We start from the raw sequence: 66,935 nt of genomic DNA on the forward strand, positions 1-66,935 counted from the left end.
TTCCAGAACACCCTTCACGGTTCCATCAGAACACCCTTCACGGTTCCATCAGAACACCCTTCACGGATCCATCAGAACACCCTTCACGGATCCATTAGAACACCCTTCACAGTTCCATCAGAACCCCCTTCACAGTTCCATTAGAACATTCCCATTTTTACAGTACTGAGCCCATATGATTTAGCCTGGTCCCAGATCTGTGGACTCCTTCTATAGCCTGGTCCCAGATCTGTGGTCTCCTTCTATAGCCTGGTCCCAGATCTGTTGTCTCCTTCTATAGCCTGGTCCCAGATCTGTTGTCTCCTTCTATAGCCTGGTCCCAGATCTGTTGTCTCCTTCTATAGCCTGGTCCCAGATCTGTTGTCTCCTTCTATAGCCTGGTCCCAGATCTGTTGCCTCCTTCTATAGCCTGGTCCCAGATCTGTGGTCTCCTTCTATAGCCTGGTCCCAGATCTGTGGACTCCTTCTATAGCCTGGTCCCAGATCTGTTGTCTCCTTCTATAGCCTGGTCCCAGATCTGTTGTCTCCTTCTATAGCCTGGTCCCAGATCTGTGGACTCCTTCTATAGCCTGGTCCCAGATCTGTGGACTCCTTCTATAGCCTGGTCCCAGATCTGTGGTCTCCTTCTATAGCCTGGTCCCAGATCTGTGGTCTCCTTCTATAGCCTGGTCCCAGATCTGTTTGTGCTCTTGCCAACTTCATTGTCACCTGTCAAGCCAAGGATTTGGCATGATGGCACAAACACTGGCAAAAACAGCTATATATGATCACTTATCCCTAGTTAAACTTCCTTCCAATCCAAACATTCAGGAAGTAATGCATGCATGTAACTTATCCTATTACTGTAGGTACAGGGAGGCAACATTGTATTTCATACAAGTCAATTATTTTGTCAACAATGTCAGTTAAAGTGAAATATACATTGCAGCATTAAAATTGTTTTATTTATTTCATATAGCACAGTGGTGAATGACTATCTAGTTTTGGTGCAAAAGAGTATTGCTATAATTTCTGCTCCATATAATGACAATTTCCATTCATAATAGCATTAGTGCTTCAATATTCCATTTGGTTTAACAAAAACGTATTTGGAATGGTAGCGTACATACCCTACACAATATGCACTTTTTCACAGATAAAAATATAATGAGGTATAAGGCACTTGTTTGTTAATACAAATAGCATATTGCTAGACAAAATAAGGGGTTCCCACATATGCTGAGCACTTGTTGGCTGCTTTACCTTCACTCTGCCGTATTGCTAGACAAAATAATACACAAAACAGTTAATGGCTTTTCAAAGATATTCAAAAAAGTATGTACCATCCTTTAAAACCGATACTAATTATACAGATACACATTTACTTGACCCCATCCCCTCCTCTCTTCTCCAGACCATCTCCGGTGACCTTCTCCCCTACCTCACCTCGCTGATCAACTCATCCTTGACCGCTGGCCATGTCCCTTCCGTCTTCAAGAGAGCGAGAGTTGCTCCCCTTCTCAAAAAACCAACACTCGATCCCACTGATGTCAACAACTACAGACCAGTATCCCTTCTCTCTTTTCTTTCCAAAACTATTGAGCGTGCCGTCTTTAGCCAACTCTCTTGCTATCTCTCTCAGAATGACCTTCTTGATCCAAACCAGTCAGGTTTCAGGACTGGTCATTCAACTGAGACTGCTCTTCTCTGTGTCACGGAGGCTCTCCGCACTGCTAAAGCTAACTCTCTCTCCTCTGCTCTTGTCCTTCTAGATCTGTCTGCTGCCTTTGATACAGTGAACCATCAGATCCTCCTCTCCACCCTCTCCGAGCTGGGCATCTCCGGCGCGGCTCACTCCTGGATTGCGTCCTACCTGACCGGTCGCTCCTACCAAGTGGCGTGGCGAGAAGCTGTCTCCGCACCACGTGCTCTCACCACTGGTGTCCCCCAGGGCTCAGTTCTAGGCCCTCTCCTTTTCTCCCTATACACCAAGTCACTTGGCTCTGTCATATCCTCACATGGCCTCTCCTATCATTGCTACGCTGACGATACACAACTAATCTTCTCCTTTCCCCCTTCTGATAACCAGGTGGCGAATCGCATCTCTGCATGTCTGGCCGACATATCAGTATGGATGACGGATCACCACCTCAAGCTGAACCCTGGCAAGACGGAGCTGCTCTTCCTCCCGGGGAAGGACTGCCCGTTCCATGATCTCGCCATCACGGTTGACAACTCCGTTGTGTCCTCCTCCCAGAGTGCGAAGAGCCTTGGCGTGACCCTGGACAACACCCTGTCGTTCTCCGCCAACATCAAGGCGGTGACCCGATCCTGCAGGTTCATGCTCTACAACATTCGGAGAGTACGACCCTGCCTTACACAGGAAGCGGCACAGGTCCTAATCCAGGCACTTGTCATCTCCCGTCTGGATTACTGCAACTCGCTGTTGGCTGGGCTCCCTGCCTGTGCCATTAAACCCCTACAACTCATCCAGAATGCCGCAGCCCGTCTGGTGTTCAACCTTCCCAAGTTCTCTCACGTCACCCCCCTCCTCCGCACACTCCACTGGCTTCCAGTTGAAGCTCGCATCCGTTACAAGACCATGGTGCTTGCCTATGGAGCAGTGAGGGGAACGGCACCTCCGTACCTTCAGGCTCTGATCAGTCCCTACACCCAGGCGAGGGCATTGCGTTCATCCACCTCTGGCCTGCTGGCTCCCCTTCCTCTGCGGAAGCATAGTTCCCGCTCAGCCCAGTCAAAGCTGTTCGCTGCTCTGGCACCCCAATGGTGGAACAAGCTCCCTCACGACGCCAGGACAGCGGAGTCACTCACCACCTTCCGGAGACATTTGAAACCCCACCTCTTTAAGGAACACCTGGGATAGGATAAAGTAATCCTTCTACCCCCCCCCCCCCAAAAAAAAAAAAAAAAAAGTATAATTGTAAAGTGGTTATCCCACTGGCTATAGGGTGAATGCACCAATTTGTAGTCGCTCTGGATAAGAGCGTCTGCTAAATGACGTAAATGTGCCCTTGAGCAAGGCACTTAACCCTAATTGCTCCTGTAAGTCGCTCTGGATAAGAGCGTCTGCTAAATGACTAAAATGTAAATGTAAATACTATTTCCTTATTAGATATTTGTTGCATATTTTATACAGAAAAAATCATAGTACAGAATATATATAGTACCAGTCAAAAGTTTGGACACACCTACTCATTCAAGGGTTTTTCTTTATTTTTGCATTGTAGAATAATAGTGAAGACATCAAAATGATAAAATAACACATATGGAATCATGTAGTAACCAAAAAAAGTGTTAAACAAATCAAAATAGATTTTAGATTTGAGATTCTTCAAATAGCCACCCTTTGCCTTTATGACAGCTTTGCACACTCTTGGCATTCTCTCAACCAGCTTCACCTGGAATACTTTCCCAACAGTCTTGAAGGAGTTCCCACATATGCTGAGCACTTGTTGGCTTCACTCTGCCACCCGACTCATCCCAAACCATCTCAATTGGGTTGAGGTCGGGGGATTGTGGAGGCCAGGTCATCTGATGCAGCACTCCATCACTCTCCTTCTTGGTAAAATAGCCCTTACACAGGCTGGAGGTGTGTTGGGTCATTGTCCTGTTGAAAAACAAATGATAGTCCCTCTAAGCCCAAACCAGATGGGATGGCGTATCGCTGCAGAATGCTGTGGTAGCCATGCTGGTTAAGTGTGCCTTGAATTCTAAATAAATCACAGACAGTGTCACCAGCAAAGCACCCCCACTCCATAACACCACCTCCTCCATGCTTTACGGTGGGAAATACACATGCAGAGATAATCCGTTCACCCACACCGCGTCTCACAAAGACATGGCAGTTGGAACCAAAAATCTCAAATTTGGACTCCAGACCAAAGGACACATTTCCACCGGTCTAATGTCCATTGCTCATGTTTCTTGGCCCAAGGAAGTCTCTTCTTATTATTGGTGTCCTTTAGTAGTGGTTTCTTTGCAGCAATTCAACCATGAAGGCCTGATTCACGCAGTCTCCGCTGAACAGTTGATGTGTCTGTGTCACGCTCTGGCTCCGGGACTCTGTATGTTGAGCCAGGGTGTGTTCGTTTCTTTGTGTTCTGTTTCTTGGTTGGGTTGTTCTAGGTTGTTGTGTTTCTTTGTTTGAGTGACTCCCAATCAGAGGTAACGAGTGTCAGCTGTTGGCTCGTTGTCTCTGATTGGGAGCCATATTTAAACTGTCTGTTTTCATCTTGTGTTTGTGGGTTTTTGTTCCTAGTCAGTCATTGTCACTGTGGACTTCACGAATCGTTATTTGTTTTGTTGTTTCGCTTTAATTAAATAAAGCATCATGTTCGTGCAACACGCTGCGCTTTGGTCTACTCCTTTCCAAGACGATCGTGACAGTCTGAGACTTGAACTCTGTGAAGCATTTATTTGGGCTGCAATTTCTGAGGCTGGTAACTCTAATGAACTTATCCTCTGCAGCAGAGGTAACTCTGGGTCTTCCATTCATGTGGCGGTCCTCATGAGAGCCAGTTTCATCATAGCACTTGATGGTTTTTGCGACTGCACTTGAAGAAACTTTCATCAAAGTTCTTCAAATGTTCTGTATTGACTGACCTTCATGTCTTAAAGTAATGATGGACTGTCGTTTCTCTTTGGTTGTTTGAGCTGTTCTTTCCATAATATGGACTTGGTCTTTTACCAAATAGGGCTATCTTCTGTATACCCCCCTACCTTGTCACAACACAACTGAATGGCTCAAACGCATTAAGAAGGAAAGAAATTCCACAAATTAACTTTTAAGAAGGCACACCTGTTAATTGAAATGCATTCCAGGTGACTACCTCATGAAGCTGGTTGAGAGAATGCCAAGAGTGTGCAAAGCTGTCCTCTGTAGCTCAGCTGGTAGAGCACGGCGCTTGTAACGCCAAGGTAGTGGGTTAGATCCCCGGGACCACCCATACGCAAGAAATGTATGCACGCATGACTGTAAGTCGCTTTGGATAAAAGCATCTGCTAAATGGCATATTATTATTATTATTATTATCAAGGCAAAGCGTGGCTATTTGAAGAATCTCAAATATAACATATTTTGGTTTGTTTAACACTTTTCTTTTGGTTACTACATGATTCCATATGTGTTGTTTCATAGTTTTGATGTCTTCACTATTATTCTACAATGTAAAAAATAGTAAAAATAAAGAAAAACCCTTGAATGAGTAGGTGTGTATATACATGATGTACACTACCGTGTCCTTGTTTTCCATTAAAACATGCATAAAATGAGTTTGAATAGGAAATATAGCAAAATGCATAGGAAATGTAGTCATTGACAAGGTTAGAAATAATGATTGTAAATATAAATAATAATTGTGTCCTTCAAACTTTGCTTTCGTCAAAGAATCCTCCATTTGCAGCAATTACAGCCTTGCAGACCTTTGGTATTCTAGTTGTCAATTTGTTGAGGTAATCTGAAGAGATTTCACCCCATGCTTCCTGAAGCACCTCCCACAAGTTGGGCACTTCTTACGTACCATACCATACGGTCAAGCTGCTCCCACAACAGCTCAATAGGGTTGAGATCCGGTTACTGTGCTGGCCTCTCCATTATAGACAGAATACCAGCTGACTGCTTCTTCCCTAAATAGTTATTGCATAGTTTGGAGCTGTGCTTTGGGTCATTGTCCTGTTGTAGGAGGAAATTGGCTCCAATCAAGCGCTGTCCACAGGGTATGGCATGGCGTTGCAAAATGGAGTGATAGCCTTCCTTCTTCAAGATCCCTTTTACCCTGTACAAATCTCCCACTTTACCACCACCAAAGCACCCCCAGACCATCACATTGCCTCCACCATGCTTGACAGATGGCATCAAGCACTCCTCCAGCGTCTTTTCATTTGGTCTGTGTCTCACAAATGTTCTTCTTTGTGATAAAAACACCTCAAACTTCGATTTTTCTGTCCATAACACTTTTTTCAAATCTTCCTCTGTCCAGTGTCTGTGTTCTTTTGCCCATCTTAATATTTTATTTTTATTGGCCAGTCTGAGATATAGCTTTTTCTTTGCAACTCTGCCTAGAAGGTCAGCATCCCGGAGTCGCCTCGTCACTGTTGACGTTGAGACTGGTGTTTTGCGGGTACTATTTAATGAAGCTGCCAGTTGAGGACCTGTGAGGCATCTGTTTCTCAAACTAGACACTCATATGTATTTTTCCTCTTGCTCAGTTGTGCACCGGGGCCTCCCACTCCTCTTTCTATTCTGGTTAGAGCCAGTTTGTGCTGTTCTGTGAAGGGAGTAGTACACAGCGTTGTACGAGAGCTTCAGTTTCTTGGCAATTTTTCGCATGGAATAGCCTTAATTTCTCAGAACAAGAATAGACTGACGAGTATCAGAAGAAAGTTATTTGTTTCTGGCCATGTTGAGCCTGTAATCGAACCCACAATTGCTGATGCTGCAGATACTCAACTAGTCTCAAGAAGGCCAGTTTTATTGCTTCTTTAATCAGCACAACAGTTTTCAGCTGTGCTAACATAATTGCAAAAGGGTTTTCTAATGATCAATTAGCCTTTTTAAAATGATAAACTTGGCTGTATATATGTATGTGTGTATATGTACAGTGATGAAAATTACAGGCCTCTCTCATCTTTAAGTGGGAGAACTTGCACAATTGGTGGCTGACTAAATACTTTTTTCCCCCACTGTATATACACCCATGTATATGTGTGTGTGTGTGTGTACAGTTGGGTGTATGTGTGTATGTGTGTGTGTGTATATGTATATATATATATATATATATATATATGTATATATATATATATATATATATATATATACATACATATACACACAGTAAGGGGAAAAAAGTATTTGATCCCCTGCTTATTTTGTACGTTTGCCCACTGACAAAGAAATTATCAGTCTATAATTTTAATGGTAGGTTTATTTGAACAGTGAGAGACAGAATAACAACAAAAAAATAAAAATAAACGCATGTGAAAAATGTTATAAATTGATTTGCATTTTAATGAGGGAAATAAGTATTTGACCCCCTCTCAATCAGAAAGATTTCTGGCTCCCAGGTGTCTTTTATACAGGTAACGAGCTGAGATTAGGAGCACACTCTTAAAGGGAGTGCTCCTAATCTCAGTTTGTTACCTGTATAAAAGACACCTGTCCACAGAAGCAATCAGTCAATCAGATTCCAAACTCTCCACCATGGCCAAGACCAAAGAGCTCTCCAAGGATGTCAGGGACAAGATTGTAGACCTACACAAGGCTGGAATGGGCAACAAGACCATCGCCAAGCAGCTTGGTGAGAAGGTGACAACAGTTGGTGCGATTATTCGCAAATGGAAGAAACACAAAAGAACTGTCAATCTCCCTCGGCCTGGGGCTCCATGCAAGATCTCACCTCGTGGAGTTGCAATGATCATGAGAACGGTGAGGAATCAGCCCAGAACTACACGGGAGGATCTTGTCAATGATCTCAAGGCAGCTGTAACCATAGTCACCAAGAAAACAATTGGTAACACACTACGCCGTGAAGGACTGAAATCCTGCAGCGCACGCAAGGTCCCCCTGCTCAAGAAAGCACATATACATGTCTGAAGTTTGCCAATGAACATCTGAATGATTCAGAGGAGAACTGGGTGAAAGTGTTGTGGTCAGATGAGACCAAAATCGAGCTCTTTGGCATCAACTCAACTCGCCGTGTTTGGAGGAGGAGGAATGCTGCCTATGACCCCAAGAACACCATCCCCACCGTCAAACATGGAGGTGGAAACATTATGCTTTGGGGGTGTTTTTCTGCTAAGGGGACAGGACAACTTCACCGCATCAAAGGGACGATGGACGGGGCCATGTACCGTCAAATCTTGGGTGAGAACCTCCGTCCCTTAGCAAGGGCATTGAAAATGGGTCGTGGATGGGAATTCCAGCATGACAATGACCCAAAACACATGGCCAAGGCAACAAAGGAGTGGCTCAAGAAGAAGCACATTAAGGTCCTGGAGTGGCCTAGCCAGTCTCCAGACCTTAATCCCATAGAAAATCTGTGGAGGGAGCTGAAGGTTCGAGTTGCCAAACGTCAGCCTCGAAACCTTAATGACTTGGAGAAGATCTGCAAAGAGGAGTGGGACAAAATCCCTCCTGAGATGTGTGCAAACCTGGTGGCCAACTACAAGAAACGTCTGACCTCTGTGATTGCCAACAAAGGTTTTGCCACCAAGTACTAAGTCATGTTTGGCAGAGGGGTCAAATACTTATTTCCCTCATTAAAATGCAAATCAATTTATAACATTTTTGCCATGCGTTTTTCTGGATTTTGTTGTTGTTGTTATTCTGTCTCTCACTGTTCAAATAAACCTACCATTAAAATTATAGACTGATCATTTCTTTGTCAGTGGGTATATATGTGTGTGTGTATGTGTGTATATATATATATATATATATATATATATATATATATATATATATATATATATATATATATATTTATTTGTGTGTGTGTGTATATATATCTGTATATATACACTGCTCAAAAAAATAAAGGGAACACTTAAACAACACAATGTAACTCCAAGTCAATCACACTTCTGTGAAATCAAACTGTCCACTTAGGAAGAAACACTGATTAACAATACATTTCACATGCTGTTGTGCAAATGGAATAGACAACAGGTGGAAATTATAGGCAATTAGCAAGACACCCCCAATAAAGGACTGGTTTACAGGTGGTGACCACAGACCACTTCTCAGTTCCTATGCTTCCTGGCTGATGTTTTGGTCACTTTTGAATGCTGGCGGTGCTTTCACTCTAGTGGTAGCATGAGACGGAGTCTACAACCCACACAAGTGGCTCAGGTATTGCAGCTCATCCAGGATGGTACATCAATGCGAGCTGTGGCAAGAAGGTTTGCTGTGTCTGTCAGCGTAGTGTCCAGAGCATGGAGGCGCTACCAGGAGACAGGCCAGTACATCAGGAGACGTGGAGGAGGCCGTAGGAGGGCAACAACCCAGCAGCAGGACTGCTACCTCCGCCTTTGTGCAAGGAGGAGCAGGAGGAGCACTGCCAGAGCCCTGCAAAATGACCTCCAGCAGGCCACAAATGTGCATGTGTCTGCTCAAACGGTCAGAAACAGACTCCATGAGGGTGGTATGAGGGCCCTTCGTCCACAGGTGGGGGTTGTGCTTACAGCCCAACACCGTGCAGGACGTTTGGCATTTGCCAGAGAACACCAAGATTGGCAAATTCGCCACTGGCGCCCTGTGCTCTTCACAGATGAAAGCAGGTTCACACTGAGCACATGTGACAGACGTGACAGAGTCTGGAGACGCCGTGGAGAACGTTCTGCTGCCTGCAACATCCTCCAGCATGACCGGTTTGGCGGTGGGTCAGTCATGGTGTGGGGTGGCATTTCTTTGGGGGGCCACACAGCCCTCCATGTGCTCGCCAGAGGTAGCCTGACTGCCATTAGGTACCGAGATGAGATCCTCAGACCCCTTGTGAGACTATATGCTGGTGCGGTTGGCCCTGGGTTCCTCCTAATGCAAGACAATGCTAGACCTCATGTGGCTGGATTGTGTCAGCAGTTCCTGCAAGAGGAAGGCATTGATGCTATGGACTGGCCCGCCCGTTCCCCAGACCTGCATCCAATTGAGCACATCTGGGACATCATGTCTCGCTCCATCCACCAACGCCACGTTGCACCACAGACTGTCCAGGAGTTGGCGGATGCTTTAGTCCAGGTCTGGGAGGAGATCCCTCAGGAGACCATCCGCCACCTCATCAGGAGCATGCCCAGGCATTGTAGGGAGGTCATACAGGCACGTGGAGGCCACACACACTACTGGGCCTCATTTTGACTTGTTTTAAGGACATTACATCAAAGTTGGATCAGCCTGTAGTGTGGTTTTCCACTTTAATTTTGAGGGTGACTCCAAATCTAGACCTCCATGGGTTGATACATTTGAATTCCATTGATAATTTTTGTATGATTTTGTTGTCAGCACATTCAACTATGTAAAGAAAAAAAGTATTTAATAAGATTATTTCATTCATTCAGATCTAGGATGTGTTATTTTAGTGTTCCCTTAATTTTTTTGAGCAGTGTATATATAACACATTGGTTGAGTGTCACCTCTTCATAAACCACTGGAGGTTTAAGTGAATTAAAGGCCAGGGAAGTGAACTTGGCTCCGGGGTGAAGTTTACCCTAGGTCAGCTTCCCCTCCCCCAGACCTAACCTTAACCATTGGTGGAGAAATTACTAAACCCAAGATCAGTGTCTAGGGGGCAACTCCATGAACAGTTAACGGCAGGTTATTATTGAACGCGACGACAGTAGTAGCCGAGGACTTTGCATTTTTCACACAGATGCTGTGGATGTTCCTTGTTCTGGTCCGAAACATCTAAACCATCAGGCTTCTCCAGAGGTCTCTACACAGAGAAACACAGGTAACACACTTTACATTAAAGCTATTTCAAACACAATGTATTCAACCTTTTATTTATCCAGGTCCCATTGAGGTCCGAAGACCTCTTTTACAAGGGAGACCTGGCCACAGATATTTATAGGATTTATTAAGGGCTTTATAAGCAGTTTAGAAACTGTTAAGTAGTAGTTTAGAGATCAGTAATAAACAACAATCAGTTGAAATAATGTGCTTTGTCCTTGAGCCAATAGAACAGTTGGATGGTCATGGTAGCCTGGTCTCATATGTAGACCTATATGCAAGACAGCACAAACAGATCTGAGACCAGGCTAATATCATGGATAGGAAATAAAAAATTGAAATATTTACCTGCTTCTGAGGGTAAACGTTGATGTGGCACTTCATACATTCTTGTCCCATGTTGGCCCAGGAGTTCCCGCTCATCCACTTCCTCTTGCATTTAGGGCACTTGTATTCCCCGAAACACCTCTTCTTGCCCTGATACGGGGTCAGGCCTTCCCCTTTAGGCCGAGCCTGGAGACAAAGCAAATGGAAGAGTTCTGCGTTTATATCTGCAGTTTGAACTGGCAATTCATCAGATAAAACACCAAATGGTCACATTGTCATTATTGTAGTATATTGAGAGAATATAAAGTCCCTGTGCACAGCACAGCAGGTCTTCTACATCCAGGTGCTGCTTTTGGTAACTAGCGCCCCCCCCCCCCCCCAAAAAAAAAAACGGTGTAAAAACTGCACATTACAAACGACAGCGACCGACCTTGACTTCAGTTCTATTTATGTTTCATTTGCAGTGAATCAGCTGACCATGTGTTGCACAGACAGCTTTTTCAGTTTCACTGAATGACAGTGATGTTACGACCACTGACCATGGTCTTGACTCTTGGTCCACATATATTGAGACATACTGTACATTGCTTGCCCAAATGCACACGGTTTCTCAACCCTCACCCAGCTGTATGCAACACAGTGACTTCAGAAAGTATTCATACTTTATTTTTTTGTATTTTTTTATTTCACCTTTATTTAACCAGGTAAGCCAGTTGAGAACAAGTTCTCATTTACAACTGCGACCTGGCCAAGATAAAGCAAAGCAGTGCGATTAAAAACAACAACACAGAGTTACATATGGGGTAAAACAAAACATAAAGTCAAAAAATACAACAGAAAATCTATATACAGTATGTGCAAATGTAATAAGTTATGGAGGTAAGGCAATAAATATGCCATAGTGCAAAATAATTACAATTTAGTATTAACACTGGAATGCTAGGTGTGCAAATAGAGATACTGGGGTGCAAATGAGCAGAATAAATAACAATGTAAATAACAATATGGGGATGAGGTAGTTGGGTGGGCTACCCCTTGACTTATTCCACATTTTGTTGTTACAGCCTGAATTCAAAATTGATTTTTTTTCTCGCACCCATCTACACAAAACCCCATAATGACAATAAAAACATGTTTTTAGAAATGTTTACAAATGTATTGAAAACGAAATACGTAAATATCTCATTTACATAATTATTCACACCCCTGAGTAAACATTTTGGCCCTTTTGTCCCGCAACGAAACAATTATGTCCCACGTTTTATCAACAAATTCAAACACCAGTCATTTAGAAAACATCCCATATTTCAGTCAGACGTTCCAACCTGTCTCTTGCAGTCACATTGTGCTTCTGTAAAGATATATACTGTATCATCAGGACGTGGTAGTGGTGATGTTAAACACTTCTCCAATCATTGTTGAGATCTGATATTCTGCGCAAGACGAGATGTAGGCCAATGTCATAGGCCTCAATGTCCAATCACATTCCTCAAATCTTCACTCAATTCCATTTTAAAACGTACATTTTTCTCTCTGCCGTCAAGAGAAGGGCCACAAATGTTTTGCCATGAGGTGGGGGGCCCCCCAAACAAATCTCACTTAGGGCCCTCAAAAGCCTAGAGTTGGCCCTGCTCTCCACCCACTACCCACCCAGCCACTGCCCCTCTCTCCAGCCTCTCTCCAGCCTCTCTCCAGCCTCTCTCCAGCCTCTCTCCACACAACAGTGGGTGACAGGTTAAAGCAATGTAGATGTTGGAGCTAGTATACTAACTGTAAATTTAATTAATTTGTAAGGAGAAAAAGTTTCTATTGTAAAAGTTTCCCAATAGAACACAAAGTGGGTTCTATGGTTCCACTAGAACACCAAGTGGGTTCCACTAGAACACCAAGTGGGTTCCAGTGTTCTATGGTTCCTCTCTCCAGCTGTGTTCCTTGCGGAGTGTAACAGAAGCCCAGGCCCAGTGATGCACCAATCACAACCCTCCTCTACAGGACAGATACCTCAGCCTCTCTGTCATCCCTCCCAGCTGGCCTCTGTCGACCAATCAGGACTCTGAGAACTTGGGGGGAGGAAATCAACCACAGATGAGCTTCACTCCACTTGAATAACATGAGAGAACTCTAAACCCATCATAAATAAATCACTTCAACATCGACTGGTTTGAATTAAAAGCACACTGGAGGTTAAAAGAGCTGGGGCAACCAGCCGTTGTTAGGGCAACCAGCCGTTGTTAGGGCAACCAGCCAAATTACATCGATTCTGTATCATCTGATTGGTTGTCGTTAGGACACCCTCAGAGCAGAGACACACCTTTTCTAGGGTTGAATGAGTGTTGACTTTTCCGCTGCCATGTACAGTATCACTGTAACAGTGAACAGATGTGGTTAAATACATTGTACCCAACTATTTCAATAATTTCAATACATTTACCCATCCGTCACCTTGCATTCCATATCCACAAAGTCCAAGAAGCATCCCAGTTTTGTTCTGGAGACTGGCTCCCAGCAGTAGTAATGTTCTACCTCAGTGAGGTGCTATCTATAGCCCAGTTTTAAAAAACTATCCGTTTATACCCGCCGTTAACATGAGTCTTTTGTCCTGATCTTGTCTGTTTACACTTATAAGATCTCATCACAATCAGATCACAATGCGTCTTTTAATCATCTACACCTGTCTGTAAATGTGGGCACAATCAAAATGTGGACAAGATCAAGACAAAGGCTGCATGTTAGAACCAGGTATAAACAGGGCCAGTGAAGGTGGCCTGTATCCTGTCTTATCACTCTCTCCCTTTCATCAGCCCAGTTAAAGGCTGCACTATGCCCTATTTAGTCAGCTACTCTGGGCTCCCGAGTGGCCCAGCGGTCTAAGGCACTGCATCTCAGTGCATGAGGCGTCACTACAGACCGAGTGGCCCAGCGGTCTAAGGCACTGCATCTCAGTGCTTGTCACGATCGTCGGGAACAGAGGACCAAGGCGCAGCGTTGAAGGCGAACACACTTTTTATTTAATGATTACACGAACAAAACAATAACGTGACGTCCTCGGTCTAACACAAACCACACTGGAACAAGATCCCACAAACACTGTGGGAACACAGCCTGTCTAAATATGGTTCCCAATCAGAGACAACCAGCAACAGCTGACACTCGTTGCCTCTGATTGAGAACCACTCTGGCCAACATAGACATACATGAACTAGAAAAACAAAGAACACTCACACCCTGGCTCAACATACAAGCCTCCCCAGAGCCAGGGCGTGACAGTACCCCCCCCCAAAGGCGCGGACTCCGACCGCGCCAACCAAATACCACAGGGGAGGGACCGGGTGGGCACTCCGCCTTGGCGGCGGATCCGGCTCCGGGCATGATCCCCACTCCCTCTCTAACCCCCCAAAGTACCCCTGGTCCGGTCTGGCCCTGCTGACCGGAGCTGGACTGCACACTGGTGGAGCGGATTGCTCTAGCTCCGGCGTGAAGCAGCTGACCCGTGCCGAACCAGGCACCGGTGGAACAGGCACGGGCTGTGCCGGACTGACGACGCACACCACTGGCTTGGTGTGGGGAGCAGGAACGGGCCGAGCCGGGCTGACGAAACGCACCCCTGACTTGGTGCGGGGAGCAGGAGCGGGCCGGACCGGGCTGACGAAGCGCACCACTGACTTGGTGCGGGGAGCAGGAGCGGGCCGGACCGGGCTGACGAAGCGCACCACTGACTTGGTGCGGGGAGCAGGAACGGGCCGAGCCGGGCTGACGAAGCGCACCACTGACTTGGTGCGGGGAGCAGGAGCGGGCCGAGCTGGGCTGACGAAACGCACCACTGACTTGGTGCGGGGAGCAGGAGCGGGCCGGACCGGGCTGACGAAACGCACCACTGACTTGGTGCGGGGAGCAGGGGCGGGCCGGACCGTACTGGGAACACACACCACTGGCCCTACGCGGGGATCAGGAACAGGCCGGACCGGACTGGCAACACACCCCAGTACCTCTCGCCGTGCCTCTACATCCTCTTTCCCCCTGGTGACCAGTGACTCCCGTAACCTGGCGGCCTCCTGCTGCCCCGTCGTCCACGGCGTGAGCCCCCCCCTAAAAAATTTCTGGGCGTCTCTCCTACCCGTGGACCAGGTCTCCATGTCTCTCGCCAGACTTTCGAACTAGAAAAACAAAGAACACTCACACCCTGGCTCAACATACAAGCCTCCCCAGAGCCATGGCGTGACAGTGCTTGAGGCGTCACTACAGACCCCCTGGTTCGATTCCAGGCTGTATCACAACCGGACGTGATTGGGAGTCCCATAGGGCGGCGCACAATTGACCCAGCATCGTCCGGGTTTGGCCGGTGTAAGCCGTCATTGTAAATAAGAATTTGTTCTTAACTGACTTGCCTAGTTAAATAAATATAGGGTGCCATTTGGGACGGCCTGACAGTGAGACAGCCAGAGAGACAGCCAGAGAGAGAGACAGAGAGAGAGCCAGAGAGACAGCCAGAGAGACAGCATGGTCTTCCTGCTGAAGGAAACAGCTTTCACAAAACAAGCAGTGTATTCTATAACCAGTGGGGGGTGGAAGTGGATGAAAATACAATATCTCAACACTGATAACTTTAAATAAGCCTGCTAGCATTTTATTGTCTTCTAAATATGAGTGATGTATAGCTTATTTGGCAATATGTAATATGCATCAACTTATATTTTTATTTAATCATACACGCAATGAGAGAAGCCTATTGTGATAGGCAATGCTGGATATTAAAAGGTGACTGAAACATCTCCGATATTTTTTCTACAATGTTTTTTTTTCTTCTCTGCTTGGAGATCAATGTGGTGATTGTGATCAGGAAGAAACCACACCATCTGTAGATGTGAATCAAAAGAATATTTTCATGGTGCTTACTGACTGCTTGGTTTGAAATGTGTGACAGCTTCAGAACCACTTCAGAACCACGGGTCTACTCTGGTGTATAAAAGCATGAGCACACAGGAAACAACACACACTGGATGTAGCAAACTGCCAAGTCCTTCCAAACCTAAGCGATACTGGCAAGAGCAATGAGCCGAGTCCTTCGTCTAAAGCATTGCCATGCACATTCCAAACAGATCTCAACTACAATTCCAAACTCCTTACTTAGATTAGAACTGAGGCATTTTCCCTCATTCTACATTACTAACAAAACCAGATTTGCTTTCTAGATTATTCCAAGAAGACGGCAACTCTTCCAGATAGGCCAGGGTTGTGTACATTAGGGCAACGGAAAACATTTATAAATCTTTTACAACGGAACACGAGAACGGAAAACTAAAATGATCATTTTTCATTGGACCCTACATTTTTCTGTCGTTTTCTTCGGTTTGGTGTCTAATGAACAGGACCCTGGTGTGTAATGAACAGGACCCTGGTGTCTAATGAACAGGACCCTGGTGCCTAATGAACAGGACCCTGGTGTCTAATGAACAGGACCCTGGTGCCTAATGAACAGGACCCTGGTGCCTAATGAACAGGACCCTGGTGTCTAATGAACAGGACCCTGGTGCCTAATGAACAGGACCCTGGTGCCTAATGAACAGGACCCTGGTGCCTAATGAACAGGACCCTGGTGCCTAATGAACAGGACCCTGGTGTCTAATGAACAGGACCCTGGTGTGTAATGAACAGGACCCTGGTGTCTAATGTCTCTCTCAGCCTACCTTCCTCAGCGAGCCTCCCTCCCTCCCTCCCTCCCGTATTTCAGCCTCCATCCCTCCCTCCCCTATTTCAGCCTCCCTCCCTCCCTCCCCTATTTCAGCCTCCCTCCCTCCCCTATTTCAGCCTCCCTCCCTCCCTCCCCTATTTCAGCCTCCCTCCCTCCCCTATTTCAGCCTCCCTCCCTCCCCTATTTCAGCCTCCCTCCCTCCCTCCCTCCCTCTCTCTCTCCCTCTCTCTCACCCTCCATCCCGCCCTCCCTCTCTCCCTCCCTCCCTCCCTCCCTCCCTCCCTCTCTCTCTCCCTCCCTCCCTCCCTCCCTCCCTCCCTCCCTCTCTGTAGAGGACCAATGTCTATGGGGCTCTGGTCAAAAGTAGTGCACTATGTAGGGAATAGGGTGCCATTTGGGATACAGTTTTAGCTTAGCCCCTAATGTACCGTAGAAACAGAAACAGGTTCAAGTTACAGAGTAGGCTACAAAGTGCATCTCTGAATGGCGCAACGCATGATCCAAACAGGTCTGGACAGATGTTTACGTTGTCTTTATAGTATTCTAATCTTGTATTGTAAATAACCTTTAGTATGGGCCTAAACAGTACCAAAGGGGGGGGGAAATGACATGCTGGGAGAACGACTGTGGTTTAGTTTCCTCCAAATCATTGATCAGTAAAGATTTGCTAACAGAACCTCAATATGATAACCTATAGCAAGATGTGTGGACAAATTATGAAAAAGCGGCAGTCGATAAAAAGTGCTAACGATCATGCATGTAATGTAAAAGGCTATATAAAGGAAAAAAGGGTCCATCTAAAAGTAGCCTGAAGAGTCCTTCGTATTGAAGCCTATATTATATATATGGGGGCGGCAGGTAGCTTAGTGGTTAAGAGCGTTGTGCCAGTAACCGAAAGGTCGCTGGTTCTAATCCCAGGGCCGACTAGGTAAAAAATCTGTCGCTGTGTCCTTGAGCAAGGCACTTAACCCTAATTGCTCCTGTAAGTCGTTCTGGGTAAGAGCGTCTGCTAAATGACTAAAATGAAAATGTAAATATTGGACAGTGGCCTCGCTCATGCTTACAGAAAGCTATGCGCCTTTACGCATTGTCATACACTTGTAATGCACTGTGTTCTTCTGCTGCGACTCCATCATAGTCCGTCCCCAATATATTTGTAGTTCAGTTTAAATTCTTATATTACAGTCCTTGGCCTTTCTGTACACTACAATGTTTTGAAATATTTGATTTTGCGCTGGCATTGGATGGGAGAGACAACCGTGAAGTTGGCCCTGGTCAAAAGTACTGCATCATGTTGCCATTTCAAAATGAAATTGTATTTTTCACATGCACGGAATACAACAGGCGTAGACTTTACCGTGAAATGCTTAATTACGATCCCTTTCCCAAGAATGCAGAGTTAAAAAGTAAGTAACAAATAAAATAGTAACACAATAATATAACAATAATGATGCTATATACACCGGTACCGAGTCAATGTGCAGGGGTGCGAAGTAGTTGAGGTAATATATTATGTACTTCAGAAAGTATTCGTACCCCGTTTACTTATTCCACAATTTGATGTGTTACAGCCTGAATTCAAAATGGATTAAATATATTTTTCTCTCTCACCCATCTACACACAACACCCCATAATACATTTTTGCAACATTTATTGAAATTAAATACAGAAATATCTCATTTAGATACAGTGGAGGGAAAAAGTATTTAGTCAGCCACCAATTGTGCAAGTTCTCCCACTTAAAAAGATGAGAGAGGCCTGTAATTTTCATCATAGGTACACGTCAACTATGACAGACAAAATGAGAAAAGAAATTCCAGAAAATCACATTGTAGGATTTTTTATGAATTTATTTGCAAATTATGGTGGAAAATAAGTATTTGGTCAATAACAAAAGTTTCTCAATACTTTGTTATATACCCTTTGTTGGCAATGACACAGCTCAAATGTTTTCTGTAAGTCTTCACAAGGTTTTCACACACTGTTGCTGGTATTCTGGCCCATTCCTCCATGCAGATCTCCTCTAGAGCAGTGATGTTTTGGGGCTGTCGCTGGGCAACACGGACTTTCAACTCCCTCCAAAGATTTTCTATGGGGTTGAGATCTGGAGACTGGCTAGGCCACTCCAGGACCTTGAAATGCTTCTTACGAAGCCACTCCTTCGTTGCCCGGGCGGTGTGTTTGGGATCATTGTCATGCTGAAAGACCCAGCCACGTTTCATCTTCAATGCCCTTGCTGATGGAAGGAGGTTTTCACTCAAAATCTCACGATACATGGCCCCATTCATTCTTTCCTTTACACGGATCAGTTGTCCTGGTCCCTTTGCAGAAAAACAGGCCCAAAGCATGATGTTTCCACCCCCATGCTTCACAGTAGGTATGGTGTTCTTTGGATACAACTCAGCATTCTTTGTCCTCCAAACACGACGAGTTGAGTTTTTACCAAAAAGTTATATTTTGGTTTCATCTGACCATATGACATTCTCCCAATCCTCTTCTGGATCATCCAAATGCACTCTAGCAAACTTCAGACGGGCCTGGACATGTACTGGCTTAAGCAGGGGGACATGTCTGGCACTGCAGGATTTGAGTCCCTGGCGGCGTAGTGTGTTACTGATGGTAGGCTTTGTTACATTGGTCCCAGCTCTCTGCAGGTCATTCACTAGGTCCCCCCGTGTGGTTCTGGGATTTTTGCTCACCGTTCTTGTGATCATTTTGACCCCACGGGGTGAGATCTTGCGTGGAGCCCCAGATCGAGGGAGATTATCAGTGGTCTTGTATGTCTTGTATGTTCAAACCAAGCTGCTTACCTATTGCAGATTCAGTCTTCCCAGCCTAGTGCAGGTCTACAATTTTGTTTCTGGTGTCCTTTGACAGCTCTTTGGTCTTGGCCATAGTGGAGTTTGGAGTGTGAGTGTTTGAGGTTGTCGACAGGTGTCTTTTATACTGATCACAAGTTCAAACAGGTGCCATTAATACAGGTAACGAGTGGAGGACAGAGGAGCCTCTTAAAGAAGAAGTTACAGGTCTGTGAGAGCCAGAAATCTTGCTTGTTTGTAGGTGACCAAATACTTATTTTCCACCATATTTTCCTCAATTTGTCTGTCATAGTTGACGTGTACCTATGATGAAAATTACAGGCCTCTCTCATCTTTTTAAGTGGGAGAACTTGCACAATTGGTGGCTGACTAAATACTTTTTTTCCCCCACTGTAAGTATTCACACCCTGAGTCAATACATGTTAGAATCACCTTTGGCAGCGATTACAGCTGTGAGTCTTTCTGGGTAAGTCTCTAAGAGCTTTGCACACCTGGATTGTACAATATTTGTGCATTATTCTTTTTTTAAATTCTTCAATCTCTGTCAAGTTGGTTATGGATCATTGCTAGACAACCATTTTCAAGTCTTGCCATAGATTTTCAAGCCGATTTAAGTAAAAACTGTAACTAGGCCACTCAGGAAGACAACCATTTTCAAGTCTTGCCATAGATTTTCAAGCCGATTTAAGTAAAAACTGTAACTAGGCCACTCAGGAACATTCAATGTCGTCTTGGTAAGCTACTCCAGTGTATATTTGGCCTTGTGTTTTAGGTTATTGTCCTGCTGAAAGATAAATGTGTCTCCCAGTGTCTGTTGGAAAGCAGACTGAACCAGGTTTTCCTCTAGGATGTTGCCTGTGCTTAGCTCTATTCTGTTTATTTTTAACCTAAAAAACTCCCAGTCCTTGCTGATGACAAGCATACCCATAACATGATGCAGCCACCACCATGCTGGAGAATATGAAGAGTGGCTTTCAGTAATGTGTTGTGTTGGATTTGCCCCAAACATAACACTTTGGATTCAGGACATAAAGTTAATTTCTTTGCCACATTTTTTGCAGTTTTACTTTAGTGCCTTATTTCAAACAGAATGCATGTTTTGGTATATTTTTATTCTGTACAGGCTTCCTTCTTTTCACTCTGTCGTTTAGGTTAGTATTGTGGAGTAACTACAATGTTGTTGATCCATCCTCAGTTTTCTCCTATCACAGCCAACAATTAACATCTTAAATGCAATGGCAAAATGTAGATTTCCGCCTAAATAGACATAACCAAAAGTAACTGCTATTCATGTGTAACTACATGATTCCGAAAAACGTATATTTGGAAAGAAGACATCTGGGAGATGATGAGGAAATGATCAGAAGATAGATAGGAGTTACATAGTTCAGAATACACACAAAATAACAGGTTTTTTATATTTTGAAAGTCATCTTTCATTGACAAGCTATAAGTGAATTATTGATGACTGGAGCTGGAAACACATTAGATGGCTTCCACAACATGTGAACAATATCAGAAAAAAAATGGACCTAATAACTAGAACTGGGCAGATGTTTTAGTAAGTGGTGTCAGGTGTGGTCACGGGACGTTTCCAAGCGTCCCTAAACCTCTCCATATGTCTGTACATTTAGATAATTTCAGTGCTATTACATATTTGCAATCCCTAAAAGTTATTGTTCACTATAAAAACAACATTTCTACAACACCAACCTCTCTCAAACATTGTGGCGGTGTCGGGGGACGTACAGGGGATATGGATGCCTACAGCGGGTAAGCAGGCAACATCATATTTTTGATGCGCAAAGATATAGTCACTCCGTGGACATTCAATGTTGCCATTAAGTCATCCATCATCATCAGATAACATTGGCAATAGGCTAGATAGGATTCATTTGATACCCCCGATGTAGCTATAGCTCAAACACAGACCAAATCTAAGCTTACCTTGTAAGATGTTTGGTGTTTGGTGAAAACGTTGTGTAAAATAAACATTTTTACTTTCGGGGCTGTTGATCAATAACGGCAGGTCACAGGCAGACAAATAAGACCTCCTCGTGATCTGTGGAGTCCCGGCTTTCGGTGTGTATCAACGTATTCCGTGTTTATTTAGTTTATGCTTCACAACGCTAACCGGAATGTAGGGAGCAGCCATCTTGAAATGAGGTCATCGGCTCGGCCTGTCCTTATAAATTCGTATGCCCATATATGGTATTAAATCATACCAAAGATTTGAAGGATCCAATCAATAGCCAAGATACTCAGCTTTCCGCAGACACCCTGCTTTTGCAAATAGTGCCTACCGTTCTCATAAAATAAAAATAGGGATTTTACATTTAAGAGGTTTTAAACTCTGTAACTGTTTTAAAGTCACCATTGGCCTCATGGTGAAATCCCTGAGCGGTTTCCTTCCTCTCCGGCAACTGAGTTAGGAAGGACGCCTGTATCTTTGTAGTGACAGCTCAGCCTTCAATGCCATAGTGCCCTCTTAGTTCACCACAAAAAAGCTCACGGCCCTGGGACTAAACTCCTCCCTCTGCAACTGGGTCCTGGACTTACTGACGGGCTGCCCCCTGGTGGTGAAGGTAGGCAACACCTCCTCGACAATGATCCTCAACATGGGGGCCCCACAAGGGTGCGTCTTCAGTCTCCTCCTGTACTCCCTGTGTACCCACAACTGCGTGGCCTCACACAGTTTCAACTCCATCATCAAGTTCGCTGACTACACGACAGTAGTAGGCCTGATCACCAACAACGATGAGACGACCTACAGAGAGGAGGTAGGCACTCTGACGGTGTGGTGCCAGGTAAACAAACTCTCCCTCAACGCCAGCAAAACAGAGGAGGTGATTTTGGACATCAGGAGGAACCAGGCTGGGCATAACTACTTGTTATGACTGTCTACCTGTTCCTGTTGACTAATTGTTATGACGGTCTACCGGTGGCCATCAAGGAAAACGCTATGTCTGGCGCAAACCCAACACCTCTCATCATCCCGAGAACACCATCCCCACAGTGAAGCATGGTGGTGACAGTATCATGCTGTGGGGATGTTTTTCCATCGGCAGGGACTGGGAAACTGGTCAGAATTGAAGGAATGATGGATGGCGCTAAATACAGGGAAATTCTTGAGGGAAACCTGTTTCAGTCTTCCATTAATTTGAGACTGGGACAGAGGTTCACCTTCCAGCAGGACAATGACCCTAAGCATACTACTAAAGCAACACTCGAGTGGTTTAAGGGGAAACATTTAAATGTATTGGAATGGCCTAGTCAAAGCCCAGACCTCAATCCAATTGAGAATCTGTGGTATGACTTAAAGAGTGCTGTACACAAGCCGAACCCATCCAACTTGAAGGAGCTGGAGCAGTTTTGCCTTGAAGAATGGGCAAAAATCCCAGTGGCTAGCTGTGCCAAGCTTATAGCGACATACCCCAAGAGACTTGCAGCTGTAATTGCTGCAAAAGGTGGCTCTACAAAGTATTGACTTTGGGGGGATGAATAGTTATGCACGCTCAAGTTTTCTGTTTTTTTGTCTTATTTCTTGTTTGTTTCACCAAAAAACATATTTAGCATCTTCAAAGTGGTAGGCATGTTGTGTAAATCAAATGATACAAACCCCCCAAAAATCCATTTTAATTCCAGGTTGTAAGGCAACAAAATAGCAAAAATGCCAAGGGGGTGAATACTTTCGCAAGCCACTGTATGTTTGTTCCCCCCCACAGTGCTTCTTGATTTACCCACTTTTTTAACAGGTTAATATGATAAACCTGTTCTGGCTTCCATCTCCCTGGCTGACAGATGAGGTAGTTCACGGGCCCCATTTTCTGCAACACCTCGTAGGGTCCCCGCCATGTGGCCAGGAATTTACATTCCGTCGTGGGTACTAACACCATAACCCGATCCCCTGGGGGCTGAGTGGGCTGGGTACTAACACCATAACCCGATCCCCTGGGGGCTGGGTACTAACACCATAACCCGATCCCCTGGGGGCTGAGTACTAACACCATAACCCGATCCCCTGGGGGCTGAGTACTAACACCATAACCCGATCACCTGGGGGCTGGGTACTAACACCATAACCCGATCCCCTGGGGGCTGGGTACTAACACCATAACCCGATCCCCTGGGGGCTGGGTACTAACACCATAACCCGATCCCCTGGGGGCTGAGTACTAACACCATAACCCGATCCCCTGGGGGCTGAGTACTAACACCATAACCCGATCCCCTGGGGGCTGGGTACTAACACCATAACCCGATCCCCTGGGGGCTGAGTGGGACGGTTAAACACTCGACTCGATTTACATTCCGTCGTGGGTACTAACACCATAACCCGATCCCCTGGGGGCTGGGTACTAACACCATAACCCGATCCCCTGGGGGCTGAGTGGGCTGGGTACTAACACCATAACCCGATCCCCTGGGGGCTGGGTACTAACACCATAACCCGATCCCCTGGGGGCTGGGTACTAACACCATAACCCGATCCCCTGGGGGCTGGGTACTAACACCATAACCCGATCCCCTGGGGGCTGGGTACTAACACCATAACCCGATCCCCTGGGGGCTGAGTGGGACGGTTAAACACTCGACTCTGGCCTTCTGCTGTAAATTATCCTTCATGATGGGCATTACGCTGCTTATGCGTTCTCTCATTTCTTCTAAATGTTCTATTAATCAATTTCGTAAATCAGGAAGGGGAACGTTCTTGTGTTTTTTCTCTCTGTAAAGGTCCTCCCAACAAGTGGCTATGGGCCAGGCTCAGCACTGTCCGACGAAACGGGGTTGGAACCAACAGCTGCTCCACTGTGGCGTCATTTGGACTTCGTGACCTGGTATAAGAGATTATTTCTCATGGAAAAATGAGGAAAAGTGAGTACATTAGCAGGATTTATAGGTATACCATCTATTACCTTGACATTCTGTCTTGCATTCTGTAGTGTGGGGTCTTCCAGCTGAGCAGTACCAAACTTTCCCCTATATTGGGATAACTCAGGAAGAAAAATCTGGTAAGAATTTCCAGGCCCCTCGCCCTGCTCTTCTGTTTTCTGGACCATTTATCCCCACTGGGATGTCTCTTCGATGTCCTGTCTCTTCGTCGGCTTCTTCCCCTTCCTCTCCTATGAAGTGTGTTGGCTACAGGAGTCAGGCAGGCAACTACCGATTTGTTAATTTTCCTTTCATAGGACCGGGAGTTCTTTGGTAGCGGTTTAATTTTTTTTACACTGGAAAATGTAAATGGCTCCTGGCCTGCCATATTACTGGCACAGCCATCTATCTCCTTATGGCTCCTGGCCTGCCATATTACTGGCACAGCAATCTATCTCCTTATGGCTCCTGGCCTGCCATATTACTGGCACAGCAATCTATCTCCTTATGGCTCCTGGCCTGCCATATTACTGGCACAGCCATCTATCTCCTTATGGCTCCTGGCCTGCCATATTACTGGCACAGCAATCTATCTCCTTATGGCTCCTGGCCTGCCATATTACTGGCACAGCCATCTATCTCCTTATGGCTCCTGGCCTGCCATATTACTGGCACAGCAATCTATCTCCTTATGGCTCCTGGCCTGCCATATTACTGGCACAGCCATCTATCTCCTTATGGCTCCTGGCCTGCCATATTACTGGCACAGCCATCTATCTCCTTATGGCTCCTGGCCTGCCATATTACTGGCACAGCCATCTATCTCCTTATGGCTCCTGGCCTGCCATATTACTGGCACAGCAATCTATCTCCTTATGGCTCCTGGCCTGCCATATTACTGGCACAGCAATCTATCTCCTTATGGCTCCTGGCCTGCCATATTACTGGCACAGCCATCTATCTCCTTATGGCTCCTGGCCTGCCATATTACTGGCACAGCAATCTATCTCCTTATGGCTCCTGGCCTGCCATATTACTGGCACAGCCATCTATCTCCTTATGGCTCCTGGCCTGCCATATTACTGGCACAGCAATCTATCTCCTTATGGCTCCTGGCCTGCCATATTACTGGCACAGCCATCTATCTCCTTATGGCTCCTGGCCTGCCATATTACTGGCACAGCCATCTATCTCCTTATGGCTCCTGGCCTGCCATATTACTGGCACAGCAATCTATCTCCTTATGGCTCCTGGCCTGCCATATTACTGGCACAGCCATCTATCTCCTTATGGCTCCTGGCCTGCCATATTACTGGCACAGCAATCTATCTCCTTATGGCTCCTGGCCTGCCATATTACTGGCACAGCCATCTATCTCCTTATGGCTCCTGGCCTGCCATATTACTGGCACAGCAATCTATCTCCTTATGGCTCCTGGCCTGCCATATTACTGGCACAGCCATCTATCTCCTTATGGCTCCTGGCCTGCCATATTACTGGCACAGCAATCTATCTCCTTATGGCTCCTGGCCTGCCATATTACTGGCACAGCCATCTATCTCCTTATGGCTCCTGGCCTGCCATATTACTGGCACAGCCATCTATCTCCTTATGGCTCCTGGCCTGCCATATTACTGGCACAGCCATCTATCTCCTTATGGCTCCTGGCCTGCCATATTACTGGCACAGCCATCTATCTCCTTATGGCTCCTGGCCTGCCATATTACTGGCACAGCCATCTATCTCCTTATGGCTCCTGGCCTGCCATATTACTGGCACAGCCATCTATCTCCTTATGGCTCCTGGCCTGCCATATTACTGGCACAGCAATCTATCTCCTTATGGCTCCTGGCCTGCCATATTACTGGCACAGCAATCTATCTCCTTTGTCCTGTAGTCCTTTCCACAATTCTTGAAAATATGGACAGTCGCGACCCAGTAGCACGGGATATGTATATAGATAAATATAAATATAAAGATAAAGATAAATATATATATATATATTTTCAATCAACCCTAGGTTGCCTCTGAACCGCCTTCTGGTGGTGTTAATCTCTACGTCTGCAGTTGGATAAGTGTTGGTGTCCCCATCTACACAGGTGATGTCCATGGTTGGAGCTGCAGTCCTCTGCGGCTGGGTTAGTAGTGAAGTCACGATGAGGGAGACCATGCTCCCGGAGTCTAGAAGAGCAGTCTACTTCTTTCCCTTGTACCTGTACCAGACTGAGGTGCGGTGGGCTTGGACATGGGCAGAAATGACCTGGCAGTGGTGTAGATTGGAAATGTCGACCTAAATGGGTTCCTCCTTCTTGGGATAGTTCCATGCGATGTGTCCTATCTCGCCACAGCGGGAGTACTCCCGGGTGTCGGTATCAACCCCTCTATTCCTCGTCTTTGCTTCAGGTTGGACAACATGGTCCTGGCGCCCACGTTCCCTATCCGCCCTTTGGAGTCTTTCTTTCCAAACCCGGGGTGGCTGCAGTTGGGATGTTTTTCTTCCTCCTTCTTTGAGGCCTCCCTTTTCATGGGTAGTTCTGTTCAGACGGCTGGGTTTCAGCAGTTCGTCAGTTGCTTGACATCTCTCAACGAGGTCCACCTCTCCGTCCACGGTGGTGGCACTGCCCTGGCTGACAACCTTCTTTAACTCGTAAGGTAAGGTCCGGATGTAGTGGTCAACCACTATTCTTTCCACCATGTCCCCAGTACTGAGGGTCGCGGGCTCTAGCCATTTTTTTACTAGGTGGACCAGGTCAAACATCTGTGACCTGGGTGCCTTCTCGGGTTGATACGTCCAAGTGTGGAACCGCTGTGCCCTCAAAGAGACAGTGACTCTCAACCGTGCTAATATTTCCTTCTTCAGTGTGTCATAGTCATTGGCTTCTGTTGCTTCCAGATCAGACCATGCCTGTTGTGCATCCCCACAAAGAAATGGAGCCAGTATTCCTGCCCACTTTATGCCTCTCATTCTGCCATGTGCTCAAATGTCTTCAGGAAAGCCTCAACGTCATCATCCGGCGTCATTTTCCGCAGATACCGAGTGGCCACGATGGGTAGACCTGCGGTCTGTTGAGCAATTTTCACCGCAGTGATTTCAGCCGTTAACTTTTGCATGTCCATATTCACCTGCAGTTGACACTTCCTTTGTTCCTCCAATAACAAGCGATTGGTTTCCGCTTGCTGCCTATTGGCTTCTTGATGCATGTTATTGGAAGTGACTAATTGCTTCAACAGATCTTCCATGGTTGTCTGCCCTTAAAACAACCCAATAATAATAATAATAATAATAATAATAATAATAATAATAATAAATATATATATTGTGCGGTTGTGTGTGTTCTCACTGCCTTTCCTGCATTCTCCACCAATGTAGCGGTTTCGGTGCCGGGTTCTTTGTAAGGCAGCGTTTACACATACAGCCACACACCACCAGTCCAAGTAAAGGGTTAAACCTGTTTATTATGATCAGGCTTTGGCAGCGTTCTTGATACATATAACCACTTCACCACCAGTGGAAGGTCCTCCGAGCTTTGTCTTTGGGGGTTCAAACCTTGTGGTAATCATATTTTCCTTCCTTCTTTAAAACCTCCACCGTACGCTCTGTCTCTCTAATAACCTCCTACTCCTTCACCTGCCGGGCCAAAAATGACAAAGACAGAAACCCAAGGCTCGGTTAAATAGAGAAACTGATTGGTTTCACCTGTCTGCAGTTTGGCTCTGATTACAACTGGAGACAGGTGTGGCTGTTCAGCTGTAGTCTAGAAGTTTCCACTGAGCTGTCCGTGGCCCTGCCTATGGGGGAATACCTCACATTGCTGTCCGTGGTCCAGGCAGCCAAAAAACGAAGAAACCTCGCAGACACATAACGTCTATCCACAACATGTCCCTTGTTTCCATGGATACTATACTTCCTTCCTGAAAACATGGGTACTAGGAAACACAAGCATGGATTAGTGACACAGAGCTGTCTTTATGGACCCAGGATAGTCCATCACGTAGAGCTGTCTTTATGGATAGTCCATCATGTAGAGCTGTCTTTATGGATAGTCCATCACGTAGAGCTGTCTTTATGGATAGTCCATCACGTAGAGCTGTCTTTATGGATAGTCCATCACGTAGAGCTGTCTTTATGGATAGTGTGTGTGTGTGTGTGTGTGCGGGGGGTGTCTCAGAGACGTCTTAATCTACACCACATTCCAGTGTCCTCTCTATCACATCCTCCAGCTCTCTAACAGTTCTCCCAGCAGCAGCAGAACCCATCACAACCCCCCCCCCCCACATCCTCCAGCTCTCTAACAGTTCACCCAGCCAGCAGCAGAACCCATCACAACCCCCCCCCACATCCTCCAGCTCTCTAACAGTTCACCCAGCCAGCAGCAGAACCCATCACAACCCCCCCCCCACATCCTCCAGCTCTCTACCAGTTCTCCCAGCCAGCAGCAGAACCCATCACAACCCCCCCCCCACATCCTCCAGCTCTCTACCAGTTCTCCCAGCCAGCAGCAGAACCCATCACAACCCCCCCCCCACATCCTCCAGCTCTCTACCAGTTCTCCCAGCCAGCAGCAGAACCTATCACAACCCCCCCCACATCCTCCAGCTCTCTAACAGTTCTCCCAGCAGCAGCAGAACCCATCACAACCCCCCCCCCCCCCCCCCCCCCCCCACATCCTCCAGCTCTCTAACAGTTCTCCCAGCAGCAGCAGAACCCATCACAACCCCCCAGGTACCACATTTATCAGACCAACCACAACCAGACAGAATCAGCCCCAAGTGTTGCTTGAGAATCCCCAGTTGCACATTGAACTGTGAATCTGATTGTTCTGTTGAAATAAAGACACAGTCCAAATGCTGTTGCCATAAATAGCTATATTGGTGTCGTTACAGTTTTATTTTCCAAAACCACATAAAGAACATTTGGTCGGTACCTTTCTGTCTTTAAACTGAGTTTGTTCTAAAAAGAATTACAGCATGGAATTAAACACTATCTGCCTCTTCTGCAACAATCACCCCAAATATTTTGATAGAAAAATATATATTTTGTTTTTTTCAACCAGACATTTCCGATCGCTGCCTTTTAAAAGATGGCACTTAAGACTGTATCTGAGCGGAAACCTCTGACTTTCTCAGAGTAAGAAAGAGAAAACTCAGTGATGACTAAAATCTCCGTCATGTTTTGGACCCATTTCTGACTAAGCACAGGCTTCGAAAAGACGTTCATATCTCTGACTTTCTCAGAGAAGGAAGAAATGACTTCATGACTTAATGACTCGAGGCAAGCAGAACTACAGAGCTGCAGCAGACACACACAACACACACAACACAACACGTACACACAACACACACAACACAACACAACACACAACACACACAACACAACACACACAACACAACACGTACACACAACACACACAACACAACACACACAACACACACACAACACACACAACACACACAACACAACACACACAACACACACACACACAACACACACAACACAGACACACAACACACAAAACACAAACACAACACACACAGCGATGACTTCATGACTTCATGACTCTAAGCCAGCAGAGCAGCAGCAGGGAGACAGGCTAGGCAGCAGACCTGGGTTCAAATACTATTTAAAAATCATTGAAAATACTTTATCTGGGCTAAAAGTATTTGAAAGATTTTAAATAGTATTTGAACCCAGGTCTGCTAGGCAGCACCTCCTCTTAGTGAACAATACAGCCGTGACTCTCTGACCTCTCGGTTCACGGAGCCTTTAGAGAAACAGTAGACTCCTTATGTAGCCCCAGCCCGTTCCCCTTCCCACCACCGGACCAGTTACTGTCAGTCAGCACACTGTCTTCATCTAGTCACTGGCTTCATCTAGTCACTGTCTTCATCTAGTCACTGTCTTCATCTAGTCACTGGCTTCATCTAGTCACTGGCTTCATCTAGTCACTGTCTTCATCTAGTCACTGGCTTCATCTAGTCACTGTCTTCATCTAGTCACTGGCTTCATCTAGTCACTGGCTTCATCTAGTCACTGGCTTCATCTAGTCACTGGCTTCATCTAGTCACTGGCTTCATCTAGTCACTGGCTTCATCTAGTCACTGGCTTCATCTAGTCACTGTCTTCATCTAGTCACTGTCTTCATCTAGTCACTGTCTTCATCTAGTCACTGGCTTCATCTAGTCACTGTCTTCATCTAGTCACTGTCTTCATCTAGTCACTGGCTTCATCTAGTCACTGTCTTCACCTAGTCACTGTCTTCATCTAGTCACTGTCTTCATCTAGTCACTGGCTTCATCTAGTCACTGGCTTCATCTAGTCACTGTCTTCATCTAGTCACTGTCTTCATCTAGTCACTGGCTTCATCTAGTCACTGGCTTCATCTAGTCACTGTCTTCATCTAGTCACTGGCTTCATCTAGTCACTGGCTTCATCTAGTCACTGTCTTCATCTAGTCACTGGCTTCATCTAGTCACTGTCTTCATCTAGTCACTGTCTTCATCTAGTCACTGTCTTCATCTAGTCACTGGCTTCATCTAGTCACTGTCTTCATCTAGTCACTGGCTTCATCTAGTCACTGTCTTCATCTAGTCACTGGCTTCATCTAGTCACTGGCTTCATCTAGTCACTGTCTTCATCTAGTCACTGTCTTCATCTAGTCACTGTCTTCATCTAGTCACTGTCTTCATCTAGTCACTGTCTTCATCTAGTCACTGGCTTCATCTAGTCACTGTCTTCATCTAGTCACTGTCTTCATCTAGTCACTGGCTTCATCTAGTCACTGTCTTCATCTAGTCACTGTCTTCATCTAGTCACTGGCTTCATCTAGTCACTGTTTCATCTAGTCACTGGCTTCATCTAGTCACTGGCTTCATCTAGTCACTGTCTTCATCTAGTCACTGTCTTCATCTAGTCACTGTCTTCATCTAGTCACTGTCTTCATCTAGTCACTGTCTTCATCTAGTCACTGGCTTCATCTAGTCACTGTCTTCATCTAGTCACTGTCTTCATCTAGTCACTGGCTTCATCTAGTCACTGTCTTCATCTAGTCACTGTCTTCATCTAGTCACTGGCTTCATCTAGTCACTGGCTTCATCTAGTCACTGGCTTCATCTAGTCACTGGCTTCATCTAGTCACTGGCTTCATCTAGTCACTGTCTTCATCTAGTCACTGGCTTCATCTAGTCACTGTCTTCATCTAGTCACTGTCTTCATCTAGTCACTGTCTTCATCTAGTCACTGTCTTCATCTAGTCACTGGCTTCATCTAGTCACTGGCTTCATCTAGTCACTGTCTTCATCTAGTCACTGTCTTCATCTAGTCACTGGCTTCATCTAGTCACTGGCTTCATCTAGTCACTGGCTTCATCTAGTCACTGTCTTCATCTAGTCACTGTCTTCATCTAGTCACTGGCTTCATCTAGTCACTGGCTTCATCTAGTCACTGGCTTCATCTAGTCACTGTCTTCATCTAGTCACTGTCTTCATCTAGTCACTGTCTTCATCTAGTCACTGGCTTCATCTAGTCACTGGCTTCATCTAGTCACTGGCTTCATCTAGTCACTGGCTTCATCTAGTCACTGGCTTCATCTAGTCACTGTCTTCATCTAGTCACTGTCTTCATCTAGTCACTGGCTTCATCTAGTCACTGTCTTCATCTAGTCACTGTCTTCATCTAGTCACTGTCTTCATCTAGTCACTGTCTTCATCTAGTCACTGTCTTCATCTAGTCACTGTCTTCATCTAGTCACTGGCTTCATCTAGTCACTGTCTTCATCTAGTCACTGTCTTCATCTAGTCACTGGCTTCATCTAGTCACTGTCTTCATCTAGTCACTGTCTTCATCTAGTCACTGGCTTCATCTAGTCACTGTCTTCATCTAGTCACTGTCTTCATCTAGTCACTGGCTTCATCTAGTCACTGTCTTCATCTAGTCACTGGCTTCATCTAGTCACTGGCTTCATCTAGTCACTGTCTTCATCTAGTCACTGTCTTCATCTAGTCACTGTCTTCATCTAGTCACTGGCTTCATCTAGTCACTGTCTTCATCTAGTCACTGTCTTCATCTAGTCACTGGCTTCATCTAGTCACTGGCTTCATCTAGTCACTGTCTTCATCTAGTCACTGGCTTCATCTAGTCACTGTCTTCATCTAGTCACTGTCTTCATCTAGTCACTGGCTTCATCTAGTCACTGTCTTCATCTAGTCACTGGCTTCATCTAGTCACTGGCTTCATCTAGTCACTGTCTTCATCTAGTCACTGTCTTCATCTAGTCACTGTCTTCATCTAGTCACTGGCTTCATCTAGTCACTGTCTTCATCTAGTCACTGTCTTCATCTAGTCACTGGCTTCATCTAGTCACTGGCTTCATCTAGTCACTGTCTTCATCTAGTCACTGGCTTCATCTAGTCACTGGCTTCATCTAGTCACTGGCTTCATCTAGTCACTGTCTTCATCTAGTCACTGTCTTCATCTAGTCACTGTCTTCATCTAGTCACTGGCTTCATCTAGTCACTGTCTTCATCTAGTCACTGTCTTCATCTAGTCACTGGCTTCATCTAGTCACTGGCTTCATCTAGTCACTGTCTTCATCTAGTCACTGTCTTCATCTAGTCACTGTCTTCATCTAGTCACTGGCTTCATCTAGTCACTGGCTTCATCTAGTCACTGTCTTCATCTAGTCACTGTCTTCATCTAGTCACTGGCTTCATCTAGTCACTGTCTTCATCTAGTCACTGTCTTCATCTAGTCACTGGCTTCATCTAGTCACTGGCTTCATCTAGTCACTGGCTTCATCTAGTCACTGTCTTCATCTAGTCACTGGCTTCATCTAGTCACTGGCTTCATCTAGTCACTGTCTTCATCTAGTCATTGGCTTCATCTAGTCACTGTCTTCATCTAGTCACTGGCTTCATCTAGTCACTGTCTTCATCTAGTCACTGGCTTCATCTAGTCACTGTCTTCATCTAGTCACTGTCTTCATCTAGTCACTGGCTTCATCTAGTCACTGTCTTCATCTAGTCACTGGCTTCATCTAGTCACTGGCTTCATCTAGTCACTGTCTTCATCTAGTCACTGTCTTCATCTAGTCACTGTCTTCATCTAGTCACTGGCTTCATTGGTTAAAGAGTCACAGGGCTATGGGTATGACCTTGTGTGTGTGTGTGTGTGTGTGTGTGTGTGTGTGTGTGTGTGTGTGTGTGTGTGTGTGTGTGTGTGTGTGTGTGTGTGTGTGTGTGTTTGCTGATGTGGCAGATGTGGTGGTGACACCACGTTTATTACAACATGTGGACTGATCCCGTATTCTTTACACTATAATCAGTGATTATTTGTTAGCACTGGATACTGTGTGGATATTTACAGAATAAACAAGCATTTGATGAATTGACTGTACAACATTATTTATGATATTTCTGTTGCTTTGTCAACTGAAGTGTCATTCATTATTTTCATAGAGTACAGTTGCCATGCAGTCAGCAAATCCATACAGTACACATAGACGTCATACACAATACCACAGGACAGTCCTCAACATCCCAAAAACAAAAAACAGTTTGTTCATTAGTTCCAGCCACAGCATGTTCCAGCTTCATTAGTTCCAGCCACCGCATGTTCCAGCTTCATTAGTTCCAGCCACAGCATGTTACAGCTTCATTAGTTCCAGACACAGCATGTTACAGCTTCATTAGTTCCAGCCACCGCATGTTCCAGCTTCATTAGTTCCAGCCACAGCATGTTACAGCTTCATTAGTTCCAGCCACAGCATGTTACAGCTTCATTAGTTCCAGCCACAGCATGTTACAGCTTCATTAGTTCCAGCCACAGCATGTTACAGCTTCATTAGTTCCAGCCACAGCATGTTACAGCTTCATTAGTTCCAGCCACAGCATGTTACAGCTTCATTAGTTCCAGCCACAGCATGTTACAGCTTCATTAGTTCCAGCCACCGCATGTTACAGCTTCATTAGTTCCAGCCACAGCATGTTACAGCTTCATTAGTTCCAGCCACAGCATGTTACAGCTTCATTAGTTCCAGCTACAGCATGTTACAGCTTCATTAGTTCCTGCCACAGCATGTTACAGCTTCATTAGTTCCAGCCACAGCATGTTCCAGCCACAGCATGTTACAGCTTCATTAGTTCCAGCCACAGCATGTTACAGCTTCATTAGTTCCAGCCACAGCATGTTACAGCTTCATTAGTGCCAGCTACAGCATGTTACAGCTTCATTAGTTCCTGCCACCGCATGTTACAGCTTCATTAGTTCCAGCCACAGCATGTTCCAGCCACAGCATGTTACAGCTTCATTAGTTCCAGCTACAGCATGTTACAGCTTCATTAGTTCCAGCCACAGCATGTTCCAGCTTCATTAGTTCCAGCCACAGCATGTTACAGCTTCATTAGTTCCAGCTACAGCATGTTACAGCTTCATTAGTTCCTGCCACCGCATGTTACAGCTTCATTAGTTCCAGCCACAGCATGTTACAGCTTCATTAGTTCCAGCTACAGCATGTTACAGCTTCATTAGTTCCTGCCACCGCATGTTACAGCTTCATTAGTTCCAGCCACAGCATGTTCCAGCCACAGCATGTTACAGCTTCATTAGTTCCAGCCACAGCATGTTACCGCTTCATTAGTTCCAGCCACAGCATGTTACAGCTTCATTAGTTCCAGCCACCGCATGTTACAGCTTCATTAGTTCCAGCCACAGCATGTTACAGCTTCATTAGTTCCAGCCACAGCATGTTCCAGCCACATTATGTTACAGCTTCATCAGTTCCTGCCACAGCATGTTACAGCTTCATTAGTTCCAGCCACAGCATGTTACAGCTTCATCAGTTCCTGCCACAGCATGTTACAGCTTCATCAGTTCCTGCCACAGCATGTTACAGCTTCATTAGTTCCAGCCACAGCATGTTACAGCTTCATTAGTTCCAGCCACCGCATGTTACAGCTTCATTAGTTCCAGCTACAGCATGTTACAGCTTCATTAGTTCCTGCCACCGCATGTTACAGCTTCATTAGTTCCAGCCACAGCATGTTCCAGCCACAGCATGTTACAGCTTCATTAGTTCCAGCCACAGCATGTTACAGCTTCATTAGTTCCAGCCACAGCATGTTACAGCTTCATTAGTTCCAGCCACCGCATGTTACAGCTTCATTAGTTCCAGCCACAGCATGTTACAGCTTCATTAGTTCCAGCCACAGCATGTTCCAGCCACAGCATGTTACAGCTTCATCAGTTCCTGCCACAGCATGTTACAGCTTCATTAGTTCCAGCCACAGCATGTTACAGCTTCATCAGTTCCTGCCACAGCATGTTACAGCTTCATTAGTTCCAGCCACAGCATGTTACAGCTTCATTAGTTCCAGCCACAGCATGTTACAGCTTCATTAGTTCCAGCCACAGCATGTTACAGCTTCATTAGTTCCAGCCACAGCATGTTACAGCTTCATCAGTTCCTGCCACAGCATGTTACAGCTTCATTAGTTCCAGCCACAGCATGTTCCAGCCACAGCATGTTACAGCTTCATTAGTTCCAGCCACAGCATGTTACAGCTTCATTAGTTCCAGCCACAGCATGTTCCAGCCACAGCATGTTACAGCTTCATTAGTTCCTGCCACAGCATGTTACAGCTTCATTAGTTCCTGCCACAGCATGTTACAGCTTCATTAGTTCCTGCCACAGCATGTTACAGCTTCATTAGTTCCTGCCACCGCATGTTACAGCTTCATTAGTTCCAGCCACAGCATGTTCCAGCTTCATTAGTTCCAGCCACAGCATGTTACAGCTTCATTAGTTCCTGCCACCGCATGTTACAGCTTCATTAGTTCCAGCCACAGCATGTTACAGCTTCATTAGTTCCTGCCACCGCATGTTACAGCTTCATTAGTTCCAGCCACAGCATGTTACAGCTTCATTAGTTCCAGCCACAGCATGTTACAGCTTCATTAGTTCCATCCACAGCATGTTCCAGCCACAGCATGTTACAGCTTCATCAGTTCCTGCCACAGCATGTTACAGCTTCATTAGTTCCTGCCACCGCATGTTACAGCTTCATTAGTTCCAGCCACATTATGTTACAGCTTCATTAGTTCCAGCCACAGCATGTTCCAGCCACAGCATGTTACAGCTTCATTAGTTCCAGCCACAGCATGTTACAGCTTCATTAGTTCCAGACACAGCATGTTACAGCTTCATTAGTTCCTGCCACCGCATGTTACAGCTTCATTAGTTCCAGCCACAGCATGTTCCAGCTTCATTAGTTCCAGCCACAGCATGTTACAGCTTCATTAGTTCCAGACACAGCATGTTACAGCTTCATTAGTTCCTGCCACCGCATGTTACAGCTTCATTAGTTCCAGCCACAGCATGTTCCAGCTTCATTAGTTCCAGCCACAGCATGTTCCAGCTTCATTAGTTCCAGCCACAGCATGTTCCAGCCACAGCATGTTACAGCTTCATTAGTTCCAGCCACAGCATGTTCCAGCCACAGCATGTTACAGCTTCATTAGTTCCAGCCACAGCATGTTACAGCTTCATTAGTTCCTGCCACAGGTGTTACAGCTTCATTAGTTCCAGCCACAGTATGTTCCAGCTTCATTAGTTCCAGCCACAGTATGTTCCAGCTTCATTAGTTCCAGCCACAGAATGTTCCAGCTTCATTAGTTCCAGCCACAGTATGTTCCAGCTTCGTTAATTCCAGCCACAGCATGTTACAGCTTCATTAGTTCCTGCCACAGCTTCTCAAGAACTGACACACACACACACACACACACACACACACACACACACACACACACACACACACACACACACACACACACACACACACACACACACACACACACATAAGAATTCCAAGCAGGCCAGCATAAAGTGTTTCCAGACTGCAGCACATTAAAAGGGGTGTGGCTCTGCTAGAAGAGAATCATAACTATCTCCCAGTATCCACTGACATCTTTACCGTCTCATGGAGCACGGATGATGTATCTCCTCAGAATGTTGTCAACAGCATGTTGCTCTCGCATCCTACCACTCCAATTCACAGGGTAGCATGGATTAGATTTTTAAGTTGTTGTAAACATTCTGACTGGCTGTAAATCGATTCTTAGAAGTCGTGGGGTTTTCTGACAACAGTTTTTCCCAGATAATGACATTAAAGGACATTTACCCTAGTTCATTTATTTGGTCTTTAACAGGAATTTGTCTCGCATTCAATAGCACTGAGGTTACAGACAACATTAAACCATTGGACATACGAACATATCAGAGACAGAGGGAAGAAAACCAACCGACCACTGACATCTTGGCATGGTTCTGTTATAATCTCCACCCGGCACAGCCAGAAGAGGACTGGCCACCCCTCATAGCCTGGTTCCTCTCTAGGTTTCTTCCTAGGTTTTGCCTTTCTAGGGAGTTTTTCCTAGCCACCGTGCTTCTACACCTGCATTACTAGCTGTTTGGGGTTTTAGGCTGGGTTTCTGTACAGCACTTCGAGATATTAGCTGATGTAAGAAGGGCTATATAAAATAAAATTGATTGATTGATTGACTAAACTGTCCCAAAAAAAAATCACTGTGTTTATAGTAACTTACGCAGGTTAGCGTTTTTCAAAATTAATCATCTTAAATGACATGCAGCTTATAAAGCCTTCATAAAGCCTTTATAAACACTCCATAAATGTGTTTGCTAATAATCTATAACCGTATGTCATGCTCTATAAAGGGTTCATAAATGTGGCATAACTGTGTGACATAATCACCAATGTCAAATATGACATAACCCTGTGCTTTATAAAGGGTGGCATAAGCACTGCTTAATAAAGGCTTTATAAACCATATTAAATTGAGGCTTCACAAAGCATTTATAGCATTGTCATGCAGCAACGCCAGGATAGTGGGTTCGGTTCCCGGGACCACCCATACGTAAAAATGTAGGCAAACATTACTGTAAGTTGCTTTGGATAAAAGTGTCTGCTAAAAAGTGTCTGCTAAAAAGTGTCTGCTAAAAGTGTCTGCTAAAATGTCTAGGATGTCCCAACCTCTTTCCCTCTTGGGTGCATAGTCAATATTGGACCTGACCTCAAATTCCCCCAGAATGCTGTGCTGCAGGATGACACACACTCTAAAGTGCAGTCATGCACAGCAAAATACTTTGATATGGGCTTTTTAAAATCCGTTTGATTATTTATTATTTTTTCTCAGTTTTTGTTTTACAGGTTTTGGATTTCCCCCATTTTTCTGGTTTTCCCCCAGTTTCTTAAAACTTTTTTTAAAATAGAAAAACAACAAAATTTGATTTGATGTGGTTTAAGCATTGTTGTGAACACATCAGGGGAAGACTTTTGAGGTCTGGGAAAAATCGAAGAAGCTTTCAGTTTTTTTGAGTGTAGATGCCCTTTAATTCAGTGTGCATGCCCTGCACTGTTGTTTGGTTAGCAGTGTCTCTGTAGCTCAGTAAGCCACATGTAATGAGTTCGCAAATCAAATGCCCACTTGTGGTGCCACTGGACAGCGAAAAACGAGCATGTTAACCTTTATTTTATTGTAATTTAAATGAGTTTGTAGTAGTGAAGTGTTGCGTTAGATTACATAGCTACCTCAATCGTTATTTCAAATAATTTTGGCCACTACACAGTTATTGCTAGCTAGCTAGCAAACTAACGAAATGCATCTAGCTAGCAGGCTCAGCTAAATAAAACTCCCCCTAAATAGAACCACATCTCATAGTCACATCATGAGATTTGTAAATGAAAAATGAATATAATAATAATAATTGAATGGAGTTTCCCATCTCCCCTTTTAGAGTATATCTTGTGCAGCACAGAAATGACCTTATCCAGATGGTGTGACAAAGGCATTTCCTCACAGACCTGCTAACGTTATGTGGTAGGTTTAAGGTTGGAACCAACATGCAGTACCTCCAGCAGACAGAGAGGTAAGAACCATTCGTCCTCCAGCTCAGGGACAAGCTCCACTATTCACAGCCCTGTGTAATGTTACATGTCACTGCATTGCTGGACTTTTTGAAGCTTCATTTACCTGTATTGTTTTAAAAATGTACAAATAAAAAGGAAATGTATGGTTTAAACATGTCCTTAATGTTTATTTTTGTTTTAGCTGTTAGTGATAATCTCCTAAGTTTTAATACATTTGTGTTTACATCATTAAGTCTTTACGTTTGTGTTATGAATGACCTAATGGTCTGACCTTATAGTGAATACAGAGTCATATGATTCAAGGCATTTACGTACAGTGTTATGAAAGACCAAGACTTTAAAGTACAGCGTCAAGCGATAAGAGTCTTTATGGATGTGTTACAAATGACCGAATGTGTCTCGCTTCAAACTAAGTATTACAGGACACACTACATGAAGTGTCAATAAACAGGTTAATTAACATTCTGCTGATTTATGAAGAACAGACACAAAGTCATAATTATGTCTAAACCCTGCCCATTTCCACAATTCCTCTTCTTAAAATTAGATTTTAAACCTAACGATAACTAATGAAAGCCAAGTTTGATGCGTTGATCCACCAGACATTCCGTGTACCCTGCTTAACCCTGACCAAACTAACATTCCTTCTCTTTGTTCCGCAGTGCATGTCGCTATGCCCCCGCACATTGACTCGGTACCGGTACCCCCTGTATATAGCCTCCCTACTGTTATTTCACATTGACTCTGCACCGGTACCCCCTGTATATATAGCCTCCCTACTGTTATTTCACATTGACTCTGCACCGGTACCCTTACGCCCCCCTGCCTTACGCCCCCCTACCTTACGCCCCCCTGCCTTACGCCCCCCTGCCTTACGCCCCCCTGCCTTACGCCCCCCTGCTTTACGCCCCCCTACCTTACTCCCCCCTGCCTTACGCCCCCCTGCCTTACGCCCCCCTGCCTTACGCCCCCCTGCCTTACGCCCCCCTGCCTTACTCCCCCCTGCCTTACGCCCCCCTGCCTTACGCCCCCCTGCCTTACGCCCCCCTGCCTTACGCCCCCCTGCCTTACTCCCCCCTGCCTTACGCCCCCCTGCCTTACGCCCCCCTACCTTACGCCCCCCTGCCTTACGCCCCCCTACCTTACGCCCCCCTGCCTTACGCCCCCCTGCCTTACGCCCCCCTGCCTCACGCCCCCCTGGCTTACGCCCCCCTACCTTACGCCCCCCTGCCTTACGCCCCCCTGCCTTACGCCCCCCTGCCTTACGCCCCCCTGCCTTACGCCCCCCTACCTTACGCCCCCCTGCCTTACGCTCCCCTGCCTTACGCCCCCCTACCTTACGCCCCCCTGCCTTACGCCCCCCTGCCTTACGCCCCCCTACCTTACTCCCCCCTGCCTTACGCCCCCCTGCCTTACGCCCCCCTGCCTTACGCCCCCCTGCCTTACGCCCCCCTGCCTTACGCCCCCCTACCTTACGCCCCCCTGCCTTACGCCCCCCTGCCTTACGCCCCCCTACCTTACTCCCCCCTGCCTTACGCCCCCCTGCCTTACGCACCCCTGCCTTACGCCCCCCTGCCTTACGCCCCCCTACCTTACTCCCCCCTGCCTTACGCCCCCCTGCCTTACGCCCCCCTGCCTTACGCCCCCCTGCCTTAAGCCCCCCTGCCTTACGCCCCCCTGCCTTACGCCCCACTGCCTTACGCCCCCCTGCCTTACGCCCCTCTGCCTTACGCCCCCCTACCTTACGCCCCCCTGCCTTACGCCCCCCTGCCTTACGCCCCCCTTCCTTACTCCCCCCTGCCTTACGCCCCCCTGCCTTACGCCCCCCTGCCTTACGCCCCCCTACCTTACGCCCCCCTGCCTTACGCCCCCCTGCCTTACGCCCCCCTGCCTTACGCCCCCCTGCCTTACGCCCCCCTACCTTACTCCCCCCTGCCTTACGCCCCCCTGCCTTACGCCCCCCTACCTTACGCCCCCCTGCCTTACTTCCCCCTGCCTTACGCCCCCCTGCCTTACGCCCCCTGCCTTACGCCCCCCTACCTTACGCCCCCCTGCCTTACGCCCCCCTGCCTTACGCCCCCCTGCCTTACGCCCCACTACCTTACGCCCCCCTGCCTTACGCCCCCCTGCCTTACGCCCCCCTACCTTACTCCCCCCTGCCTTACGCCCCCCTGCCTTACGCCCCCCTGCCTTACGCCCCCCTACCTTACAAACCCCCTGCCTTACGCCCCCCTGCCTTACGCCCCCCTGCCTTACGCCCCCCTGCCTTACGCCCCCCTACCTTACTCCCCCCTGCCTTACGCCCCCCTGCCTTACGCCCCCCTGCCTTACGCCCCCCTACCTTACGCCCCCCTGCCTTACTCCCCCCTGCCTTACGCCCCCCTGCCTTACGCCCCCCTGCCTTACGCCCCCCTACCTTACGCCCCCCTACCTTACGCCCCCCTGCCTTACGCCCCCCTGCCTTACGCCCCCCTACCTTACGCCCCCCTACCTTACGCCCCCCTACCTTAGCCCCCCTACCTTACGCCCCCCTGCCTTACGCCCCCCTACCTTACGCCCCCCTGCCTTACGCCCCCCTGCCTTACGCCCCCCTGCCTTACGCCCCCCTACCTTACGCCCCCCTGCCTTACTCCCCCCTACCTTACGCCCCCCTACCTTACGCCCCCCTGCCTTACGCCCCCCTACCTTACGCCCCCCTACCTTACGCCCCCCTACCTTACGCCCCCCTGCCTTACGCCCCCCTGCCTTACGCCCCCCTGCCTTACGCCCCCCTACCTTACACCCCCCTGCCTTAAGCCCCCCTGCCTTACGCCCCCCTGCCTTACGCCCCCCTGCCTTACGCCCCCCTACCTTACGCCCCCCTGCCTTACGCCCCCCTGCCTTAAGCCCCCCTGCCTTACGCCCCCCTGCCTTACGCCCCCCTGCCTTACGCCCCCCTACCTTACGCCCCCCTGCCTTACGCCCCCCTGCCTTACGCCCCCCTACCTTACTCCCCCCTACCTTACGCCCCCCTGCCTTACGCCCCCCTGCCTTACGCCCCCCTTCCTTACTCCCCCCTGCCTTACGCCCCCCTGCCTTACGCCCCCCTGCCTTACGCCCCCCTACCTTACGCCCCCCTGCCTTACGCCCCCCTGCCTTACGCCCCCCTGCCTTACGCCCCCCTGCCTTACGCCCCCCTACCTTACTCCCCCCTGCCTTACGCCCCCCTGCCTTACGCCCCCCTACCTTACGCCCCCCTGCCTTACTTCCCCCTGCCTTACGCCCCCCTGCCTTACGCCCCCTGCCTTACGCCCCCCTACCTTACGCCCCCCTGCCTTACGCCCCCCTGCCTTACGCCCCCCTGCCTTACGCCCCACTACCTTACGCCCCCCTGCCTTACGCCCCCCTGCCTTACGCCCCCCTACCTTACTCCCCCCTGCCTTACGCCCCCCTGCCTTACGCCCCCCTGCCTTACGCCCCCCTACCTTACAAACCCCCTGCCTTACGCCCCCCTGCCTTACGCCCCCCTGCCTTACGCCCCCCTGCCTTACGCCCCCCTACCTTACTCCCCCCTGCCTTACGCCCCCCTGCCTTACGCCCCCCTGCCTTACGCCCCCCTACCTTACGCCCCCCTGCCTTACTCCCCCCTGCCTTACGCCCCCCTGCCTTACGCCCCCCTGCCTTACGCCCCCCTACCTTACGCCCCCCTACCTTACGCCCCCCTGCCTTACGCCCCCCTGCCTTACGCCCCCCTACCTTACGCCCCCCTACCTTACGCCCCCCTACCTTAGCCCCCCTACCTTACGCCCCCCTGCCTTACGCCCCCCTACCTTACGCCCCCCTGCCTTACGCCCCCCTGCCTTACGCCCCCCTGCCTTACGCCCCCCTACCTTACGCCCCCCTGCCTTACTCCCCCCTACCTTACGCCCCCCTACCTTACGCCCCCCTGCCTTACGCCCCCCTACCTTACGCCCCCCTACCTTACGCCCCCCTACCTTACGCCCCCCTGCCTTACGCCCCCCTGCCTTACGCCCCCCTGCCTTACGCCCCCCTACCTTACACCCCCCTGCCTTAAGCCCCCCTGCCTTACGCCCCCCTGCCTTACGCCCCCCTGCCTTACGCCCCCCTACCTTACGCCCCCCTGCCTTACGCCCCCCTGCCTTAAGCCCCCCTGCCTTACGCCCCCCTGCCTTACGCCCCCCTGCCTTACGCCCCCCTGCCTTACGCCCCCCTACCTTACGCCCCCCTGCCTTACGCCCCCCTGCCTTACGCCCCCCTACCTTACTCCCCCCTGCCTTACGCCCCCCTGCCTTACGCCCCCCTGCCTTACGCCCCCCTGCCTTACTTCCCCCTGCCTTACGCCCCCCTGCCTTACGCCCCCCTGCCTTACGCCCCCCTGCCTTACGCCCCCCTGCCTTACGCCCCCCTACCTTACGCCCCCCTACCTTACGCCCCCCTGCCTTACGCCCCCCTGCCTTACGCCCCCCTACCTTACGCCCCCCTGCCTTACGCCCCCCTGCCTTACGCCCCCCTGCCTTACGCCCCCCTACCTTACGCCCCCCTGCCTTACTCCCCCCTACCTTACGCCCCCCTACCTTACGCCCCCCTGCCTTACGCCCCCCTACCTTACGCCCCCCTACCTTACGCCCCCCTACCTTACGCCCCCCTGCCTTACGCCCCCCTGCCTTACGCCCCCCTGCCTTACGCCCCCCTACCTTACACCCCCCTGCCTTAAGCCCCCCTGCCTTACGCCCCCCTGCCTTACGCCCCCCTGCCTTACGCCCCCCTACCTTACGCCCCCCTGCCTTACGCCCCCCTGCCTTAAGCCCCCCTGCCTTACGCCCCCCTGCCTTACGCCCCCCTGCCTTACGCCCCCCTGCCTTACGCCCCCCTACCTTACGCCCCCCTGCCTTACGCCCCCCTGCCTTACGCCCCCCTACCTTACTCCCCCCTGCCTTACGCCCCCCTGCCTTACGCCCCCCTGCCTTACGCCCCCCTGCCTTACTTCCCCCTGCCTTACGCCCCCCTGCCTTACGCCCCCCTGCCTTACGCCCCCCTGCCTTACGCCCCCCTGCCTTACGCCCCCCTACCTTACGCCCCCCTACCTTACGCCCCCCTGCCTTACGCCCCCCTGCCTTACGCCCCCCTACCTTACGCCCCCCTACCTTACGCCCCCCTACCTTAGCCCCCCTACCTTACGCCCCCCTGCCTTACGCCCCCCTGCCTTACGCCCCCCTGCCTTACGCCCCCCTGCCTTACGCCCCCCTGCCTTACGCCCCCCTACCTTACGCCCCCCTGCCTTACTCCCCCCTACCTTACGCCCCCCTACCTTACGCCCCCCTGCCTTACGCCCCCCTACCTTACGCCCCCCTACCTTACGCCCCCCTACCTTACGCCCCCCTGCCTTACGCCCCCCTGCCTTACGCCCCCCTGCCTTACGCCCCCCTACCTTACACCCCCCTGCCTTAAGCCCCCCTGCCTTACGCCCCCCTGCCTTACGCCCCCCTGCCTTACGCCCCCCTACCTTACGCCCCCCTGCCTTACGCCCCCCTGCCTTAAGCCCCCCTGCCTTACGCCCCCCTGCCTTACGCCCCCCTGCCTTACGCCCCCCTGCCTTACGCCCCCCTACCTTACGCCCCCCTGCCTTACGCCCCCCTGCCTTACGCCCCCCTACCTTACTCCCCCCTGCCTTACGCCCCCCTGCCTTACGCCCCCCTGCCTTACGCCCCCCTGCCTTACTTCCCCCTGCCTTACGCCCCCCTGCCTTACGCCCCCCTGCCTTACGCCCCCCTGCCTTACGCCCCCCTGCCTTACGCCCACCTACCTTACGCCCCCCTGCCTTACGCCCCCCTGCCTTACTCCCCCCTGCCTTACGCCCCCCTGCCTTACGCCCCCCTACCTTACGCCCCCCTGCCTTACGCCCCCCTGCCTTACGCCCCCCTACCTTAAGCCCCCCTACCTTACGCCCCCCTGCCTTACGCCCCCCTGCCTTACGCCCCCCTACCTTACACCCCCCCCGCCTTACGCCCCCCTGCCTTACGCCCCCCTGCCTTACGCCCCCCTACCTTACGCCCCCCTGCCTTACGCCCCCCTGCCTTACGCCCCCCTGCCTTACGCCCCCCTGCTTTACGCCCCCCTACCTTACTCCCCCCTGCCTTACGCCCCCCTGCCTTACGCCCCCCTGCCTTACGCCCCCCTACCTTACGCCCCCCTGCCTTACTCCCCCCTGCCTTACGCCCCCCTGCCTTACGCCCCCCTGCCTTACGCCCCCCTGCCTTACGCCCCCCTGCCTTACGCCCCCCTGCCTTACGCCCCCCTGCCTTACGCCCCCCTGCCTTACTCCCCCCTGCCTTACGCCCCCCTGCCTTACGCCCCCCTGCCTTACTCCCCCCTACCTTATGCCCCCCTGCCTTACGCCCCCCTACCTTACGCCCCCCTGCCTTACGCCCCCCTGGCTTACGCCCCCCTACCTTACTCCCCCCTGGCTTACGCCCCCCTACCTTACTCCCCCCTGCCTTACGCCCCCATACCTTACGCCCCCCTGCCTTACGCCCCCATACCTTACGCCCCCCTGCCTTACGCCCCCCTGCCTTACGCCCCCCTGCCTTACGCCCCCCTGCCTTACGCCCCCCTGCCTTACGCCCCCTTGCCTTACGCCCCCCTGCCTTACGCCCCCCTACCTTACGCCCCCCTGCCTTACGCCCCCCTGCCTTACGCCCCCCTACCTTACTCCCCCCTGCCTTACGCCCCCCTGCCTTACGCCCCCCTGCCTTACGCCCCCCTACCTTACGCCCCCCTGCCTTACGCCCCCCTGCCTTACGCCCCCCTGCCTTACGCCCCCCTGCTTTACGCCCCCCTACCTTACTCCCCCCTGCCTTACGCCCCCCTGCCTTACGCCCCCCTGCCTTACGCCCCCCTACCTTACGCCCCCCTGCCTTACTCCCCCCTGCCTTACGCCCCCCTGCCTTACGCCCCCCTGCCTTACGCCCCCCTGCCTTACGCCCCCCTGCCTTACGCCCCCCTGCCTTACTCCCCCCTGCCTTACGCCCCCCTGCCTTACGCCCCCCTACCTTACGCCCCCCTGCCTTACGCCCCCCTACCTTACGCCCCCCTGCCTTACGCCCCCCTGCCTTACGCCCCCCTGCCTCACGCCCCCCTGGCTTACGCCCCCCTACCTTACGCCCCCCTGCCTTACGCCCCCCTGCCTTACGCCCCCCTGCCTTACTCCCCCATACCTTACGCCCCCCTGCCTTACGCCCCCCTGCCTTACGCCCCCCTGCCTTACGCCCCCCTGCCTTACGCCCCCCTACCTTACTCCCCCCTGCCTTACGCCCCCCTGCCTTACGCCCCCCTGCCTTACGCCCCCCTGCCTTACGCCCCCCTACCTTACGCCCCCCTGCCTTAAGCCCCCCTGCCTTACGCCCCCCTGCCTTACGCCCCCCTGCCTTACGCCCCCCTACCTTACTCCCCCCTGCCTTACTCCCCCCTGCCTTACGCCCCCCTGCCTTACGCCCCCCTACCTTACTCCCCCCTGCCTTACGCCCCCCTGCCTTACGCCCCCCTGCCTTACGCCCCCCTACCTTACGCCCCCCTGCCTTACGCCCCCCTGCCTTACGCCCCCCTACCTTACGCCCCCCTGCCTTACGCCCCCCTACCTTACGCCCCCCTGCCTTACGCCCCCCTGCCTCTAGCGCCCATGTTCTAATCTTGTCCACATTCTGATTGTGCCCACATTTTCCGACAGGTGTAGACGATTAAAAGACTCATTGTGATCAGATCATCCTGACCACCTCCGGAGGTAGTCAGTCACGCATTGTGTCTGGATAGTTTACAAATGTAGACTGATTTGGATCGTGAAACCATTTAAATCATCAGTATCCAATCTTCTAAAATCATTGCCAGGTGGCACCATTGACTTATGGTATCAATTTTTCTTAAAATAAACAAGTACTATTGTTGAAAGAATGGCGGTCCATTAATTTGCATACAGGGAGGGATCAAGAAATCTGTTCACAATGTGGACACGGTGGACGGATATGAGACACATTTTAATACCATGTGTAAACATATTTTAGATAATGTGGGCACAAAAGGAATGCGGACAAGATCAGGACAAAAGACGCATGTTAGTGGCAAGTATAAACAAGGCTAAAATAAGTGAGCACTTACAACAGAACAGCTATCATAAATCACCTACGTAACTGTTATTGGTAGTTGTAACAACAGATTGGTAATAAGGTTGTATGCATGACTGTAAGTCTCTTTGGATAGAAGCGTCTGCTAAATGGCATATTATTATTATTATTATTATTATTATTATTATTATTATTCAATCAGATCCAGCATTAGCTGGCGATAGCCGACACCTGTAGAGCGGATGTTTTGGTGTTGTCGGAGGAGGAACTGCATTGGAGCCTCAAATCTATTGTTAGAAGTTCAGAACAAGATTGGGACGGCTATATAGAAATAATGACTCTCAGATTGATAAATCATTCAACTAAATAAAGAGGAGGCGTAGATCACATCTCACATTCCAGTGTTGGGACTTGTAAACATTTCTCTCAATGTGACTGCATGTAGCCAATGGCAATGTCTGCTTTAGGTATAAATCCGGGAGCCTTTGTGGATTTGACAGCTCTTACACAGTTCCCCCTCCGACACGTCAAAACATCAGCTATGTGGATTTCGGCTAAAGCGGATCTGATTGAATAGGGACCAAAGTCAACTGATCTGTTTAGTGTTTCCCCAACAACAGGAAACCATTCCTGTAACACTCTATTGCCTAATTTTGTTTGATTGCAGCTATTCAGAATGTTACTATGGCATTTCACATTAAACATCTATGCTTTAACTTTAACGGAGGACTTGAAACTTGAGGTTAAATGTCTAGTTTATCTAACGCTGCATGACACTTATGAATATATCCTCCTATCGATAAATCATTGTATCGCTTCCCATCAAATCAGACCTAGGCCTAGATTCAATCGTATTCGCTCTGGCCGAAACATGCTGTCTGGGGTTGTTTTGACAGTGTCAGCGGCTCCATTGGATGCACCGAGTCGCATTAGTAGAAACCCCATGCAGCCGTGTTTACAAGTTCCAACACTGGCATGTGATGTAATCTACACCTCAACATTTTCTGAACTTCTGACGAGGGCGGGACGGGTGTGGCTTCGTGACAATGACCACGGGAGCAGCCGCTCACCGTTTTGACAGCTCTAAGACGGTTACACTGTCAAAACACCACGCGGGTGTCGGCTAGCCTGGGTTAACCCGGGGGCCAGTATGAAAAACGTATGCACTCACTAATTGTAAGTCGTTCTGGATAAGAGCGTCTGCTAAAATGACTAAAATGTTTTAAAAAATGTCAATCTGATGCCTTATTCCAGTTATTTTGAAGATGACTATTAGTCTCATCCACAGCTACATTTGTTGGTCGCCACTCAAGCATTTTGAGTGTTCGACCAATAGCTGAGTAGCGTAAAAAGCAGTGGTGATGTTTTATCCTCTGACTTGCTACAGCAGGATGCTGCTTCAACAGCATACGGATTAATCATGTTAGCCCTTCCTATTAAATCAGACCAGGTACTTCACAGAGACTTGTGAAAGTCATCCATATTCCATCCATGACTAAAAGGCTAGTGTACATAGTGTTAATGTTTTACATAGGACTGTAGCTTTGCCAGAAGGAGAGGGGAAGCTGCTTCGCTTCAGTGGGGGGCCACGCCCGGCTCACCTGAGGCTAGGCCACGCCCGGCTCACCTGAGGCTAGGCCACGCCCGGCTCACCTGTGGGCAGTCTTTGATGGTGCATGTGTACGTGCGCGTGTTCATGTGTGTGGAGGGGCTGTGCCCAGCTCACCTGCGGGCAGTCGTTGATGGTGTATGCGTACGTGCGCGTGTTCATGTGTGTGGAGGGGCTGTGCCCAGCTCACCTGTGGGCAGTCTTTGATGTAGTGTCCTTTGTTGAAGCAGAGATGGCACAGGTAGTTGGGCGGCGGTCGCTTGCTGGGTTTGCGTGGCTCAGAGGAGAGGGAGAGGTCAGAGAAGGGGTCTGTCGGAGAACTCAGGCCGTCTATGATGTTGTTGAGCGAGCCGTAGGGAGTGGAGATTTTATACAAGTTGTTGTTTAAGGCCTGCGGATAGAAAACAGTGAGAGCTCTAGTCAATCCGTAGCGCTGAACATCCGCTTCATCGCGTGATTGGCAAAGGCAATGTGGTTGAGGAGACTGCATTCACGGTAAACGCTGCATACGCTCAATCTAAAATTACCTTTACATTTTTACACGGACCTTCAGCGATAATTCTGAGATACAGATTGAATAGAGCCCTGAGTAAAATATGGGCATGGATTTTAATTGATAACAAAGTCTAATGGGAAAGAAACTAGTCTGGCTGAAAACGTCAATTACAGATGAGCCTGTCTCTAACGCTGCATTAAGAGTGAATAACACTTGGTTTAGAGCATGTTAAAGGATATTAGACACCACAACTTGATAGATGTTCCTGTTTGTTAGTCTGCTCACTCCGCACAACAGAACCAGACCTTCTTTTAATGCGTTGTCATTCAGTCTACGAGCAGAAAGAGTTCCATTTCCGTGGAGGAACAGGATGCCTTTGTTGAAGATCTTTTGCTAATTCCCTCTATTGGGTTGACACAATCAGTACCAGTGTGTCTTAAGCTCCAGAGAAGAGAACTGACTATGGTCCCAGTGTGAAGATTGTTACAGGCTGCACATAACATGTGTTGTGGAATGGAACTATGTCAGGACGCAAGGCAATCTAATCTTCACTACTTTGGCTGATCTCATAAGGCTGTCATAACTGCTACTTAAGGATGGACAAATAAATATACTCAAACTATAGGGGATAACCTTACCCTGGCGCAGGAGGCCTAGCTTTCTATAGGGGATAACCTTACCCTGGCGCAGGAGGCCTGGCTTTCTATAGGGGATAACCTTACCCTGGTGCAGGAGGCCTAGCTTTCTATAGGGGATAACCTTACCCTGGTGCAGGAGGCCTAGCTTTCTATAGGGGATAACCTTACCCTGGTGCAGGAGGCCTAGCTTTCTATAGGGGATAACCTTACCCTGGTGCAGGAGGCCTAGCTTTCTATAGGGGATAACCTTACCCTGGTCAGGAGGCCTAGCTTTCTATAGGGGATAACCTTACCCTGGTGCAGGAGGCCTAGCTTTCTATAGGGGATAACCTTACCCTGGTGCAGGAGGCCTAGCTTTCTATAGGGGATAACCTTACCCTGGTCAGGAGGCCTAGCTTTCCATAGGGGATAACCTGGCGCAGGAGGCCTAGCTTTCCATAGGGGATAACCTTACCCTGGTGCAGGAGGATAACCTTACCCTGGCGCAGGAGGCCTAGCTTTCTATAGGGGATAACCTTACCCTGGCGCAGGAGGCCTAGCTTTCCATAGGGGATAACCTGGCGCAGGAGGCCTAGCTTTCCATAGGGGATAACCTTACCCTGGTGCAGGAGGATAACCTTACCCTGGCGCAGGAGGCCTAGCTTTCTATAGGGGATAACCTTACCCTGGCGCAGGAGGCCTAGCTTTCTATAGGGGATAACCTTACCCTGGTGCAGGAGGCCAAGCTAATCTCACAGGCCAAATGAATCCTAGCTTCTTCGTCACCAGGTCTGATGAATGTGGTATCCTCCTTGACATGCTGCACTATTCGGCAGGTAGCTTAGTGGTTAAGAGCATTGTGCCAGTAACCGAAAGGTCGCTGGTTCTAATCCCCGAGCCGACTAGGTGACAAATCTGTTGATGTGCCCTTGAGCAAGGCACTTAACCCTAATTGCTCCTGTAAGTCGCTCTGGATAAGAGCGTCTGCTAAAATGACTAATTATATTCTATATTTCAGACTTCTCCTGAGAGGAGAGAAGTTAACTGAGTTTAGCAACACCACCACCAGGCCCCGTGCAGTACGTCCCTTAATGGCACCCTGTCCCCTATGTAGTGCACTACTTTTCACTAGAGTTACATGGTCCCTGGTCAGAAGTAGTGCACTACTTAGGGAATAGGGGGCCATTTGAGACACAGACTGTACTCTTCGGACCGGGGGGAGTCGGTGTCGGACCTACACTCTAAAAAATGCTGGGTTGTTTGGTTGATCCAACTGGACCCAACTGCTGGGTTGTTTGGTTGACCCAACTGGACCCAACTGCTGGGTTGTTTGGTTGACCCAACTGCTGGGTTGTTTGGTTGATCCAACTGCTGGGTTGTTTGGTTGACCCAACTGCTGGGTTGTTTGGTTGATCCAACTGCTGGGTTGTTTGGTTGACCCAACTGCTGGGTTGTTTGGTTGACCCAACTGCTGGGTTGTTTGGTTGACCCAACTGCTGGGTTGTTTGGTTGACCCAACTGCTGGGTTGTTTGGTTGACCCAACTGCTGGGTTGTTTGGTTGATCCAACTGCTGGGTTGTTTGGTTGACCCAACTGCTGGGTTGTTTGGTTGACCCAACTGCTGGGTTGTTTGGTTGATCCAAATGCTGGGTTGTTTGGTTGATCCAACTGCTGGGTTGTTTGGTTGATCCAACTGCTGGGTTGTTTGGTTGATCCAACTGCTGGGTTGTTTGGTTGATCCAACTGCTGGGTTGTTTGGTTGATCCAAATGCTGGGTTGTTTGGTTGATCCAACTGCTGGGTTGTTTGGTTGACACAACTGCTGGGTTGTTTGATTGACCCAACTGCTGGGTTGTTTGGTTGATCCAAATGCTGGGTTGTTTGGTTGACCCAACTGCTGGGTTGTTTGGTTGACCCAACTGCTGGGTTGTTTGGTTGATCCAACTGCTGGGTTGTTTGGTTGATCCAACTGCTGGGTTGTTTGATTGACCCAACTGCTGGGTTGTTTGATTGACCCAACTGCTGGGTTGTTTGGTTGATCCAACTGCTGGGTTGTTTGGTTGATCCAACTGCTGGGTTGTTTGATTGACCCAACTGCTGGGTTGTAGGTGTTCGGTCACTTAGTTGAGTTGTTTTCTTGAAAAAAAATAGCAAGGTTGGGTTATTGGTGCTGGGTTATTGAGATATGACCCAGTGGGTTAGATCAGAAGTCTGGAGGCATAGTTTAGTAGGGTCGTGGCTTTCAGATAGTTATTTCTAGCCACCCGTGAGAGTAAATGTCATTCCTGTTAATCTGTTGTGTTGTATAGTTCTCACATGTTAAGGTCAAACATTTACATTATTGTACCTTCAATGAGGCTTACAGAAGTGTAAAATGCACAAAATATATATTTGCAGTATGTTAACTTACCATGATGAACAGGAATGACATTTACTCTCACGGTGGCAAAGAAGAGCTATCTGAAGCCATGCCTCTAATAAGCCACGCCTCTTTGTAGATCCTTTTTTAAAGAAACATCCCGGGAGTTTTTTAAATTCTGGCTAGCCATAATATATTGTTAAAATTGTGTTGATTCAACATGTCAATCAGGTGTAGTAGCTCAGGAATAGCTGGGGGCCCTGAGGAGAGAATTGAGAACCACTGATTTAGTCAACAGTTCTCAATTGACACAAAGCCATACGTGAGTCTTTCACAAGACACTATCACTGGCCATTGTCATATTTAACATGTAATGACATAACACAACAGATTAGATCAACTGGAATGACACTCACATTCACCGTTGCACAAAAAGAGCTGTGCTCAAACCACGCCCCAACATTCTAATTAGCCACCGCCCCTGCATTTTAATTGTCACTAAAAGAGCAAAGAACCATTTTGTGAACTGCAAAGAACCATTGAAGGACTCCACATAGAACCCTCTTTTCCTAGTGTGTAGCATAGCCTACATACAGCTAATCACCAGTCACCAATCAGTGTGGTGGAGCTAGGGGTTTACTGTACAGTGTGGTGGAGCTAGGGGTTTACTGTTCAGTGTGGTGGAGCTAGGGGTGGAGCTAGGGGTTTACTGTACAGTGGGGTGGAGCTAGGGGTTTACTGTACAGTGTGGTGGAGCTAGGGGTTTACTGCACAGTGTGGTGGAGCTAGGGGTTTACTGTACAGTGTGGTGGAGCTAGGGGTTTACTGTACAGTGTGGTGGAGCTAGGGGTTTACTGGACAGTGTGGTGGAGCTAGGGGTTTACTGCACAGTGTGGTGGAGCTAGGGGTTTACTGTACATTGTGGTGGAGCTAGGGGTTTACTGTACAGTGTGGTGGAGCTAGGGGTTTACTGTACAGTGTGGTGGAGCTAGAGGTTTACTGTACAGTGTGGTGGAGCTAGGGGTGGAGCTAGGGGTTTACTGTACAGTGTGGTGGAGCTAGGGGTTTACTGTACAGTGTGGTGGAGCTAGGGGTTTACTGTACAGTGTGGTGGAGCTAGGGGTGGAGCTAGAGGTTTACTGTACAGTGTGGTGGAGCTAGGGGTGGAGCTAGGGGTTTACTGTACAGTGTGGTGGAGCTAGGGGTTTACTGTACAGTGTGGTGGAGCTAGGGGTGGAGCTAGGGGTTTACTGTACAGTGGGGTGGAGCTAGGGGTTTACTGTACAGTGTGGTGGAGCTAGGGGTTTACTGTACAGTGTGGTGGAGCTAGGGGTTTACTGTACAGTGTGGTGGAGCTAGGGGTTTACTGGACAGTGTGGTGGAGCTAGGGGTGGAGCTAGGGGTTTACTGGACAGTGTGGTGGAGCTAGGGGTGGAGCTAGGGGTTTACTGCACAGTGAGGTGGAGCTAGGGGTTTACTGTACAGTGTGGTGGAGCTAGAGGTTTACTGTACAGTGTGGTGGAGCTAGGGGTTTACTGTACAGTGTGGTGGAGCTAGGGGTTTACTGTACAGTGTGGTGGAGCTAGGGGTTTACTGTACAGTGTGGTGGAGCTAGGGGTTTACTGTACAGTGTGGTGGAGCTAGGGGTTTACTGTACAGGGTGGTGGAGCTAGGGGTTTACTGTACAGTGTGGTGGAGCTAGGGGTTTACTGTACAGTGTGGTGGAGCTAGGGGTTTACTGTACAGTGTGGTGGAGCTAGGGGTTTACTGTACAGTGTGGTGGAGCTAGGGGTTTACTGTACAGTGTGGTGGAGCTAGAGGTTTACTGGACAGTGTGGTGGAGCTAGGGGTTTACTGTACAGTGTGGTGGAGCTAGGGGTTTACTGTACAGTGTGGTGGAGCTAGGGGTTTACTGTACAGTGTGGTGGAGCTAGGGGTTTACTGTACAGTGTGGTGGAGCTAGGGGTTTACTGTACAGTGTGGTGGAGCTAGAGGTTTACTGTACAGGGTGGTGGAGCTAGGGGTTTACTGTACAGTGTGGTGGAGCTAGGGGTTTACTGTACAGTGTGGTGGAGCTAGGGGTTTACTGTACAGTGTGGTGGAGCTAGGGGTTTACTGTACAGTGTGGTGGAGCTAGAGGTTTACTGTACAGTGTGGTGGAGCTAGGGGTTTACTGTACAGTGTGGTGGAGCTAGGGGTTTACTGTACAGTGTGGTGGAGCTAGGGGTTTACTGTACAGTGTGGAGGAGCTAGGGGTTTACTGTACAGTGTGGTGGAGCTAGGGGTGGAGCTAGAGGTTTACTGTACAGTGTGGTGGAGCTAGGGGTGGAGCTAGGGGTTTACTGTACAGTGTGGTGGAGCTAGGGGTTTACTGTACAGTGTGGTGGAGCTAGGGGTGGAGCTAGGGGTTTACTGTACAGTGTGGTGGAGCTAGGGGTTTACTGTACAGTGTGGTGGAGCTAGGGGTTTACTGTACAGTGTGGTGGAGCTAGGGGTGGAGCTAGGGGTTTACTGTACAGTGTGGTGGAGCTAGGGGTGGAGCTAGGGGTTTACTGTACAGTGTGGTGGAGCTAGGGGTTTACTGTACAGTGTGGTGGAGCTAGGGGTTTACTGTACAGTGTGGTGGAGCTAGGGGTTTACTGTACAGTGTGGTGGAGCTAGGGGTTTACTGTACAGTGTGGTGGAGCTAGAGGTTTACTGTACATGGTGGTGGAGCTAGGGGTTTACTGTACAGTGTGGTGGAGCTAGTGGTGGAGCTAGGGGTTTACTGTACAATGTGGTGGAGCTAGGGGTTTACTGTACAGTGTGGTGGAGCTAGGGGTTTACTGTACAGTGTGGTGGAGCTAGGGGTTTACTGTAGTGTGGTGGAGCTAGGGGTTTACTGTACAGTGTGGAGGAGCTAGGGGTTTACTGTACAGTGTGGTGGAGCTAGGGGTTTACTGTACAGTGTGGTGGAGCTAAGGGTTTACTGTACAGTGTGGTGGAGCTAGGGGTTTACTGTACAGTGTGGTGGAGCTAGGGGTTTACTGTACAGTGTGGTGGAGCTAAGGGTTTACTGTACAGTGTGGTGGAGCTAGGGGTTTACTGTACAGTGTGGTGGAGCTAGGGGTTTACTGTACAGTGTGGTGGAGCTAGGGGTTTACTGTACAGTGTGGTGGAGCTAGGGGTTTACTGTACAGTGTGGTGGAGCTAGTGGTGGAGCTAGGGGTTTACTGTACAGTGTGGTGGAGCTAGGGGTTTACTGTACAGTGTGGTGGAGCTAGGGGTTTACTGTACAGTGTGGTGGAGCTAGGGGTTTACTGTAGTGTGGTGGAGCTAGGGGTTTACTGTACAGTGTGGAGGAGCTAGGGGTTTACTGTACAGTGTGGTGGAGCTAGGGGTTTACTGTACAGTGTGGTGGAGTTATGGGTTTACTGTACAGTGTGGTGGAGCTAGGGGTTTACTGTACAGTGTGGTTGAGCTAGGGGTTTACTGTACAGTGTGGTGGAGCTAGGGGTTTACTGTACAGTGAGGTGGAGCTAGGGGTTTACTGTACAGTGAGGTGGAGCTAGGGGTTTACTGTACAGTGTGGTGGAGCTAGAGGTTTACTGGACAGTGTGGTGGAGCTAGGGGTTTACTGTACAGTGTGGTGGAGCTAGGGGTTTACTGTACAGTGTGGTGGAGCTAGGGGTTTACTGTACAGTGTGGTGGAGCTAGGGGTTTACTGTACAGTGTGGTGGAGCTAGGGGTTTACTGTACAGTGTGGTGGAGCTAGGGGTTTACTGTACAGGGTGGTGGAGCTAGGGGTTTACTGTACAGTGTGGTGGAGCTAGGGGTTTACTGTACAGTGTGGTGGAGCTAGAGGTTTACTGTACAGGGTGGTGGAGCTAGGGGTTTACTGTACAGTGTGGTGGAGCTAGGGGTTTACTGTACAGTGTGGTGGAGCTAGGGGTTTACTGTACAGTGTGGTGGAGCTAGAGGTTTACTGTACAGTGTGGTGGAGCTAGGGGTTTACTGTTCAGTGTGGTGGAGCTAGGGGTTTACTGTACAGTGTGGTGGAGCTAGAGGTTTACTGTACAGGGTGGTGGAGCTAGGGGTTTACTGTACAGTGTGGTGGAGCTAGGGGTTTACTGTTCAGTGTGGTGGAGCTAGGGGTTTACTGTACAGGGTGGTGGAGCTAGAGGTTTACTGTACAGTGTGGTGGAGCTAGGGGTTTACTGTACAGGGTGGTGGAGCTAGGGGTTTACTGTACAGTGTGGTGGAGCTAGGGGTTTACTGTACAGTGTGGTGGAGCTAGAGGTTTACTGTACAGTGTGGTGGAGCTAGGGGTTTACTGTACAGTGTGGTGGAGCTAGTGGTGGAGCTAGGGGTTTACTGTACAGTGTGGTGGAGCTAGGGGTTTACTGTACAGTGTGGTGGAGCTAGTGGTGGAGCTAGGGGTTTACTGTACAGTGTGGTGGAGCTAGAGGTTTACTGTACAGTGTGGTGGAGCTAGGGGTTTACTGTACAGTGTGGTGGAGCTAGGGGTTTACTGTACAGTGTGGTGGAGCTAGGGGTGGAGCTAGGGGTTTACTGTACAGTGAGGTGGAGCTAGGGGTTTACTGTACAGTGTGGTGGAGCTAGGGGTTTACTGTACAGTGTGGTGGAGCTAGAGGTTTACTGTACAGTGTGGTGGAGCTAGGGGTGGAGCTAGGGGTTTACTGTACAGTGTGGTGGAGCTAGGGGTTCACTGTACAGTGTGGTGGAGCTAGTGGTGGAGCTAGGGGTTTACTGTACAGTGTGGTGGAGCTAGGGGTTTACTGTACAGTGTGGTGGAGCTAGTGGTGGAGCTAGGGGTTTACTGTACAGTGTGGTGGAGCTAGAGGTTTACTGTACAGTGTGGTGGAGCTAGGGGTTTACTGTACAGTGTGGTGGAGCTAGGGGTTTACTGTACAGTGTGGTGGAGCTAGGGGTTTACTGTACAGTGTGGTGGAGCTAGGGGTTTACTGTACAGTGTGGTGGAGCTAGGGGTTTACTGTACAGTGTGGTGGAGCTAGGGGTTTACTGTACAGTGTGGTGGAGCTAGGGGTTTACTGTACAGTGTGGTGGAGCTAGGGGTTTACTGTACAGTGTGGTGGAGCTAGGGGTTTACTGTACAGTGTGGTGGAGCTAAGGGTTTACTGTACAGTGTGGTGGAGCTAGGGGTTTACTGTACAGTGTGGTGGAGCTAGGGGTGGAGCTAGGGGTTTACTGTACAGTGTGGTGGAGCTAGGGGTTTACTGTACAGTGTGGTGGAGCTAGAGGTTTACTGTACAGTGTGGTGGAGCTAGGGGTGGAGCTAGGGGTTTACTGTACAGTGTGGTGGAGCTAGGGGTTTACTGTACAGTGTGGTGGAGCTAGAGGTTTACTGTACAGTGTGGTGGAGCTAGGGGTTTACTGTACAGTGTGGTGGAGCTAGGGGTTTACTGTACAGTGTGGTGGAGCTAGGGGTGGAGCTAGGGGTTTACTGTACAGTGTGGTGGAGCTAGGGGTTTACTGTACAGTGTGGTGGCACATTGTATTGGTACCCTTGCTGAAAATGGGAAGGAAAGATTTAGAGCCCTATGGGATGAGTATAATAATTTATTATAATCCAAACCAAATCATATAAGAACCTATTTGTGCTCCAAGTGAATGGGTAGGCATACGCAGCTTTTATGTTAATTATTAAACATTGTCATTGTAACTCACATTATTAAACCTGCTTTTGTCTCAAGTTTGTTCCATGTATTAAACAATACAATGTTGGATTAAGTTTAATACAAGTTGTTTGGCATGTCAAGATACAGTTTGTGGAAATAACATATCTGGAATTATATACATCAACAAAAAAAAAGACATGTTTACCTCATTCCTCTGAAGTTGCAAGAAGTTGTTGAGATGGTTGGAGTTGAGCGCAGTGCTCAGGTCGACAGCAGCAGCGCACGGCTGTTTGTAGTTGTTCAGGTCGGGTGGAGAACTCTCGGATTCCGGTCTGAACGCATCGAAGGCATTGGTCTGGTGGGTGTCATGGAGGGACGTATAGAGCCAGTTCAGTAGTTGTGCTGGTTGGTACACAGCGGTACCCGTGTCTATGGCAGACATCATGTTGATCTTTGGAAAAGGAACGCACAGCGCGTCCTTGAGTTGAAGCTCCACCGTTATTTCTGCAGAAGCCCAACCAAATCACCTAAATATATATATGTTTTTTTTTTAAATCATTCGACCTCTTCAAGCTGATAAAAAATGTAAATCCTTGCGTTCACCTCAAAGAGCTCTATGGGACTCCAATCCCTGGTTTATGGTCACGGGAGAACCGTGGTGAAGGCATGACAGGGCGAAAAGTGTGTGCCAGTCAAAACATTCGTGGACTCCCTTCCAGTACTATTCACAGCAGGCCACAGCAGGGATGAGCTCATTGCATATTTTCTCTCGGTCATTGGAGTGCGTCATTACGAATATAGGAGGTCCGATGCTTGGAGGATATGAATGGCATCGGCCTATTGCCGAGGAACAGTATCCCAACAGCAGTAATAATAGTAATAAAATACTAGTACTGAAGTAGTAATAAAATACTAGTACTGAAGTAGTAATAAAATACTAGTACTGAAGTAGTAATAAAATACTAGTACTGAAGTAGTAATAAAATACTAGTACTGAAGTAGTAATAAAATACTAGTACTGAAGTAGTAATAAAATACTAGTACTGAAGTAGTAATAAAATACTAGTACTGAAGTAGTAATAAAAGTAAGTCAATTAATTTGTTGTAGGTCTGTTAGCCTAATCTTGCATTTCATATTTACACACCCCTCGAAATGATCGTTCAAAGTGTGTCTCTTGAGTGGCACAGTAAGTTAGCCATTCGCATGACTGTGTAATAAAGGTGTTATATCAAATCCCCAGTATAAAATGTTCATGTAAATTAGAACTTTGCTAATTAGAAGAAAAAAACGTGTGACATTGGAATATACTGGAATAAACTTTGGCAAATTGCAATGAGTGACTTAATAGGTCTACCTCAAAATCAAATAAAAATCAAATTTTATTGGTCTCATACACATATTTAGCAGATGTTATTGCGGGTGTGGCGAAATGCTTGTGTTCCTAGCTCCAGCAGTTCAGTAGTATCTAACAATTCACAACAATACACACAAATCTAAAAGAATGGAATTAAGAAATATATAAATATTAGGACGAGCAATGTCAGAGTCTGGAGTATAAATATATATACAGTGAGGGAAAAAAGTATTTGATCCCCTGCTGATTTTGTACGTTTGCCCACTGACAAAGACATGATCAGTCTATAATTTTAATGGTAGGTGTATTTGAACAGTGAGAGACAGAATAACAACAAAAAAATCCAGAAAAACGCATGTCAAAAATGTTATAAATTGATTTGCATTTTAATGAGGGAAATAAGTATTTGACCCCTCTACAAAACATGGCTTAGTACTTGGTGGCAAAACCCTTGTTGGCAATGACAGAGGTCAGACGTTTCTTGTAGTTGGCCACCAGGTTTGCACACATCTCAGGAGGGATTTTGTCTCACTCCTCTTTGCAGATCTTCTCCAAGTCATTAAGGTTTCGACCCTGACGTTTGGCAACTCGAACCTTCAGCTCCCTCCACAGATTTTCTATGGGATTAAGGTCTGGAGACTGGCTAGGCCACTCCAGGACCTTAATATGCTTCTTCTTGAGCCACTCCTTTGTTGCCTTCGCCGTGTGTTTTGGGTCATTGTCATGCTGGAATACCCATCACAACCCATTTTCAATGCCCTGGCTGAGGGAAGGAGGTTCCCACCCAAGATTTGACGGTACATGGCCCCGTCCATCGTCCCTTTGATGCAGTGAAGTTGTCCTGTCCCCTTAGCAGAAAAACACCTCCAAAGCATAATGTTTCCACCTCCATGTTTGACAGTGGGGATGATATTCTTGGGGTCATAGGCAGCATTCCTCCTCCTCCAAACACGGCGAGTTGAGTTGATGGCAAAGAGCTCCATTTTGGTCTCATCTGACCACAACACTTTCACCCAGTTCTTCTCTGAATCATTCAGATGTTCATTGGCAAACTTCAGATGGGCATGTATACAGTGAGGGAAAAATGTATTTGATCCCCTGCTGATTTTGTACGTTTTGCCCACTGACAAAGAAATGATCAGTCTATAATTTTAATGGTAGGTTTATTTGAACAGTGAGAGACAGAATAACAACAACAAAATCCAGAAAAACGCATTTGTCAAAAATGTCGTTTCTCTTTGCTTATTTGAGCTGTTCTTGCCATAATATGGACCTGGTCTTATACCAAATAGGGCTATCTTCTGTATACCACCCATACCTTGTCACAACACAACTGATTGGCTCAAACACATTAAGAAGCAGTGGTGTAAAGTACTACTTAAGTAGTTTTTTGTGGTATCTGTACTTTACTTTACTATTTATATTTTTGACAACTTTTACTTTTACTCCACAACTATCCTGAAGAAAATAATGTACTTTTTACTCCATACATTTTCCCTGACAACCCAAAGTACTCATTACATTTTGAATGGTTAGCAGGACAGGAAAATTGTGAAATTCACGCACTTATCAAGAGAACATCCCTGGTCATCCCTACTGCCTCTGATCTGGAGGACTCATTAAACACAAATGCATCTTTTGTAAATAATGTCTGAGTGTTGGAGTGTGTCCCTGGCTATGCGTAAATTTAAAAAACAAGAAAATGGTGCCGTCTGCTTTGCGTAACATAAGGAATTAGAAATGATTTATACTTTTACTTCTACTTTAGATACTTAGCAATTAGATTTACTTTTGATACTTAAGTATATTTAAAACCAAATACTTTTAGACTTTTACTCAAGTAGTATTTTACTGGGTGACTTTTACATTTACTTGAGTAACTTTCTATTAAGGTATGTATACTTTTACTCAAGTATGACAATTGGGTACCTTTCCCACCACTGTTAAGAAGGAAAGAAATTCCACAAATTAACTTTTAACAAGGCACACCTGTTAATTGAAATGCATTCCAGGTGACTAACTAATGAAGCTGGTTGAGAGAATGCCAAGAGGTTGCAAAGCTGTCATCAAGGCAAAGGGTGGCTATTTGAAGAATCTCAAATATAAAATATATTTTGATTTGTTTAACACTTGTTTGGTTACTACATGATTCCAGATGTGTTATTTCATAGTTTTGATGTCTTCACTATTATTCTACAATGTAGAAAATAGTCAAAATAAAGAAAAACCCAGGAATTAGTAGGTGTCCAAACCTTTGACTGGTACTGTACAGCAATAGTTGAATAGGATAGGACTTGACTAGAATACAGTATATACATATGAAATTAGTAAAACATTATGTAAACATTATTAAAGTGACCAGTGTTCCATGTCTATGTACATAGGGCAGCAGCCTCCAAGGTGCAGGGTTGATTAACCAGGTGGTAGCCTGCTACAAAAGTATTACCACAGAGAGGGGCAAGCACATTTAGCCTGTACAATATACTAGAAAATAACAGTCGACTCACCATACAATTAAATACTTTCATTATAACTCCAGAAGTTGCATTAAAATTCTTGACTCAAGTTTCAGAAGCCTACTACTTCTCTCTCACTCATGAGATGACTGCCATCTACTGTTCATGTCAAGTATTGTAAAAATGTACAGATGGCATCGGATAAAAATTGATTTGAAATGTATTCAAAACGCATCGAAATGCCTGGTAAATTATATGTAAAGAAATACTGAATGTATACATGTTATACATCCTACATATAGCTAACCCCAACCAAGGCTAAATACTAGGCCTACATGGCAACAAAACCACAATGCAACTACAATGCAACTAATCCTTCCAGTTGTTACATGACTGTTCAGAATCTGCAGAATATAAAGAGCCACTAGGCTGTATTAAGAAAGGGGTCAACATGGTGCCCTCCATCACACAAGAACACAAAGGGACACACACACACAGAATTAACTATGTTTATTCAAACAGTCTTTCATTGACAGAAATTGTCTCAAGGCTTTTTTTTTTTTTACCTGTCTCCTCCCCTTCATCTACACTGATTGAAGTGGATTTAACAGGTGACATCAATAAGGGATCATAGCTTTCACCTGGATTCACCTGGTCAGTTTATATCATGGAAAGAGCAGGTGTTCCTAATGTTTTGTACACTCGTTGTACATGGGGCAGTCTCTAAGGTGAATCAAACCCTTTCCAATTACCACAACCCTTGTTATTATTCATTCTGAATCGGATATCAAAAGAACCAGATACAACAACTTCAATGGGGTGGCAGGTAGCCTTGAGGTTAAGAGTGATGGGCCAGTAACCTAAAGGTTGCTGGTTCAAATCCAAAAGCTGACTAGGAGAAAAATCTGTTGATGTGCCCTTGAGGGAGTCGCTTAAACCCTAGTTGCTCTGGATAAGAATGACTCAAAAATAAACATGCTCTGTGTTTTAGTGAACTACTATAGCAGGGCTGAGCGCTATGCAAAGAGTGGTTACAATGTTTTTAAATATTAATTTCACTTTATACTCTAAGACTTTTCTACATTGAAACCAAGTCCACAATGTTAAGCAGTGGGTTTGAAAAAATTTATTAAAAAAAGACAGGTTTCAATGTAGAAAAGTCTTACATTTTATGTCATAAAACCTATTATTTGTTAATCTGATTACAGTGCTCTTCTGCAATTATTCATTGTGTAAGCTTTATGTAAGGCAGGGTTATATTTACCGCTATACACAGTAGACAGTAACAAGACAGGGTTACATTTAACACTATAGACAGTAGACTGTAACAAGACAGGGTTACATTTAACACTATAGACTGTAACAAGACAGGGTTACATTTAACACTATAGACTTTAACATGACAGGGTTACATTTAACACTATAGACAGTAGACTGTAACAAGACAGGGTTACATTTAACACTATAGACAGTAGACTGTAACAAGACAGGGTTACATTTAACACTATAGACAGTAACAAGACAGGGTTACATTTAACACTATAGACTGTAGACTGTAACAAGACAGGGTTACATTAACACTATAGACAGTAGACTGTAACAAGACAGGGTTACATTTAACACTATAGACTGTATCAAGACAGGGTTACATTTAACACTATAGACCAGGGGTCTTCAATTCCGGTCCTGGAGGGCCGAAACACTTCAGTTTTTTATTTATACCTGGTAGTTAATTGCACTCACCTGGTGTCCCAGGTCTGAATTAGCCCCTGATTAGAAGGAGAGGATGAAAAACAGAGGTGTTTCGGCCCTCCAGGACCGGAATTGAAGAACCCTACTATAGACTGTAACAAGACAGGGTTACATTTAACACTATAGACTGTAACAAGACAGGGTTACATTTAACACTATAGACTGTAACAAAGCAGGGTTACATTTAACACTATACACAGTACACTTTGTAAGAAAGTGTTTTTTGAAATGCGTAAGTCATAAAACCAGTAACCTTGTGTTGTTGTCCTGGTTCCCTGGCGCTCACTGTAGGAACTGATATCCCGTAAAATCCATGTATGCAATCATTAAATCAACTACTTTCAGCATTTTCATTGAAAATAATATCCCCCTTTTCATGAAGTAGATTTTATTGAATGGCACTCATTCTATTACACTCCATTCTAACCAAACCTGCATTACCAGTTCATATCAGTAGGTGTCACTATGCACTAGCTAGTCGAAAAAGACTGCTGCCTGTCTCTATTTGTGAAGTTATGTGGTGCTAGAATCCATCAATTCTCTCTTGCTGCATTAGCCATCCATCTGCTATGTTTGGACAAATGTGTTCCTATTGTCTGAGTAGACTGCTCTGTGGCAGAACTTGTAGATTTTTTACTTTTAAGACAGTGAAATTTGCACCACAAACATTTGTGAAACATCACCAGCAGTGGAAATCAAATAATATGCCAACAAACGTTATGGACTAACAAACTGGCTGCCTAACCTTTTTCAGGAACTTCAGTATCCCTTGGCTTTGGGTAGCAGCAGCAGATCGTTTCATCTTATTTATCCTGTGCCAAACACCATTTATTCAGTGAGTCAAAATTATTAACGTTAGCTGCTGGCTGCATGATTGCGAAAAATAGAGAGAGAGAGAGAGAGAGAGAGAGAGAGAGAGACTGAGTATTACCCACGAAGATCTCCTCCACCGTACGAGCCCAAGGGGGCGCAAAACCGGACAGGAAGATCACGACGTGACCCACCCCTCCTAGAGACGGCATGGAAGAGCACCAGTAAGCCTGTGACTCAGCCCCCGTAATCTGTCAGAGGCAGAGAATCCCAGTGGAGAGAGGGGAACCGGCCAGGCAGAGACAGCAAGGGCGGTTCGTTGCTCCAGTGCCTTTCCGTTCACCTTCGCACCCCTGGGCCAGACTACACTCAATCATAGGACCTACTGAAGAGATGAGTCTTCAGTAAAGACTTAAAGGTCGTGACCAAGTCTGCGTCTCTCACATGGATAGACCATTCCATAGCAATGGAGTTCTATAGGAGTAAGCCCTGCCGACTGGGGGTGCGATGGAGTTCTATAGGAGTAAGCCCTGCCGACTGGGGGTGCGATGGAGTTCTATAGGAGTAAGCCCTGCCGACTGGGGGTGCGATGGAGTTCTATAGGAGTAAGCCCTGCCGACTGGGGGTGCGACGGAGTTCTATAGGAGTAAGCCCTGCCGACTGGGGGTGCGATGGAGTTCTATAGGAGTAAGCCCTGCCGACTGGGGGAGCGATGGAGTTCTATAGGAGTAAGCCCTGCCGACTGGGGGTGCGACGGAGTTCTATAGGAGTAAGCCCTGCCGACTGGGGGTGCGATGGAGTTCTATAGGAGTAAGCCCTGCCGACTGGGGGTGCGACGGAGTTCTATAGGAGTAAGCCCTGCCGACTGGGGGTGCGACGGAGTTCTATAGGAGTAAGCCCTGCCGACTGGGGGTGCGATGGAGTTCTATAGGAGTAAGCCCTGCCGACTGGGGGTGCGATGGAGTTCTATAGGAGTAAGCCCTGCCGACTGGGGGTGCGATGGAGTTCTATAGGAGTAAGCCCTGCCGACTGGGGGTGCGACGGAGTTCTATAGGAGTAAGCCCTGCCGACTGGGGGTGCGATGGAGTTCTATAGGAGTAAGCCCTGCCGACTGGGGGTGCGATGGAGTTCTATAGGAGTAAGCCCTGCCGACTGGGGGTGCGATGGAGTTCTATAGGAGTAAGCCCTGCCGACTGGGGGTGCGATGGAGTTCTATAGGAGTAAGCCCTGCCAACTGGGGGTGCGATGGAGTTCTATAGGAGTAAGCCCTGCCGACTGGGGGTGCGATGGAGTTCTATAGGAGTAAGCCCTGCCGACTGGGGGTGCGATGGAGTTCTATAGGAGTAAGCCCTGCCGACTGGGGGTGCGATGGAGTTCTATAGGAGTAAGCCCTGCCGACTGGGGGTGCGACGGGCATAGACACAGAACAAAAAGACTGAACAACTGGGTCGCGTCTCTGGTAACCCAACGAACGACCAGCCGGGTTGGGTAGCAACCCTAGATTTGTGTCGGGACTATATCTTGTGAAAGGATGAAATAGTACAAATAAATACATCAAAATACATTTTAATGAAAATATTTAAAACATTATATGAATATGTTGGTAACCCGTTGTAGAAAAGTGATAATGCCCTCGAAGCCGACTTCGTCTCGGGCCTAACAACATCCGTGCCAATATATCCTCCAAACACCAGCTTCTCGGGCATTATCACTTAATTAAAGAACTTGTTGTGCTTCACCTTAAGGCCAATGTTTGCTTTATAAATATTACTTAAGGTTCTGAATTCAGAAAAACATGGCACAAGGCCAATAAAATTACCCGTGGTATAAAACAACAAAAATATGTTTGGAGATTTTATTTACCAATATGAATAATCTAATATTAGAATGAAACAATCAAGGCCTTTAAACACTTGGACAATAAATATAAAAAGTAAATGTACTGTATTTCATTGTGTCTGACAGAGATGACATTACTCCAGTTAGGTCATTTATTTATTTATTAAGTGGTTCCTATACATTGCGTCGTGTTATAGCTGATACTTTGGTCTATAAAAACATATATTTCAAAGGTTATTGTTAGAAAAATGTGTGAAAAAAAAGTTGTGATTGTCCCAACTTTTAAGAATCACTGAATTCATTTTTTGTTTTGCCATATTGCTGTACCTTGCCTGGAGGGAGTGTCAAATCAAATCAAATTTACATTTACATCATTTAGCAGACGCTCTTATCCAGAGCAACTTACAAATTGGTGCATTCAACTTATGATAGCCGGTGGGACAACCACTTTTTTTTATGGGGGGTGGGGGAAGAAGGATTACTTTTATACTATTCCAGGTATTCCTTAAAGAGGTAGGGTTTCAAGTGTCTCCGGAAGGTGGTCAGTGACTCCGCTGTCCTGGCGTCGTGAGGGAGCTTGTTCCATCATTGGGGTGCCAGAGCAGCGAATAGCTTTGACTGGGCTGAGCGGGAACTGTGCTTCCGCAGAGGTAGGGGAGCTAGCAGGCCAGAGGTGGATGAACGTAGTGCCCTTGTCACATGCATCGAATACAACAGCTGTAGACCTTACAGTGAAATGCTTACTTACAAGCCCTTAACCAACAATGCAGTTTTAAGAAAAATACGTTTTAAGTAAAAAATAGA

General features: G+C 47.7%; 1 protein-coding gene across 1 annotated transcript; it reads right to left on the bottom strand.

Annotated features, from left to right (window-relative positions):
• Window positions 1–10,307: 10,307 nt before the first annotated feature.
• LOC311122455 (zinc finger CCHC domain-containing protein 24-like) lies at window positions 10,308–58,364 on the bottom strand (the record flags this gene model as incomplete). The annotated part of the gene is made up of 4 exons (XM_084196809.1): window positions 10,308–10,421; window positions 10,787–10,951; window positions 49,000–49,200; window positions 58,125–58,364. 4 exons carry the CDS (start codon window positions 58,362–58,364, stop codon window positions 10,308–10,310), a joined length of 720 nt encoding a protein of 239 aa, XP_084052935.1.
• Window positions 58,365–66,935: the final 8,571 nt, after the last annotated feature.

Source organism: Coregonus lavaretus, assembly GCF_964263955.1.
Source record: "Coregonus lavaretus genome assembly, contig: HAP1_SCAFFOLD_510, whole genome shotgun sequence".
Classification (NCBI taxonomy): Eukaryota; Metazoa; Chordata; class Actinopteri; order Salmoniformes; family Salmonidae; genus Coregonus; species Coregonus lavaretus.